The sequence below is a fragment of the Squalius cephalus genome, assembly GCF_949319135.1.
Source record: "Squalius cephalus genome assembly, chromosome: 2".
NCBI lineage: Eukaryota > Metazoa > Chordata > Actinopteri > Cypriniformes > Leuciscidae > Squalius > Squalius cephalus.
The window spans coordinates 35,319,756-35,391,844 of NC_137123.1; the positions used below are offsets into that span (position 1 = coordinate 35,319,756).

At 42.4% G+C, this 72,089-nt stretch overlaps 1 protein-coding gene across 1 annotated transcript; it reads left to right on the forward strand.

Annotated features, from left to right (window-relative positions):
• Positions 1-27,856: 27,856 nt before the first annotated feature.
• Positions 27,857-28,871, forward strand: LOC307154609 (uncharacterized protein). Its single transcript, XM_079864610.1, has 3 exons — positions 27,857-27,963; positions 28,260-28,487; positions 28,593-28,871. Exons 1-3 carry the CDS (start codon positions 27,861-27,863, stop codon positions 28,646-28,648), a joined length of 387 nt encoding a protein of 128 aa, XP_079720736.1. The 5' UTR covers positions 27,857-27,860; the 3' UTR covers positions 28,649-28,871.
• The last annotated feature ends 43,218 nt before the right edge of the window (positions 28,872-72,089 follow it).

Below are 72,089 nucleotides of genomic sequence, written 5' to 3' on the forward strand. Positions count from 1 at the left end.
AATATCTTAGTTGCTCTTAAGCTTGTTTTAATTCTATTCAACAATCCAGTTGTTAGTATTTTGCAACTGCCCATGAGTGCGTGGGATCTACGACTCTGAAAATAGATTACCACTGCGCTGTGGGATATCAGTCCGTGTATCTTTTGGTCATTTGATTAACTGTTTGGAATGGAATAACAAAAATTGAAAACCAGCTCGTTTATTCGTATTTTAGTTTAGTTTAAAGAACGAAAAATGAGATTTTGATATATTTTGTGCAAAAACTGTAGTTCCGTCTCTTTGGATAAAAGGGAAGTGGAAATAAAAATCAATAATAGGCTGAACTGTACCATGATAATATATCCTTAACATTAGATGTCCGTAGATGACCTACCCATAACTGTTACATTAGAGTTAGGGGATAACACAGTTTGTACAGTATAAAAATCATTATGTCTAAAGTTCCCATTAAACATGAAAAACCAACAACCCAATGGGAATATATCCTTGTTGTGTAAAACATCCAGAGGTGGACAGTAACAAAGTACATTTACTTGAGTACTGTACTTAAGTACACTTTTTGAGTATCTGTACTTTACTTGATTTTACTGTACTTGAAACTGATTTTCATTTTCAGCTTTGGGTTTGGTCTTCTAAATGTGAATTTTGTTATTGTTTTGGTGCACACTAGCTTATAGATAACAGTAAGGCTAACATATTCATACTAAAAGCCCAAAAACTTTAAATATGGCACTATTTGAGGGAACAGCCATTTGGGTGTCCGAAACCATTGTGAACGTTATTGAGTGCACTTATTCAATCTCACATTCAATCCCACTACTGGAACTGTGTTCTAGAAATAAATTTGATATTGATATGAGGGTAGGAAGGCAGGCATAGATTCAGAGGCATAAGGCATTGTAAGTATTACACACAACAATGCAACAATAATAAAACAATGCATTGACATTTACTTTTTATACTTAAGTACTTTTAAAAACGAGTACTTCTGTACTTAAGTAAAAATCGGTCTTTACAACTTTTACTTGTAACGGAGTAATGTTTGACCAGTAGTATCTGTACTTTCAGAGCCGTCGCAATGGGGTAGGCAAGGTAGGCAGCTGCCTAGGGCCCCCAGCTGAAGGGGGCCCCCGATGGCCGCACATTCGTTTAGTTTGTGTATCTGCCCTCGTCAAACAGTATCAACCACTGTAAACAAACCACCATAGTGAGACAGCGCTATCACTTTCCAGTACTGCTCCGTGAGAGGGGCCCCCCAAACTAGAGGGATTCCCCCTATGCAACGACAAACACTATGAGTGCCCTAATCACTGTAATGTTGAATTGACATCCACCTATCGGGTCCCCGACTAGCTGTCAGTGGAAGAGAAACTGTCGTTCCCACACTCAGCGCTGCGCGGGCATTTAAATTTAAAAATGTCATCATGAAGCGCTCATACCCCTCAGGATTTTCCAAAAGACAGAGAAAGAAAGAAGAAGAGGAAAAACGCCAAAGACACAGCGGCAAGTAAACCATTCTGCCCTACAAAGGCAAAAGACCTTAAGTCGCTAGAGTGTGGAACTGAGAAAAATGACTTTAAAGATTTTTAGTTGTCCTGCCAAATTAATTATAGGTAGGACACTGGAAACCTGGCAAATAGATGTTTTAGTAATGGAAATTATATACATAAAAAAATCTTGAGCTCAAACTTGACTTTTGACCACTATTTTAAAGTTACTTTACTCTGCCTTTGTATTGTCAGCAAAAAGTGAGAAGTCATGCCAAGGCAAAAGGCAGTAACTTCCACATTATCAATATTTAGTTGCTGATCACCATTAACAAAATCATTATAGTACACACCTGTATAAAATCTAGTGATCATGGCATTTATTTAGTATGATTTACAATTATTTATAGCCATCTACTTATTGCTATCCTGTGCTTTGGTTGCATTCTGATGGCATTATTAATACATTTGACATGACAAAATACCTCCTATTAGTCCAGCGTTGACTCGACCGCGTTTAGGGCGGGGCTGAAGGCGAAGTTTTGGCACTCTGCCAGCTTAATTCTTGGTTGTATTCATCTGATACGGCAATGTGTAACGTTTTTCTGTCAACTCTGCATAATCCTTCGCGATCGATATCGCACGTTTGTCGATGGAGCGGGTTCAGACCATACTAAATGTTCTGACCGCTCTGAGGACATCAGAAGTTAGAGCGACTGATGGCAGCTGTACAAAGTACACAGGCTACACCGTAATTTTAATTTTAATGGACATTAAAACAAAGGCAGATAACCGTACAATCTGGTAGGTAGCATTATTTGATTGAACACCGGCACAGTAACTTCATATTGACGCGCGGCTAAACAAAGGCAGAGCACCGTAACTCGTAATTTGAGCGTTCCAAAACAAAGCCAAAGAGCGGTAACTGATGTTACGGTGTTCTGCCTTGGTTTCTCATGGGCTTTTGGAAGTTACTGTTAAGACAAATCATTATTTTCTCGAAAAAAAAACGGAATTGATTCAAGATACTTATCCACATGATAAAGAAGGTCTTGAATGTGCCAAAAATATAAATAACTCATTTTCGACCAAAAACGAAGTTACGGTCTTTTGCCTTTGCACGGCAGCATTATTATCTCCAAATACAACTGTCTGACGTGTTTTCACATCTCTGCGAACATAAACCTTGACATCAGTGAACAAACACAATGGTAGATGTGAGCGTTGTTACTAGAGAGTGAAAAAGTTCAACTAATAGTCATACACAACTTTGTTCTGTTTGCAGAATTTAAGCATAATATACACACTAGACAACTTCTCGCCCCTTCACTGTTGTAGCTACAGCGTTCGAAAACTTCCTTTGAGCTAAATCCTCTTGATGCACGAGCCCAGATTACGATCGCATGAGATTTTTTGCCATGTATAAAGGCCGCGGCTGCGGTCACGGTAAAAACTTTGTCAATTCCAAACAAAATGAGCTGGTCCTATGACTCCCATGCAGTTAGGTCCAAACAAAATAATCCATCAAGTCCGGTTACATTTTAGGTGTACGCAGGCTATCAATTTCCGTTGTTTCTTTTCCATCTGGATAAAAATGCCCTTTTTCCTTCGTGTTTGTCTTTCTATTCTTCTCCATCAACACATCTCAACACTTTGTACCGTACGCAACAGGTAGTTTTGCGTATGACGTTACTGTCTGTGGCATAATGAGAAGTGAAGTTCTTTTCCTGTAAAGTAAATATCGAATCCTCCACATTCACTTTCATGATATGCTATGAGAATAACAATAAACGTATGGCTATTCACCAAATGTTTTTTTTGTTTTTTTGTTTTTTGCTTTATCAGGTGCTTTGCTTAAATTTCTGTCTGTGCCAATTGATAATTTATGACTCTTAAAATGCACCAGAATACAAGAAATCCCATCTGAATTTTAAAAATTTTCCTGAGGGAGGACTTGGGACCTCACTTCACTCTTTTGCCTAGGACTCCCAAATATCTTGAAACGGCCCTGTGTACTTTCACTCAAGTAAGGAAGTTGTGTTCTTTGTCCACCTCTGAAAACATCTGTTCATAATCTGTGATTACACAATTCCAATACGAATAGCACCGGGAGGCGCCTGGAGTAACTCTGCACTGATCAATCTGCATTTTTAAGCCAGCTAATTTTACAGTAGGCTCATATTTAAAATGTCCTTCTCATTTAACGCCAAATGGGCTTTGTGAAATATAGCAGACCACCGTTTTAAATAACAGTTTAAAAAAGGTGGTCTGCCCTTTTTCTCAAAGGAAGCTCAGTCAGTCAGTTAGATAGATAGATAGATAGATAGATAGATAGATAGATGTTTAAATGTGTTAGGCCTATAATTTAGGAACATAACAAGCATTACAAACTACAATAGCTGATAACATACAATAACAGAACTGGGACCTTTGTAAAATATTCGTTCGTCTTCACAAAAACTACATGCAGGGTTTTTAAACATCTCGTGTGGAGAAAATATTGTTTAATGTGGACGGTATGGCAAGCCATGGCAAAAAGCACAATAACTTGTAGGCTATAGCCTATTTGAAAGGAAAACAAATTTGCTGAGTAAAAACAGAGTTTGGGCCCTATCTTGCACCCAGCGCAATTGACTTTGTACACCGACGCATGTTTCATTCCTATTTTGCACCCGCGCAAAGCGCGCTTTTCCCTCCACAGAAGCACGTCGCTAAACTAGGGAATGAACTTGCGCTCCCTGGGCGGTTCAGCGCAAAAAAGGAGGCGTGTTCCGGCGCAAACAATCCCTGGTGCTATTTTACTGTTCCATAAAACAATTGCGCCACTGGCCAGAAAAAACCTAGTCTAAAGTCAGTGGCGCGTTGCGCGTTGTTCATTATGCTATTTTAAGGGCGCATGCTTGACCATAATGTATAGCGTGCACAACGCGCATACACTTTGATTCTCTCATCTACACAGAAGCAGCAGTTTTCATTTTTGCAAATCATATTATTACAAACGATAGATAGATAGATAGATAGATAGATAGATAGATAGATAGATAGACAATTTATTATAAAAGCATACATCTAGCTTACACATTTACCCACATTATTATATACCTGTTTAACCGAAGCTAATTTGGGTGTGTTTCTCCATCCCCAATGTCACTTCTCTCTCTTTTACGGCCGTGACGAGAGCGTTGCTCTCCTCGGCTGTGAACCGCTCCTGGCGCGCGCCTGGCAAATCCGCCGTTATAATAGCAATACGCCAAGGAAAAAGCGCGTCTGCTCTTAAAGGGAATGTGAGATGACGCTCTGATTGGTTTATTTCACGTTACGCCCAAACCACACCTATGAATAATGAAGCTACTTCAGACCAACCCATTTTAGATTTGCGCCAGGCGCAAGAGTCATTTATCCCGCCGGGAAAATAGCAACAGCGCCGAGACCCGCCCACAAAGTTACTTGCGCTTTGACACTTGCGTTTCAGATCGTTAAAATAGGGCCCTTTGTGTTGTTGAATCATATTTTTTTTCTAGTAGGCTACATCTTAAAATATAGAGCTCATGACAAATAAAAGTTCCAGATGGACAAACATTAAATGCAAAAACCAGTTTGAATAACAATATGTTAAAATAAACTAGAGAGTGGATACACAGATATGGCCTATTTATGAATGAAATTCATGCATTTATTTGTCTCATGCATTTATTTGTTATTTAAACTGATGCAAACAGGGAAAGAGAGTAGAAAATACTTATTATCCTGTCGCCCCCTCTAGTGGACAGCATTAAGTATTACGGCCTTCATTGCTCAGATAACGCAAGTCAATGGATTTTTTCTGAAAGTAAGTCTGAACAGTTAGAAAATATATAAGCGAGTCAGACCAGTCTGAAGATCTGAGCTGAGTTTGGTGAAGCATTAAAGTTCTAGGCGGAGTCAATTTCTCAATAATAATAAATAATAATAATAATGTTCAAATATGCTGGCTTTCTTAACTCCTGAGACCCTGCGTCCTCATATGAGGACATTACATTTTTGCCTCTTGACACAATGATAGTCAAATTTGTAAATCTTAGACCTGTTGGCCACATTTAGTGACACTGCCCACACCATCTTGTGGTGATATCACAACATTACACCAATGTCAGTGAGAAGAAAATGGCTGGAATATCAGCAAAACACTTCTACACCAGTTCCTGAAAGAAAAATGACCCAGGTAAAAAATCTATTCAAATTATATGAATGAAACAAATGTATTTATGTACAATACTGTCTCTATCATCATATGGGGATTAAAATTTGACATATTTTAGTAATTGTAGCACTCTAGGACATCAGTAAATGTGAAGCACTCGTTTGAGGACATTGGGACTATATAACACAGTTATTTATTCTACCATGTGGTTAGCTAAACTTGGGAATATTTAGATGGATCGCAATAGCATTGAAAAAACAACAACATTTGTCTGTGTGTGTATGTGTGTGTGTGTGTGTGTGTGAGCATGGATTATTGAGTTAACATGGAAAAACTGGTTTGCTTTAGTGCAGAAAACTGGTAAAAATCAAGAAGTTTAAAATGAAAGTGAGCCAATAAGACAATACTGCTCTATGCTGGCCATTACCATTACTATTATAACACAATCAGATTTTGTCAGTGTTTTATCACTTCATTTGTACTGACACTTCTCATAATTGCTAGTACTATGGTAAAGCATAGACCCACTGTCCTCACATGAGGACATCATTTTCTGCAAAAACTACTTCCTGTACAAAAACAAATTTTAGTTATTATACTTATTAGGTCCTACTTATCCCAAATAGCAAGAACAATTATAAAATGCACACCAGGAAAACTCTCGGGTCTCAGGAGGTTAAGCCAACATAATAAAGAAAACTCAGAGAAACATCGACCAATTCAGTATGTAATAAAATTGTATTAGTTTTATAATAAAACTAATAACATTTTAAAGGTATGCCGTGCTCTTCAGCCGACATGATTTAATTAATCCCAAACCTGGTAATTTTGTCAGTATTAATGTACGTTCACTGCTTCTAGCTTCTCTCTTTTCTGTCTCTTTCTTTTCATGTGAACTGAGTAGGCTACACATGCTTACATTCATAAATATAAACTTTATTTCTATTCAATTTTCAGGATTATTTATAGCCTACAGTCTGGCATATGTCACACACACGTGTAAATATGTCACACACGCCTACCTGCCTTTTGATGTAAATAAAAGACGAGAGTGGTACATGTTACGGACATATTATCATGGTACAGTTCAGCCTATTATTGATTTTTATTTCCACTTCCCTTTTATCCAAAGAGACGGAACTATTTGCACTGTATTTATCAACGGGAAATACATCATGCTAAAATAATCTGTCATATACTGTGGCTCACATTATTGGGGTCGCTTTCAAGTCGCAGCAGCACACATTACGTGACCAGCAACATATTTCTGTTTCAAATATTGTGCGTAGTTAAAGGTAGGGTAGGTAATCCTGTTCAGAAACATTTTTTTTTTATACTGGGTGAAATGGTCCTTCCATTCTGATAGTAGTCAATACATTATGTGTTCAGAAAAAGGAATGAAAAAAATCTGACCTCTGTAGCAGCTGTAGGACAGTAAAAACTCTGACCAATCACTGCCATTCGGTGCGAATGTAAAGAACCAATCAGATGCCTTCATGTCTCGTGCCCGAGCACCACTGCGTGCACAGCCCTGCGTGCACTCATCACATGTCACCGTTCCCGGAAATATTCAGCTCACTACACCGAGTAAGCAGGAGTTTGCGGCACAATGGCTGAGAAAATGCAGCAGAAAGTACCAATGCCAGCTTTGCTACTTTGCTAAACTACTTCCTCGGACCCTGCCCGCACTCTTGAACGACCTCCTCTGCTTCGCCCTCGACCCCGGAGTGGACCTGTCCTCGAACCGACGATGCGGTACTTGTCAACGGAGTGTATAACGTTAGTACTCATCAGAGTCAACAATGTTTTCATCATGGAAACTCTTACATGCAAAACACTGTATATGTTATGACTCTTACACGAAATTCACCTTCATCACAGTTTAACTGATGGTAATGGAAAAACGTGTATCAATGCAACCTAGCTTTGCCTTATAAATATAGCTCGTTACCTATAGCCTAAATATAGCTCGTTACCGAATCAAACAAAATATATTTTAAACTTTACCAGTATCGATATGCTAGCTTGATAGTGAGTACTAAAAGCCATCATATTTGTTTATATTCATAGTGATAAAGTTAGGTATTTTATTACATGTGATTCTGACATGATGTCACTGCATGCACTGCGCTCCTTCCTCTCCACTCGTCTCAGGTAAATAAATGCGTCTTCCAGCTGAGCCTGAGCGTTTGGCGTCGCGCGTTCATGTGTTTTGGGGGCGTGGCTTTAGAAGGAGCCCAGAAGGGAGGGGGTGGAGTGAATGGAAATAATGAGCTGTGTTTACAACAGTCGTGAGAGGTCTACAGACACTCGATTTTTATACTTTCTTTTTCAGAGTACTTACATTTTAATTATGTATTGGTATATAAAGGCAGTTTAAACAAATTTGGAATGTTTTTTTTTTTAGAAAAATCCTACCTACCCTAGCTTTAACAGTGAGTGTTGTTTTTTTATTAAAGTGCATTTGTCAGTGCCGCACTCGTACTGACTCTTATTCTGCCTGACAGAAAGAAAAGATCGTAGCTTACTGAAGGTAGAGCCATAGAGAGAAAGAGTTGCGACACTCCCATAGACCTCCGTTGTAAAAAATGGCGGCGCTTTTAACTGCCTACTTCCGGGATTTGAAGATCGGATTAGTTCCAAACACTGTCATTTGGGCGTTGGACCCCATTCACTTACATTGCTGCGCGTCGAGTTGTTCCAGAGGTAAGTTGCTGAAATATCGACCTCTTTTGAATTGTCAACTGTCTATATTGTATCAGAGGCCCTTTGCGATGCTTATACTGGTCTTCATTTGTATATGCACAGCATAATTATTTATATTTTATCTTGGTTGTTTCAACCAATTTTCTAGCATTGCCTGCTTGCTAGATAGCTAGCGCGACTTTGCCAGCTGTGACAGTAAGAGTTCGGTAATGAATCGCTACCACCTTTATAGCAACTTTTATTTAATTACATTTTTTGAGATATACTGTAACGACTGGGCTATTGAATCATTTGTTCGTTTGGTCTGAATTAACAAATTTGGACTCTCTGTGTTTTCTAAGCACATTTCTTCCAAACACATTCTTTGCTAAGCTTACTAAAGCTTTTAGCCTCTGAACTTAAAATACAAATCATACGTCGGCTCCAGCTAGTCTGCAACAAATGGCCTCTCCCGACATTTATGACACCCCGGAGTGTTAACAGACATTACAAACACACACACACACACACACACACACACACACACACACACACACACACACAAACGTCCTTTGTGTAAATAACCCTCAGTTATTTGATTTAGTTTTGGGTATTAATATATTATTCTGATATTATCATAATAACTATATTTCTTAATATTAGTTTAATATTTGTAATATTGTGTTTATTATATTTTGGAACTTTACTTTGCACTCTTAGTTATTTAACCTATAGAGACTTTTATTTTGAAAGGCGGCTTGCCGGAAAGGCGAACAGATCGCTTGCGCACAGAGAGCGCGCCGCGCATACAGATGGCTGACAGACAGAGACACGGAACCATGCGGTCACGGATTCACGGATTTGAATTCTAGTTTTAAGGTCACCTTTAAGTGAATTTAGGCATCTAGTCGCTATTTTATTTTATTTTATTTTTGTTTTTGTGTCTGTTGTTTAGCACCTGGTTGGAAGGGAGTACAAAGGTATACATCATGTATATTTATCCATTTGTATAATGTTACATAGCATATATTGGCTTTAATATTGTTTTTATATGTGTTTGTTTGATTTATGAGTAATTTAAGTTGTTTATGGTAAATTTTAGTACTAATTTCGTAATTTTGTTGCTATATTGACCACTGTTTTGTTTCATTTATGTATGTGAATTATTTACAAATTCCAGTAATGTTAATTCATCTGTTTTAGCTCTTACGGTGTTGTGAAGGTGTTGTGATGGCATTGTGAAGGCATTACGGACAATAAACCAACAACATCAGTGAGAGAGCAAATTTCTTTTATTCAACCGGGCTGCTACAGTAAGAGCTTTTCCTATTGATTCCATTTGCTGATGTAAATGATGACAGACCAAGGTTCCAAATCGTGCACTCCTGTGAAAGAAATGGAAGCTTTAAAAATCCTACCTTCTCAAAGCAGAGATTCTGAAGATGAGATAGATGATCATTCTGATGGTGTAAAAACAGATGAAGTACGTCGCTCTGGCCGTGCATGAATTCCAACAGAAAAGATGCTCGCGTATCAAAGAGAGGAGTCACAAAAGGCAGAGAGAAGGCTCATGCACGCATATGAGCAATGGAAAGCTGAGGCTCGAAAGGCAAGAGGGCAGCTGAAAACGGACATTCCTGAGAGTCAGCTTGCAACACTTATAGACACATTGGAAAATGAAAGAGACAATGTAATGAACGCATACATGAGAGTTCGAAGTTATGTTACTCCTCCTACTGATACAAGAAGACGGATTGATGCTTGTGACGCTGTGACAAAGGATATAGTAAAGATTGCTTATGAGAGGATCTCAGGTGTTGATGGAGACCTAGACGGTGAAAGAGTAAAAGGACGTCTTCGTGAATTGCTTGATCGAGATTATGCTCGCTCCGTCTATGGTTCTACGGTCTCACGTATCAGCTCCAAGTCAAGTACACCCATAAGTCAACCTTCACTGAATTCCATACTGATGGCTAAACGAATAGAGGCAGAAGCAGAGCTTGCAGCCAAGGAAGCAGAATATGCAACACTATTGGAGGAAAAGGAACAAAAGGAAAGAATACAACTTCTAGAAGAAAGGCAAAGAAGAGAACTTGATGCTCAGAGGAGAGAGTTTGAAAGATTACACGCGGTAAAGGAGGTAAGAGCAGCTAGAGCCAGACTAGAAGTGTATGACAAAGAAGAAATAATTTCCTCTGCTAATCAAAATCACGACCTGCAGCAATCTGTAAGCATTCCTACACAAGAACCTGTGTATTCATCCTCAATTAAGCCAACACTCAATGAAAAAACATCATCGCCAACTCTCAATGCTGATGTGTCTTACCTTGCACAGGCTGTTCAAGACAGTATAACGCTGAACCGACTTCCTATGCCAGAGCCTACAGTCTTCAGTGGTGACCCCATTCACTTTATTGAATGGAAGGCTTCTTTTCAATCGCTCATCGACAAAAGACATATCTCCTCAGCAGACAAGTTATACTACTTGAAGAAGTATGTTACTGGTTCCGCTCGGAAAACTCTAGAAGGGATTTTTTACAGAAATGATGAGGAAGCTTACAAGGATGCATGGAAAAGACTTCAGGATCGCTATGGACAGCCGTTCATTGTACAAAGAGCATTTCGAGAGAAACTCGCATGCTGGCCCAGAATACAGCCCAAGGATGCTGAAGGACTCAGAAGTTTCTCAGATTTCCTGAATGCATGTAAAGATGCTATGCCTCATGTTAAGGGACTGGAAATACTGAATGATTGTGAGGAAAACAGAAAACTCGTCAGTAAACTTCCTGATTGGGCGGCTGCCCGCTGGAATCGTCAAGCTACACAAACACTGAGTGAGACTCAAGATTTCCCACCTTTCCATGATTTCGCTAACTTCATGTCAGTTGAGGCCGAGGTAGCCTGCAACCCAGTCACTTCCTTCTATGCTCTTCACACTTCTGAAGCTAATAAGGATAAACATAACTTCAAGGTTAGTAAGAACAAAGCTAATGTCTTCCACACAAAGATAATCACACAACATGAGAATCCGAAGCACACTAGTAAAGTCTCTAAACCATGTCTGTTCTGTCGAAACGGTGAACATCAAATTCATGATTGCTCTAAATTCTCTGCAAAGTCTCTTGAAGAGCGGAGACCGTTCATAAAGGATACTAAGCTGTGCTACGGATGTTTGAAGCTCGGTCACAGTGCCAGAGACTGTCGTTCCAGACATAGCTGTGATACCTGCAAGGGAAGACATCCTACCTGCTTACACGATGACAGCTTCGAAAGAAGGGTGAGGTCCTCCCCTGTCCAAAGCCAAGAGAACACACACGAAAGGGTTGTGACGACGTCTTTAAGTGTAGAATCTGGATGCACATCTGCTAACACCTCAATGATTGTGCCAGTGTGGTTGTCCTCACAAAATGACCCAGCCTCGGAGAAACTCGTCTATGCTCTGTTAGACACACAAAGCGACACTGTCTTCGTCGAATATGCAGTAAGTCAAAGTCTAAAGGTTGAATCATGCCCAGTGACACTTAGGCTCACTACCATGGTTGGAAGAGATTCGTTGATATCAAGTGAAAGAGTTTCCGGTCTTCGAGTCAGAGGTTTTAATTCTACGGTAATTCTAGAACTTCCCCCTGCATACACTAAGGAATGTATCCCTGTGGATCGTGCTCACATTCCTACCTGTGAGACTGCCAGGTGTTGGAAACATCTTGCTCCTCTGGCAGACAGAATTCCCCTGCTTCAAGACTGTGAGGTTGGTCTATTATTAGGATATAATTGTCCCAGAGCTTTAGCACCCAGAGAAGTGATTCTTGGAGCTGACAATGAGCCATATGCTGTTCGCACGGATCTCGGATGGAGCATCGTGGGTCCTTCCTTGACACATTATGAGTCACAAAGCGGTGTTAGCATGTGTCACAGAGTATCTATTAAGGAGATTCCTTCTGTAACGCCAGCTGATGTTATCAAAGTGCTGGAGTCAGATTTCAAGGATACTAAAGAAAACTCAAGAGTGGTGTCTCAAGAGGACATTATGTTCTTGAATAAACTGGAAGAAAACATCAAAATGAATGAAGACAGCCATTTGGAAATGCCCCTTCCATTCAAGAAGAGACCCTATCTTCCAGATAATGAGCCTCTTGCTGTCATGAGACTTCAACATCTAAAGCGGAGATTAATTAAGGACCAGGAATACAGAGAGCATTATGTGAAGTTCATGGAAGACATAATAGAGAATGGTGATGCAGAGAGAGTCATTGATAAAGGAAAGAAAGGAGAAAAATGGTACATCCCTCATCACGGGGTGTATCACTCGAAGAAGCCAGGGAAATTACGCGTAGTCTTCGACTGCTCTGCCAGATACAAGGGGTCCAGCTTGAACGATCATCTACTTACAGGCCCTGAACTGATGAACAGCCTGACTGGCATTCTTTTGCGGTTCAGACGGTGTCCAGTGGCCTTGATGTGTGATATAGAGAGGATGTTTCACCAGTTCCATGTTGACGAAGCAGATCGAGATTACTTACGATTTCTATGGTGGAAAAATGGAGATTTCGACTCACAGCCTCAAACATTCCGCATGAGAGTACATCTATTTGGTGCCTCATCGTCCCCTGGATGCGCTAATTACGGACTGAAACATCTTGCAAGAGAAGGTGAACATCTGTACCCCCTAGGTTCACAATTCATTATGCGAGATTTCTACATGGATGATGGAGTCTCCAGTGTTGAATGTGTAGAGAAGGCCATCCAGTCGGCACGAGAAGCTCGCCAGGTTTGCGCACTAGGAGGTTTAAGATTGCATAAATTTGTGTCCAACAACAAGGCAGTTTTGGAGAGCATACCACCCTCTGAGTGTGCTGTGGATGTTACAGCTGTCGATCTGTCCCTCACTGACCAGCCTTTGGAAAGAGCCTTGGGCATTTATTGGCAACTGGAACATGATAACTTCAGATTCCGTGTCAACCTAAGGGACCAGCCAGCAACCCGTAGAGGCATACTGTCGATAGTGGCCTCATTGTTCGACCCCCTAGGGTTTCTTGCACCATTCTTGCTCAGAGGAAAGGCTGTTCTGCAAGAAATGTGCAGAAATGGCGTGGGCTGGGATGATCCTTTACCTGATAGTTTGCGACCAAGGTGGGAGCATTGGAAGGCCGATCTTGAAAACTTAGAGAAGATCAAGGTGCCTCGTTGTATTGTGCCTGCTGGATTTCAGAGAATCACAAAGAGAGAAATTCATCACTTCTCGGATGCCAGCACAAGAGGATATGGCCAGTGCTCATACCTTAGGCTCGAGAACGAACAAGGTGATGTCCATTGTGCTTTGCTCATGGCAAAATCTAGAGTAGCCCCACTTAAGGTCACAACAATCCCTCGGTTAGAGTTGACCGCTGCGGTTGTGTCAGTTGCAGTGAATGATATGTTAAAGGAAGAAATTAACCTTGCAGATGCAGAGGCATATTTCTGGACTGACTCTCAAGTGGTGCTAGGCTATATAAACAACGAAGCTCGCCGCTTCCACACGTTCGTCGCAAATCGAGTTCAGAGAATCCATCACAGTACAACTCCTCAACAGTGGCGATACATTCCCTCAGATGAAAATCCAGCTGACTATGCATCACGAGGTATGAGTGTCAATGATCTTGTCACTTCCAGCTGGTTCAGAGGACCAAATGTCTTGTGGGAAAAGCAAATGGCTCCCCCTCTGGATGTTAACACACAACTTCCAATTGGAGACCCAGAGGTCAAGTAGGCTCAGTCACTGAACACGCAAACGGTACAGTATTCTTGCTTATCTAACCGTCTCACAAAGTTCTCCTCATGGTCTAAAGTCATCCAAGCAGTTGCACGTCTACTTCGTAGAGTCAGGAAGGACAAGTCTAGTGACCACAGTTCAGTGGCTGAACGTGAGGATGCTAAGTGCATCATCATCAAAGACTTACAGAGTCAGATGTATGCAGAAGAGATAGCCTTACTCTGTAAGGGCAAGCAACTCCCACGCAACAACAGGCTATGCAATCTAGACGCCTTTGTCGACCATGACGGATTGCTCAAGGTGGGAGGACGGCTTTGTAATTCTTCTGTCCCTAACTCCGTTAAATATCCAGTAATAATTCCAAAAGAACACCATCTTACAAAACTTCTGATCGCTGATTGTCATGAAAAAACGGAACATCAAGGAAAAGGCTTAACTATAAATGAGATCAGATCAAGAGGATTTTGGATAACAGGAGTAAACAGGACTGTAGCCTCCTTTGTACGTCGGTGTGTGAGATGTCGTAAGCTTCGCAGACCCACAGAAGAGCAAAAAATGGCCAACCTGCCCTCAGAGCGTATAGATCCATCCCCTCCATTCACTTACTGCGGAATGGATGTTTTTGGTCCATTCATCACCAGACAAGGCCGTAAATCATACAAGAGGTATGGACTTCTCTTTACCTGTTTCTGTTGCAGAGCCGTCCATGTTGAGATGCTGGATGACATGTCCACGGACGCCTTTATTAACGGCCTGCGTTGTTTCATCGCTATCAGAGGTGCAGTTCGTCAAATAAGGTGTGACCAAGGCAGTAATTTCATTGGAGCTAAGAATGAGTTTGCTAAGGCCATGAAAGAGATTGACACCAATCATCTGGTAGCGTTCTTAGCAGAAAAACAATGTGACTTTGTCTTCAACGCACCCCATTCAAGTCACACAGGAGGAGTTTGGGAGAGACAGATTAGAACTGTGAGAAGTGTTCTTCATGCCACTCTGTCCTTATCTTCTGGAAGGCTTGATGATTCTTCCCTTCGGACCTTCTTCTATGAGGCTATGGCCATTGTAAATAGCCGACCGCTCACGGTAGACAATCTGAATGATCCTAAAAGTCCTGAACCCCTTACCCCAAATCACCTGCTCACTTTGAAAACTACCCAAGCTCTACCACCCCCTGGCAAATTTGTTAGAGAAGACGTATATGCTCGCAAGAGATGGCGCCATGTCCAATACTTAGCGGAACAATTTTGGGGCCGTTGGCAGAAGGAGTATGTGTCTAACATTGCAACCAGACAATGCTGGCTTACACCAAGAAGGAACATGCAAGTTGGAGATATAGTCTTGGAGAAGGCAGACGATCTGCCCAGGAATGAGTGGCGCTTGGCAGAAGTTATTGAGACTGTAGTTGGCAAGGATGGTTTGGTAAGAAGAGTGAAGATACGTTTTGGAGACAGAAAACTGGGGAAGGATGGTAAACGTCTGAACAAACCTTCAATAGTTGATCGCCCAGTGCAGAAGCTGGTCCTGCTGCTAGAGGCAGCCTGAACTTCCTGACATATCCTTTGATTTATGCAGTTCATAGTACAATATGTTTAAATTTTTCTTTTACATCTAGCCTTAAACATGGGAAATTTATTTTAGAAATCATTCATGATTAAAGTTTGAAATCTGTAGTCACTCATGATTTGGTGGGAGTGTAAATAACCCTCAGTTATTTGATTTAGTTTTGGGTATTAATATATTATTCTGATATTATCATAATAACTATATTTCTTAATATTAGTTTAATATTTGTAATATTGTGTTTATTATATTTTGGAACTTTACTTTGCACTCTTAGTTATTTAACCTATAGAGACTTTTATTTTGAAAGGCGGCTTGCCGGAAAGGCGAACAGATCGCTTGCGCACAGAGAGCGCGCCGCGCATACAGATGGCTGACAGACAGAGACACGGAACCATGCGGTCACGGATTCACGGATTTGAATTCTAGTTTTAAGGTCACCTTTAAGTGAATTTAGGCATCTAGTCGCTATTTTATTTTATTTTATTTTTGTTTTTGTGTCTGTTGTTTAGCACCTGGTTGGAAGGGAGTACAAAGGTATACATCATGTATATTTATCCATTTGTATAATGTTACATAGCATATATTGGCTTTAATATTGTTTTTATATGTGTTTGTTTGATTTATGAGTAATTTAAGTTGTTTATGGTAAATTTTAGTACTAATTTCGTAATTTTGTTGCTATATTGACCACTGTTTTGTTTCATTTATGTATGTGAATTATTTACAAATTCCAATAATGTTAATTCATCTGTTTTAGCTCTTACGGTGTTGTGAAGGTGTTGTGATGGCATTGTGAAGGCATTACGGACAATAAACCAACAACATCAGTGAGAGAGCAAATTTCTTTTATTCAACCGGGCTGCTACACTTTGTATGTAACTTAGGATAGAAATATCCTTTTAATGTATGTACATTCCTATATGCATGAGTGATTAGTTTCTGCTTTATAATAGAGGTGTGGTTTTCTAATGTGTAGTCTTGAATCAAAAGGGTTTTAGTTTAAGAACATTCACCAACAGTCTCTTGCAACCACACGCATGACTCTGCGTGCTTTAGCAACAAAGAGAACCATTTTTGCAAAAGATAAGTTTATTGAACTTTTAATGTAATCTGATTCCTTGTTGTCTCTCTCAAAGGTTACCTTGTCTGTGATTTTTGCCATACTGTGATCTCTCTCTGATCGCACATTTTGCTTTCACTTTCGCTCGCTCATCCTCTCTCACCCTTTCATCCTCTCTCTCTAATCTGTTATTCGTTTTAGTCTTGTATTTGTTTACGTGTTCTGTATATACATTAAGGTGGCCCTTATTTTTCAAGTTTTGATTTATAATTGTCTGACCCCCTCAAGTTGTTCCAATACATGAAAAAATAATTCAGACAAAATATGAGCTCATTTGAACAATATTTAGAGGTGGCTCGATGACGTTGAAATTTTGTATCAGAAAATCAGTTATTATGCTCAATTTGTGATAATTACCACTTGCCTAATTTTATCTAAACTATTTAAATTACATACTTTCTTATTTAATGGCAATTCTGAATTTACACCTATTTTGCACAAAATATATTCTATGCATTTCTTGCAGAAGCATAAATTGTGTTAACGATGGGCTAACGAAGCCACTTTCACAGAAATGCGTGGTGTTAAGAAACTCTGAACTATTGACTTTGAACTGTGCAAACTTAGTCCAGGCAAAGTAGTGTTTTACGACAGACTAACTGTAAAATACTTTTTTGCAGCTTAGATCATTTCTATGAGGTGTCCAGAACAACATACTAAAAGTCCTAAGAAATCCTAGTTGAGGAAATATGTTAAATTCTCATCAATCCGAGATGTGTGCCAATAAGGCCAGGCAACAATACACCCCAATGGGGCTATTTTTTCCTTTACTCCTATCAAAATTAAACTTTACACAATGAAAGTACCCACGAAAAGTTTTTTTTTTTGTATTACAAGTTTCTTTGAAAATGTATTTTAATATGCAAATGAGCTATACACTAATCGAATATGCCCAAAATACACCCAAATAGGCTTAATTTTTTCCTTTACTCCTACCACAATAAAACTTTACATAGTAAAGTATAAATGAAAAGTAACTTTATTTGTATTACAAGTTTCTTTTGAAATTAATTTGAATATGCACATGAGTGCCACACTTATTGAATATGTCCTAATTTGCATATAGGCAGAAACACCATTCATATGTATGACAAATACATCGACCCGATCTTCATCCAATCATCCTACTGCCAATGGGTGAGGGCAATGCTGCTTTTAGACTGGCCTCTAACCTGAAAACTGCCTGGCTTGGTAGTACCTGCCAGGGGTATAACCCCCACCGGTATAGTCTTCAGGGTCGGTAACAACAGGTAACAACAACATGGGGAGGTTTCTTTTTTTCTTTTTTTCTTTTATTTTAGTTTTTTTGTTTTTGTTTTTTCTTTAACTAACCTAGATATTGCTGTTGCTAGCTTCTCATAACAATGCAAAGCTTCTTTACAAACGGTAGAAGAAGGTAGAAGCATATCAACGCCTGGTCTGAAATAATTGCTAACTACAAAAAGAGAAGCAGTTTTGGTGTCTGGCAAAATTATTTTAAAGAGCTGTAATGTCTGGAAAGTGTGTCTATCTGGTTTTTCATCTGTCTTCTGTGTGAGAGTGAATCGTTTAGTTGGTAAGAATGACTTCTGCCTGTAAAATCGTAACCAACAATACCAATCATTTGTAAATCTACCAGCCCAAAATTTAATCTCACCACGTTACTAATGACTAAGATGGCTATTCTGACTTTCTTCTGATGTTATCTGTGGGGGAATGTCATTAGGTAAGGCTTGTTCGCAAAAAAAAAAAAAAAAAAAAGAATTTAGAAAGCAACTGGAGGCAAGATTGTGCAATCAATTCTTAAGGTCAATATAAGTCTTTTTGTGGCAAGTGACCCAGGTAAGTGTGGCAAGTGACTTCAAATGTATTGTGTTTATTCATAGGTTAACTTACTGAATGGACATGAATGTGTTAGTTATTTGGCCCCTGTTTTTTCTACTTGTGACTATGGTTTCTTGGCCATAAGTCAGTTGGGCCTAGTGTTGAGCTCATTTGCATTTTTAAAATAGATTTTTCAAAGAAACTTGTAAAACAAAAATGTTACTTTTCATGTATACTTTCACTGTGTAAAGTTTTATTGTGGTAGAAGTAAAGGAAAAAATTAAGCCTATGCGGGTGTATTTTGGGTAGCCTATATTCGATTAGTGTATAGCTCATTTGCATATTCAAATTCATTTTCAAAGAAACTTGTAATACAAAAAAATTGACTCTTCATGGGTACTTTCATTGTGTAAAGTTTCATTTTGATAGGAGTAAAGGAAAAAAATAACCCCATTGGGGTGTATTGTTGTCTGGCCCTTGGCACACATCTCGGATTGATGAGAATTTAACATATTTCCTCAACTAGGATTTCTTAGGACTTTTAGTATGTTGTTCTGGACACCTCATAGAAATGATCTAAGCTGCAAAAAATTATTTTACAATTAGTTCTATTTTTGGCTCCAAAATTAGTTACTTTGCCTGGACTAAATGTGAAAAGATGCGTATCATCAGTTATCTTACAATAGTCAAATGTATGTTGTGTAAGATATATTTGGTTAAATAATTTATAAAGTACTCACATTGAACTGTGATCAAGTAATAGGCTATGTGATTTGATGCATTCTGCAAACTGTGTATAGTATTGAATACAATGCTCAATGCTAAATGTTTTAGAATGAAGAATTTTGCTGACTTGTAGAATTGCCTACAAAAACAGCGAACTTTGATGTGCTTGAGCTACCTCTAAATATTAATATTTTTGCCCCATTTTTTTTCTGGGGTGTTTTTAGCATAAATGGAACAAATCTAGCGGGTCAGGCTGCAGAAAAACGGAAAAAAAAATGTTTCGTACATTTAAGGGCCACCCTAATATACATACATATATTCTGTGTGAATTGTAGTTCGATGTATTATTAGGTCAATTATTAAAACCAATATATCCTTGATTGCTTCTGTCTAAAATGCTCATATTACAAGTCAATGAAATGTTGATCCTAGCTACAAAGCTTTACGATTTGTTATAAGGACAAAGCTTATTTGTTACTTTTCAGTAACCTAAATTTTATAAGTTTTGAAGTCTAAATTTTCACTACGGACATAAACCAACGTTTGAGTGCTATTGAGCAGCCTAGAACAAATCTGAGGAGAGGGCCTGTTCTCCAAACCAACAATCATGCAATGACTCAGAGAGTGTCCACTCCTCAAGCCTGGGAGAAGACCCAAGATGACATGGAGGGTCAGACCAGCGAAGGAGATTCAAGCCAGATGGAGAATTCTGCCTTAGGCCTGGGCAGGCTAACCAGTGCTGCAAAGGAAGACTCTCATGTGAAGTGGAGTGACATGGCAGCTACTCCACCCTGGAACCTGGTCCAGGGCAAGAGGAGCAACAACCGCAGGAAACAGGTCCTTGAAAATGCTTCAGTAAACCCCAAACCTCGCCTGAATCCTCACAAAGGACAGAAAACTGCTGGCATTGTTGGAACTGGTACGGGTGGAGACATCCGAGTCATAAAATCCAAACTGTTGAGTGTATTTGCAACAAAATTCTCACCTGATTTGGACTCTGAGACTTTGACTAGCTATATGAAAGATAAACTTGGGCGTAATGTAACCTGCCAAAAGATAGAAGCTGTGCAAAGTCGGTTCAGTTCTTTTAAAATAACCGCAGAGTGCAAAGAAGTAGATGAAATGTATAATCCAGAGCTGTGGCCGGAAGGCACTTTCGTGCGGCGATTCTATGAGGCACGCAAACCTAAATCTATAGCTGTGCCAATATCAGTGTTGAATGTGCCTGTAATGGGATCAGGGGTACCTGATGCCTAGTACTAGCAACAGTGATGGTGCTTAGAGTGGTGTCATACAACTCACGAGGCTTGCGCCTAGGACAGAGTGCTGGAGATAGAGCACATCGGATTGTGGTTGACCAGCTACTGGAGACAGAGCCATCGCATAGGCTGTGCGAACTGTGCAACCGCACAGGGCCTCGCGCCACTAGGGGGCCTCGCAATCCTGCTGATTTTTTTTTGTTGTTTTTTTTTGGGGGGGAAATTTTTTTTTTTTTTTTTTTTTTTTTTGTCCCCACCACTTTTTAAAACATCTCGCGGCACGAATGTACCAATTCTACAAATAAATAAAACATCTCCAGTTAACTGGCAGAGTATTCATTTCGTTCGTTTTTTTTTTAAATAAGAGATGATCTAGCGCTGAAAAGTGTTTTTTAAATCAAGGGATCAAAGTGCTCGTTGCCGCTGCCGCTCGTGTGGCTCGCGCACACTGTCTTCACTCGGACGCGCGCTTCAATCAGTTCCAGATACTCAAAACATAATACACACAAACGTGTCCATGCTTGATATACAACCACTAATGAACATAATTGGTTTTGATGGAAAAAAAAAAAAACTATATGAGAGCGGATTCGAACCTACAGTCTCTGGCTCGCTAGACGAAAGTTCTACCTCTGGACCATTCAGATACACTTAAAAAAAATAGCCGGATGTATGTATTCACACGAAAATTCTCGAGCTGACTTGATGTAAAACCACTCGTTGCAAAGTTGATTTTTTTCCCTCTGAAATAAATAGCAAAAAGTCATAGCTGAGACTATGCATAATTATGCTGTATTATTCTACTTGATAAAAACGTATTAGAGCGAGATTATGCGTGCAATAGAACTAACGTTAAAACAGCTAACGTACACTAACCATGTTCCGTACACTTTTCGCACTTAACACTAGAAGTGCCAGAATTCCATAACTACCCAGCTAACACAGTTACGTTGTGAAGACGTAACCGGACCGGACCATATTCGTCGTAGCGACGTGCCACATAACGTTCCAGCAACGTAACTTTGTGATTCCTGTATTCGTCGTGGCGACATTATAGTGGTACGTCGCTGGAACGTGGCAGGTACTTCCTAACGACCAAAATACCACGTCCGCATTTATTTTTAATATACTTCTCACCTTTAGTCCTGGGAATTAAGATGTGCTTGATCGTAACCTTGAAATCCACATTGAACTGATAAATTCAAACATTTCATTCTCTGTAAAACCTTATAAATTCTAATAGGGAATTGTGTAGTTTTCTGTTAATACATTTAGGGATCAATACAGATAATGGAAACCAATACAAACCCCTATTAAATTCTAAATAGAAAATGCCCCAAAACCACACTGCATTAATTTATTAATCAGCATTTATTCAGTGTTTCTTTGTACAAACTAAGCCAATACATTTTGAACATTAACGATTTTTTAACCATGTTAACAAGTAATGAGTACATAAATGTAACATCAATTAATTAAGCAAAAAACATAATCAATGAATAATGTAACCAACTATTAAAATGTTTTATTCTTTTTACTGAAAAAAAAGTGTTTGCTATTCTTATTGATACTGCTCTCTATAACTGCTCGCGGAAAAACAATAAAAACCTTAAAAAAAAGAAATGAAAAGATTCAAAATTTTCTTTATTATTAATTTTATTTGCAGAAATAGGTTCAATTGTTTCCTCTAGTGTCCTATGAGGCACCTGCTACAGGTGGTATCTGGTGGTGATGTGCTTCATTGCTTCACTACCAGTAGCTAAACCTGAACAATGCGACAATTATCAAAGTCTATAGTCCTTGAGCTTCTCTGAAGACAAATAAAAAATAAAAATAAATAAAAACATATCGTTCATAAAGAGTAAAGATATGTAAAAGGAACAATATAGATGTCTAGCATTTTTCCTATTATTTCACCCACCAAAATATACATAAAGAGTTTTTTGTTCATGAAAATGAGCATGATGACTGCGTCCCAGCTGTGGAAACCGCTCTTTCAGACAGTGTTGAGGAGGCAGAAGGAGATGATGGAGAGCTGTGGGAGAAGAGGAAGAGTTTCTTTCTTACCCCACCAGCGGAGGGCAGGGTCTTTTGAGACAAGGAGAGGAGGATGGTCTCTGTTGTCTAACTTACGTATTCCTCCTCCTCCTCTTCCTTATCCCGAGCTGCACTGTCACCTCATCGTCCTTCTTAAGGTAGCTAAAAACAGAGGAGTACTTTATTAATGTTGCTAATCTACGGCTTTTAATGCAGTTTTTCGAAAATACAGTAAAAACAGTAATATTGTGAATATCATTCAAATGTAAAATAGCTGTTTTCTATTTTAATGTATTTTAAAATCTAATTTATACCTGTGATCAAAGCTGAATTTTCAGCATCATTACTCCAGTCTTCAGTGTCACATGATCCTTCAGAAATCATTAATATGATGATTTGATGCTCAAGAAACATTTATGATTATTATCAGTGTTGAAAACAGTTGTGCTGCTTAAGATTTTTTGTGTAAACCATGATGCCCTTTTCAGGATTCTTTGATCAATATAAAGTTCAAAGAAAAGTTTGAAAGTTAAATCTTATAACATTATAAAAGTCTTTACTGTCGCTTTTGATCAATTTAATCCATTCTTGCTATTAATGTCTTCCAAAATCTTACTGACCCCTAACATTTGAATTGTAGTGTACACAAAAACATGAAACAGCATAACTGTTTTCAACATATTAGATAATAATCAGAAAAATGTATTGAGCATCAAATCATATTAGAGTGATTTCTGATGTATCATGTCACTGAAGACTGGAGTAATGATGCTGAAAATTCAGTGACGTCATCGATTAACAGCACATACATTTATGTTAAATATCAGTTTAAATAAATTAGTCAACTTCCAATCACCCATTGAACTGCCAGCAAAGCCTTTACAAAACTATCATAACCTCTTATCTACACAAAGATGTGATTATAAGCCCAAACTTTTGTAAACAAGAGCTAGGTTGGTTAGCCTACGTTAGCAGTGCCTCTTCTGAAAACGGTTGAGATGCTAACGGACTTTTTTGAAGACACTAAAGGCGGGCGTACACGGTGCGATTTTTGCTGTTTTTACGAGCTCGCAGATGATTTTTTTCACTCGGGAGAAATCGAGTGGAATCGGTGATGCTCGCATGGTCGCGGCTCGCAGCGTGTGAGAGGAATTACGAGCCGAGCCGAGCACGTTATAAGCACCTCCCCGACCTCCCGATCATCTTTAAACATGTTTAAAAAATTCGGGGAGTCGGCCCGATTTTCACCAGCTGTCCCCTATTTCCAAATTATACACAACCACGTGGGGCTATACCTCAGTGGCAGCAACCATACAGCGCACACACACACACACACACACACACACACACACACACACACACACCTCTCAATTCAATTCTGTTCAATTTAATAAAGCTTTATTGGCATGACAAAAATACAATTGTATTGCCAAAGCATCAACACAGCATAGAAAATTAATTTGAACATTGTAGGCTACTACAGAAAATAATAATAATAATATTAAATAAAAATAATTAAATAAAAATAATAATTCTCTCTCTCTCTAGTTTTTATGTTGAATGGCTACTGTTCTCTGCTTTACAACAAATCATTTGCTCACACATTTCTGTCATTTTTTCTATCTGAAGCTTTAATTGCCTGCATGCAACATTGACGGTCTCTGTGTTTAGCGCGAAAGCTCACGTGATTGCTGCCGGCTCGGGATAAAATTCGTGCAGGACAGTCGTGCCGTGTACCAGCTGCATTGACGCGATTATCAGTTAAACTGACTCGCAACGTGTGCAATATCTCACGACCTCCCGAGTGTACGATCCTGGTCCGAACTCGCACCGTGTACGCCCGCCTTAAACCATTTCTATAAAGTAAATATTCAACAGATGTGTGTCAATACCACGTAAGAAAAGTGTCAGGAACAGTTTTGTATATTATGTGTGTGATTTTAGAGACTAAACTCACCTGAAAGCAATCGAAAACAACAGCAAGAGAGGGAGCTTCGCTGCTTATCAGGCATGTCGCTGCGCCGTTTCCATGGCAACTCTGCGCCGCTCCAGGTTTGAAACGGTTTGAAAGCTAACCCGCACGCTCATAAAACACGTCAGTCACGCAGCATTTACATAAATAAACATCTAGAAATTAGAATTAACATCAACAGAAGTAACATTACATAAATACAAATCTCATGAATTTAAAACTCATTTTGAAGTTCTTCAAGTTTGAAGTTCAGTTTGAAGATTTTTTTTTTATTGTTGTTTTTACGAACACCCAACCTCCTTAATAATAATAATAATAATAGCAATAATAACAATTATATACAACGTTATGACAACGTTGTGAGGACGTCGTGGTAAAGTTCCATTTTTTAGAATCTTGGCTAACGTTCCAGAAACGTGGTGGGCACGTCCTCAAAAGACGTCGCTGGTTTATCCCATGGAGAACGTTGTAGAGACGTGGTCCACTGGTCTCCAGATAACTTTCCAGATAATTTCAATTATATAAATAAATGCATTACAAATATTATCCTAGTGATACTATGCCATTTGGATATTATATGGAACATTTATTTAATTCATCAAAGATTTTATTAAGTTATTTGGTGACCAGTTGACGTCTCTACAACGTTCTCCATGGGATAAACTAGCGACGTCTTTTGAGGACGTGCCCACAACGTTTCTGGAACGTTAGCCAAGATTCTAAAAAATGGAACTTTACCACGACGTCCTCACAACGTTGTCATAAAGTAATGTCATGCTGACCAAATGACGACTAACTGACGACGTCGTCACAACGTACTGTGTTAGCTGGGTACTAGAACTGCCGCAAGCGGTCATTTTGACCGCTATATTCCAAACTCTATATCTTTAATGATAAATACCCAATTGAGAGATTAATGCATTTATTGTATTAATATGTCTTTAAAAAACAAAACAACACCAAACTGTACATTTAAACAAGTTTAATTATACATTTATAAATAAATAATATCCGTAGATGTCCTGAACAAAATGACGGAGTAGCCCATATTTGTTTACACAGTTCGATCGCGTCGCGCCCGCCGACACACACACACACACAAACCATATTCCAGTATTGCAATCTTGACATTGCAGCCTGTTCATTATAGCCACAATAAAATATAATAATAAAATAGTCAACCTAACATATAAAAATTCCACTGCTCTGTTTGTCAGTAGCCTAATTCGTACCATTTTGCGCATGTGAAGAGGATGATTTTTTCCGTCGATATTGGAACGTGAGTGAAGTACAAAGCCTATAATAAAGAAATAGTTTACCATCCAAATACATCGCAAATGTTGAAACATTTTGATTCTAATTAGAAAGTTACGTGAGCCTAACGCCGCTTACTTTCACTTTCGCTTATAACGCATTTCATTTTGGCTTGTTTATTGTTATTTTTTCATTCTTGTTCTGTTCTGAATATCATTACATTTAAATGATTTGTTGTTGAATATGTTTAGTGTATTTTTAACCACATTTTATTGTTGTGTATATTGGTATAGCCTAATAATACCGCGAAATTCCGTGCGGTCAATATGACCGTCTATGGCCGAAATAGGTAAATATGTTCATTTGTTTTTTTGCCTTATGTGTAATTTATATGAAAAACATTTTAAATGAAAATACAGACACTTTTAGGAAAAGTCAGGTACCAGCAGGATTGTATTTATATTTTCAACAAAGTTATTGCAGATATAAAATTCAAAACGGTCAAAATGACCGCCATGGCCGTTCTAGTGTTAAACGCACGCCAACGACCACTCCTCCGTTGTTGAAAGCCAGACAAGCATGTTTGTGTGATCATTCTCTGGGGGAATACCCATTGGACAGTCCACACTTTGATTGATGTCTTTTGGACAAATATTTTTTGAGAAAATTGGGGAAAAGTACCTCCCCCGCACGTGTACGGAAGATGATAAGCGTTAACGGTGTTCCGTACAGGCAACAATGATGTTCCGTACATAGCACATTTCAACGAAAATGGACATTTAACGGATCAACTGTGAGGTATTTAGTTATTTTAACTGAATAAAACAATATTTCAATGAATAAGAAAGGTGAATGCCTTTTTATTTGTTTAAAATTTAAGTTATTTGCTGCTTTAATAAGCTAGAGGGCCATGCGAAATGTGAGATAAGCATGTGAAACGTTAGTGAATAACTTTACCATATCTTTCTGAAGACAAAGAAGGGCAAACAATTTGAACTTATACAAAATATTTAATGATTAACCAATGTGACTTCAAAACATAAATGATTTTGGTGTGTGTGTGTGTTTACAACTATTTACATTTAACAATAAACTGATTAAAAAATACCATAACTAGCAAATTAACGTTAATTGTATGTGTGCACTATTTACACGTGTGTGTGTGTGTGTGTGTGTGTGTGTGTGAGTGAGTGAGTGTGTGTGTGTGTGTGTGTGTGTGTGTGTGTGTGTGTGTGTGTTTACAACTATTTACATTTAACAATAAACTGATTAAAAAATACCATAACTAGAAATTAACGTTAATTGTATGTGTGCACTATTTACTTGTGTGTGAGTGAGTGTGTGGTGTGTGTGTGTGTGTGTGTGTGTGTGTGTGTGTGTGAGAGAGAGAGAGAGAGAGAGTGTGAGTGAGGTGTTTTTATGTGGACAGACAACATTTATGGCAGAGCCAGTCAGTGTCTGACACTTCCTCCACTTCTGCACACTCCAGGTGGAACCAGAGATGGCACAGATCACACTGGACCCATTCATCTATGGCCTCCTCTCCTGAGCCTGGTGGGACCACTCGACGGCAGAGAGCGCAGTGTTCTCCGTCATCAGTCGGAGGGGGTGCCTGCTTCTGCCTTTTGGCCTCCTGGGCTTGTCTCTTTTCCTCCTTCTTCCTTGCCATCTCTTCCTTCCGCTTTCTCATCTTTTCTTCCTTCTCTTTCTCCTCAGTTTCTTTTTCAACCAGCAGGTCGAAATATTCGTCGCTGGTGATGACACGAGCTGGCAAGGGAATGCGGCGCCTCACCTTCTCCTTCCTCTCCAGGGCTGGACTTATGAGGACGTTAGCCAGACTCTCCGGGATTACGCCTGCTGCCACCAGGTAATTTTTGGGAACTATTCTATTGTTACAGGTGGGGCAAGGTGTTTGAGTGATGGATGGTGTGGTGGGAGCGACGGATGGTGTGGTGGGAGCGACGGATGGTGTGGTGGGAGCGATGGGAGCGACGGATGGTGTGGTGGGAGCGATGGGAGCGACGGATGGTGTGGTGGGAGCGACGGATGAAATGGAAGCAGGGCTGGATGGTGTGGCGTCACTTCCATCTGCAGATGGGAGCACTCTCACCACCTAAGAAAATAAAACGTATGTAAAACTCATTAGATTAGATTCAACTTTATTGTCACTGTGCAGTGTACAAGTACATACCCAATGAAATGCAGTTAGCATCTAACCAGAAGTGCAAATAACAAAGTATATAAATGGATATAAAAAAATGTGTATATACATTAAGTTTTATGACATATAGTGCAAGTTATGAGGTAGATGGGGAGAGACTAGCACAGTGCAAATGACTGTACATACACTTGAAAAGAATGCAAGTAACTAGAGGGTGAGTTATCATTGTATTAATGTCAAAATTACCTGTGTTGTGTCCACAGCAGCCCTGGACAGAGGAAAGATTCCAGCCTTGCGGAATCCAGCCTTGACATTTTGGGTTGAGACAGCAGTCGGGTACACGTGTTTTAGGAGAGCTGAAAACTGCCTCTTCCCCACAACGATGTCCCCTCGCACCAGACCCATCCTGGACGCCATGGTGGAGAAAGCGGTCTTCAGTGGGTTGAAAACCGCAATATCCAGGGGCTGTAGTATGTGTGTGGTGTGGGCAGGTAGGCAGAGAATTTCAACGTTGTTTTCTCTGCAGAACATGATTACTTCCCTGGAAACATGTGTTTCGTGTTGGTCCATGATTAAAATTAGTGGTCTTTCCTCAGGAGCATACCTGATAAAATGGTGGAGCCATTTCAAGAAGAGCTCTGAGTCCATGTAACCCTTTTCCTGAATCCCATAGAGGGCGTTGGGGGGCCCATCCAGCCTATAGGCGTTGCTTGGGAGGCAGCCGGGGTAAATGACAAAGGGTGGAATGCTGTCCCCGGCTGCATTCACACAGCAGTGGACCGTGATGTGCTCCCTTGTCGTCTGCTGCTGCTGATAAATGTGTTTTCTCCCAGTCTGGCATAGGACCTTCTCCCTGGACCGGGGCTTGTCTCCAAAGCCGGTCTCATCACAATTATAGATGAGATGTGGCTTGTCCTCCAGACTGTGCTTCTCATAAAGGGCCTTGTATAGTTTGAAGAAACCTTCAATGGCCTCTGGTGTGGCGCCATGGACTCTGGCTCGGTCCAGGGAATCTGCCGTCCTTGAGGCCAATTCTGGGTGGCGGGCCTTAAACCTCGACCACCACACATCACTTGGCCCCTTCTCCAGGTTTACAGTGGTGGTCTCTGTTCTGCCACTCTCCTTAATGATCCCAGTAGCCAGCACCTTGACAAGGGATCTTGTCACTGGGAAGCCATGGTCCGCCATCCAGAATATAAAAGAAAGAAGAGCCTCTTCCTCTCCAGGTGTCAGGACCGAATTAGGATGAGGGTTGTGGACATATATTTTTTTTTTATAGTCCTGAAGAGTGGTGTGGCGAATGCCAAATTTTTTTGCTGTTGCTCTTAGACTTGCCCCTGCCTTTACTTCCTCAACTGCCTCCTGTAACTTCTCCTTGGTGTACTGTTTTTTCTTTCCTGACATGTTTCTTTTGTTGTAACTGACTTTCCTTTGAAATATGATATTATGTTAATCATGTAATGTTAATTTTACCTTAACTTCAAGTGATTGTTTATAAAATTCTGTTCACAAAGTATTTTTATTATATTAGATAACTTGATGTATGAAATCTTATAAAATAAATATCTTGAATGTCTGAATATCCTATCCTTGTGTGTAACTTTGTTAATGTTAAAAACTTTTGGCAATGAAATAACACAATCAATTGAGTTTTAAATAAGTTCGTTTAATTTATTAAAGCATGACAATTAAAAATGTAAAGAACAAAATTAATGCAGTAACGCTAACTTAATTGATCTTTTATGAATATAAACATCATCTCTGCGCAGGATGATGGGCAAACAGCGCCTGCTGCACGTCTGAGGCGGAGAGTGGCGCCAAATGGTCATCGCCCACAATTGACGTTTAAATATTCCCATTTCAAAGCATTTATTCAACAAAAGGTCATTTATTTAACAATTTGTGATAACATAACATTCATTTCATAAAGATTATAGTGCTGTGAGAAGCATCAATTAAATAGAAATGCACATTTTCGCTGCTCTAGTTGTCTCCCCACCCAAGCGGCAGCCTCACGTTTAGCTTGCCCACCATCCATTTTAAAGCGCAGGGGGCGCACCTAACAAACTTACTGAAATCTCACGAGAACAAATGGTGGGAGGGTCTCTGTCGTGTTCCGAGGTGAAAGAGGGAGAAATGATGATGACACACGTATATATATTATGTATGAACCGGAATGATTTAATCAGCGATCGGCGGTAAAAGGTCATCTGTACGGAACATGGTTAGTGTACGGAACATGGTTAGCGTACGTTACGTCTGTGTGACTGTTATTCATGCGCAATTGAGCATCCACATCAATGAGCAGGGCCTCGCATTTCAAGTTCGCACAGGGCCTCGCACCCCACCTGCGACGGCACTGACTGGAGACCACAGACATTATCTGCTTGCAAGAGACATTTTTAGACAAACAGGACCTTGATAAACTCAATTCTGTCCACAGTGATTTTCATGGAGCAGGAGAATCCACAACAGATTTAAGCACCAAATTGGTGCGTGGTAGAATACCTGGAGGTGTGGCCATTTTGTGGCGCAAGAAATATGATCCAATGATCAGTATCATCAGATTAGAGGTGGACTGGTGCATTGCAATTAAAGTTGTGCATTCTATGAATGTTTTTATTATTTTAAATGTTTATACCCCATATGACTGCTATAAAAATGAAGATGAATATATGAATAGATTGGCCTTTTTGAACTCTTATATTAGGGAATGTACATATGCAAATATATTTGTGATGGGTGATTTGAATGCAGACATTTCTGATGACAAATCTCTCTTTGGTCAGCACTTGTTACAGTTTTGTCAGGATAGTAAACTGGTTCTCTCCAGTATGAATTTCCTACCTGCCGGTAGTTATACTTACGTCAGTGAAGCATGGAACACAACATCTTGGCTGGATCATGTAATCTGTACAGCCGATGCTCATGAAAGTCTGGAAAAAGTTGAAATTCTGTATGAGTTGACTACAACTGATCACTTACCTGTCTCTATGATTATAAATGTTGATAACTTACCTGACTGCAGTAGTTCGACAGAAGATGGCGCTAACATGGTCAAAGTGGATTGGGATAAACTAAATAGAGAGGATGTATTGTACTATTGTGGGAGGTCGGATGCTCTCCTAAGGGAAGTACAGTTACCCATGGGTGCTATTTTATGTTCAAATATTAATTGTGATGATGTCACTCACTGTAATGACCTATATGAAATGTACAATGGTATAGTGAGGGCTATACATGATGCCAGTCGTCCTCTACACACACACCCCAGTAAGGCTAAGAATATCAAACCTGGCTGGAATAAGTATGTAGTTGACCACCATGAAGCTGCCAAGACGGCTCATAGGTCCTGGGTTATAGCTGGTAAACCCAGACAGGGGCCAGAGTTAGAACACAAAAAGCTTACCAAGGCTAGATATAAATATGCAGTGCGCTTTGTTGGAAAGCATGAGGAAGCCTTAAGAGCTCACTCTATGGCTGAAAACTTGATTGGCAACAATGTCACTGAGTTTTGGAAGGAGCTGAAAGTTACAAATAGGGCCAAGACAATATTGCCTTGCCATATCGAAGGTGTATCTGGTGCAGAAAATATAGCAGAGCTGTGGAGGCAGCACTATGCAACTCTGTTTAATTGCATTAAAAGTGAGCCCTATTGTGTGGGTGAGTTAAATGAGGATGTAATACACTTTACTCCCAATGAGGTCTATAATGCTATAGAGCAACTAGCTGATAACAAAGCTAGTGGCAAAGATAACATCACTGCGGAGCATCTCAAGTTAGCCAGCCCCAGAGTGTCAGCCCTTCTATCCATTTGCCTGACAGGGCTGATGACTCATGGTATACTGCCAGACACCATGTTGACCGTCACATAAGTGCCCGTCATTAAGGACAAGGCAGGGAAAATAGGGAGTTTGGACAACTATAGACCCATTGCTATAGCTAGCATTCTTTCAAAGGTGTTAGAAAAGATGCTACTAGATAGACTGAGTGGGTTCATTTACACCACGGAAAATCAATTTGGCTTTAAGTCTCAACACAGTACTGATCTATGTATCTATGCATTGAAAGAAGCTGTTGAATCCTATAGAAGGCAGGGCTCTACAATGTTTATTGGGTTTATTGATGCGTCCAAGGCATTTGACAGAGTAAATCATCATAAGCTTTTTACTAAACTTATGCTTAGGGGTGTGCCGGGATGCATCATACGTATACTGGCTTACTGGTATGCGAAACAAAGCATGCAGGTTAAATGGGGAAATAGCCTATCGACACCATTTAGTGTAAGCAATGGAGTACGGCAGGCTGGGCTTCTGTCTCCTGCCTTGTTTAACTTATACATGGACAACCTCTCAAAGCAGTTGGGGATATGTAAGATGGGTTGTGTAATAGGAAACACTCTGTTAAACCACCTGATGTACGCAGATGATTTAGTTGTTATGTCCCCCAGTACTGTTGGGTTCCAGCAGTTGTTGGATATATGCTCCAAGTATGGGGGTGAGTTTGATGTACAGTACAATGCAAAGAAGAGTGTTGTGTTGGTTTGTAGGACTAAGGAAGATCAGAAGCTGCACTTCCCTATGTTTTACCTGTCAGGGCAATGTATCTGTGTGTCTAACTGTACAAAATATCTTGGGCATATCATTACTGACAAGATGGAAGATGATGCTGACATGTATAGGCAAAGACGAATGTTGTATGTCCAAGCGAACATGTTAGTCAGGAAATTTCATTACTGCTCTGATGATGTGAAAGTGCATTTGTTTCGTGCTTACTGTACCCCTATGTATGCAGCCCTATTATGGGTCAACTACAAAAAGGAGACCATGCGCAAACTGCAGGTAGCATATAATGATTGTCTGAGGATACTGCTGAAGAAGCCCAGGAGCAGCAGTGCAAGTAAGCTTTTTTGTGACTTGAGGCTAAGCTGTTTACAGGCCCTCTTGAGGAACCTAATGTTTAAGTTTATGTGTCGACTTGATGAGTCACAAAACTATATTATAGTAAGGCTCACAAGTCCCAGGTGTAGCTCGGTCCGATATCAATCACATCTATGGAAGCATTGGTATGAGTGCCTTTTAAGACTTTTGTGAAAAAGGGAGTATTGTATATGTTTATGTAATTTTTTTTTTTTTTTTTTTTTTTTGTGTATGGTGTATGTCCTGCTGTTGGGCCTAGAGCCTGTAATAAAGTTTATATATATAAGGACAGGAGAATAGTTTCAGGGCCAGAAACTATTTTTCCTGAAATGATAAGAAGTGATAACTTTATTGAGAAGTTGATAAGTTAATCTTACGGCCGTTTGCTGGACAAACAACTGTTTGATAATTACATTAATTTCCATTAAGGGTTATCTAATAGAATCGATCTGAGATAAGACTATTGATATATGAATGAGGAATTATAATTCGTTGTGATTGATTATTCATATATACAATCGATCTATTTTCAACTTCGATAATTTAATGTCAGGGCCGTTTGAAGGAATTTGGGGGCCCCAAGCAAAATGGACATGGAGGCCCCCCCAATAAAAAACATATTATAATATGTAACCATATTCCGTCCGTTCGAAAAAAAAGTTGCACTAACTGTTTGTTACAAGCAGCATTTGCCGTCAGGCAGGTAGCTAACATAAACATATTTTTTCTAGCCTACCTGCTGCAAAATTACACCATTTGTGCAAGACAAGTGGAGCTATTTTATCCAGTGTAATTTATCACTTACCACTAGGGGTGTAACAAAATTCACGGTTCGGTTCAATACGATACACACGGTTTGGTATGTTTTCGATACAGCAAAAAGAAAGAAATGCCAATTTCCTTGATTTATTTATTTTTCTTCTTTTTTTAATTAAAACTAGCATCATAAAATATGATTTCTTTTTACTTTGAGCAATTCTGGAGCTATAATTGACTCTTCTTAGGAGCATATAAAACAAAACAGCTCCTTGGAAAAAAATAAATGTAATATTGTAGTAGTTATAAACAAATGTTTATTTTAGTTAAGATTAACATTTGAGGGCATTGTATACATAATGTCAAAATAAAACCGACGTAATGTTACTTGAAGGCATTATAGCCTACTATTCCTGCCAAACTATGTGAATGTTTCTCACTAGATCTCGCAGCGATGTTATTACTTCTGTGGCGAATTCAAATGCTTTCTTTACTGGATCTCTTATTAGCGCTGTGTAGTAACAGTGTCGCATGATCACGATCGGCTCGCGCTGCACTGGTCCAAACTGATAAACAACGGTCCGTCAACCACACAATAACGAGTAGCCCAGTTTCGTTCCGCTTGCATTACGTTTGCACATTTGATGCTGGGCAATGTTGTTGTGCCGGCGTCTCTACATTATGAGCGCGCTTGCCACGCGCAACGCGCCTACATTTGAAATAACGAAATTTTGGTCGGCAGGAAAAATGATCCAACGAACCGTTCTGTTTGAAAACGCGTAAGTTACCGAACACCGAACCGAAAGCCTCGTACCGAACGGTTCAATACGAATACGTGTATCGTTACACCCCTACTTACCACTATCTTGTTTTTTCTTATCGTCCTCTTCCTTTCTCTTCATTCTTTTCTGGCTTCCTGAAGCATAATTCCGCTTCATGATGACTGCCGAGGAGGTTTTGTATTTTGCCGGCAGCAGAGATCGCGTGGTTGGCTGGCAGCTGTCAGCGACTACTGAGAGGGGCCCCCTTGAGGGGGATCCCGATAACAGTGTCATTGCACTTTACTGCATTGACTATCAAAGGGGCGCTCACACAGTTTGTCGTTGCATTTTATTCTTAACCAGTCGTTGTCTTGGGGCCCCAGGCCAGCTCGGGGCCCCAAGCAATTGCTTGGTTTGCCTGCCTTGTCGCGACGGGCCTGTTTAATGTAACTGTAATATGCAATATATTAATCATATTCATGATTAATTATTAAAATTCCCTATAGATCATTTGAGCTAATGTTAATGTACTACCCAGTGCGGTTACAATACTAACTTTTCATTATGTGACGTAGTGTTGTCAAAAGACCCGGTACTTCGGTACCAAGTCGGTACAATTTTTTTTTTAAACGTCACGGTACCAGGTTTTCTCAACCCCGGTACTTGATGCGCGTGCATGCCCGAAGCGCGTGCAGTTGCGTCCTCTTCATAAAAGCGCTGATGGCGATCGGCGGACGCGTCGAGTATAAACCAGGCTTGATGTGGTGCTGATGTTTTTGCGCGTGCAGATACGTTATTTCAAATGGCGCGCGGTAAGCGCGCTCATAATAGAAGTGGCGCGCTCGTTTGATCCATGCGCGTTCATGGATGCATAGCAACGACAGACACCACGGGAGTACAAACGCTTAGTGCGAACTGCGCTCTCCATGACGACGAGGAAGTGTGACATAGGCCTATTAATTGCTTTCTAGCCCTTGCATTAGCTTTACTACTAGATATATTTATGGAGATGAGAAATAAAAAGCCGTCATTAATATCAGTCCGTCAGAAAAGCAGTTCTAGTCTTATTCTTGGCTGGATAACTCTAACCCCTCATTTACACTGCACACGCCTGCGGCGCATTACGGCTGCGACAAGGTTTTATTCTGTCCTCCACGCGGTGCCAACTCACACCGGGAGCATATCAGAAGCAGAGCGACTGGATGCGTGAAACCACGTGATTTGCCTGTCCGACGTGTTTTTTTTTATTTTGGGGTTTCTAGTACCATGGGTAAGTTGGCCAATATACGTGCAATACGTTTGGGAGTCTGCACAGGGTGTTTATTTTGAAATTGACAGGGTTTTTTTTACTTTTATTTTGTATTTCAGGTACGACTTGGACGCGTGTCCGTCAAAAATAGACTAGGCGCCTATATTTAGCGAAGTGGCGCGGAGAGCCGTTTCTGGGAAGCTTCTGAAACGCGCCGCGTCGCGGCCGGTGTAAACACAAGCATTGACTAGAATGGGCGCGATCAGCTCCGGTAGCCGTGTCGCAGCCGTAATGCGCCGCAGACGTGTGCAGTGTAACCCCTCATTTACACCGCACACGTCTGCGCCGCATTACGGCTGCGACACGGCTACCGGAGCTGATCGCGAGGGTTACCCCTCATTTATCTAATGTTATCTAACAAATGGAATCTTATTGTAAAGTGTTTTTAATACTACAGTTTCCATCTTTGTAACTGTGATATACACTTTAATATAATTATGTAAATTTAATCTAAATTAAGCTTTGGTACTGAAATTGGTACCGAGAACCGTGGATTTTCACTGGTATCGGTACCGAATACTGACATTTTGGTACCGTGACAACACTAATGTGACGTGTTGGGTGTACTTAATTTGTATCAGAGCCCATCTCAGATACTCATTTACTGTGAGGAAACTTTGTATTGTAATTAATATCCACACTAGTTTAAATAGTTGTACAACTTAAACTATTTGATAAATAAATATCTTTCTCCTGACATAACTGAAATATTTTTATTTTATTTCATGTATTATTTTGTTTTGTTGTGTAACACCCTCTCTTCTCTCCTTTTCCATTATGAGTTGCTCCATTAGGTCCTCTATGGCCCCTGGCAGTCTGGTCACTGGATCACTCACCTCCACCTGGCAAAGTGGCCTCGTCATTTTTATTTTTCTTGTTGAAAAACCTGTTTTTGTTGCCCTTGGTTCAACGGTTGTTTCTTTAAATAGTTATAATATTTATAATATTCACATTTTCAGGCTCCCTCTCCTAAAGTTAAATACTTTTAATAATTTGAAACTCCATGTTTGCATCTGCCTTCAGCCTCTGCCTATCAGACACCTCCCCCAACACTCCTGGCTCCAGTTTAACATGCTGCATCCTCCTCTGAATGGTCCTGATGTCAGGCAGAGGCATATTCATGGCTTGGAGGGTTTTATATCCTGTAGTGCCACAATAGAACTATAGTTGCATCTCCACCTCCCCTTTTTTTTTTGTAACTAGTTGTGCCAGCACATAATCTAATTTATACAGCTTTCTTTACAGTTCTGCTCACACCACTTCCCGTTAGCCTCAGCATATCAAAAACCTCCCTTATCCTCCTGATGTCAGGCAGTGATTCAAGGCTTAAAGGTCCCGTATTATGCCCCTTTTCACGAGATGTAAAATAAGTCTCTGATGTCCCCAGAGTGTGTATGTGAAGTTTTAGCTCAAAATACCCAACAGATCATTTTTTTACAGCATGTTTAAATTGTCATTTTTGGGGGCTCAGAAAAACGCGCTGTTTTAGTGTGTGCCCTTTAAATGCAAATAAGCTGCTGCTGCACGGCACAGGGGGCGGAGAGCTGTAAGAGCTGAGTAAACACAGTAAGTTATAAGAAGTGCGCAAGTACATAAACGAACTGTAGTCCAAACGAGCCATTTGATGTAGGCGACTTCTGTTAAATAAAATATCTCGCTTGGCATTGAACTTTGAGCTTTATAATTTTACAGATATTATTTATGCTCTAACAGCAACATTACACACTAACTAAAGTTTGAAACATGGGATCACGAAGAACGGGACATTTAAGGGTTTTGCACCCAGTTGTGCCAGACCATCTCATTTGTATGCCTTTCTTTTTGGTTTCTTTGCCCCACTTTATTCCACCGTTTGTTTTGTTGTCTTGAGTGAAGCGGCTTGTGAGAACAATGCTGGACCTCTAGGATTGTTATGGCCATCACCAGTCCTGTCTGTTTCATGGATCACCTGCCCCTGGTTTTTGTTTTTCTTGTTCACACACACTCACACAAGCACACATTTTTGTTGTCTGTCATTGTTTAATAAATATTTTATTTGAAAACCTTCATTTGTATCAGCCATGCTTAATTGATGTCTCAATAGCTGTAACAGAAGTTACAAGTGTTTTGTTAGTTAATTGCTTACGTTACTTGGATTGAGTTACAGCTACCCTTACTCTTAGCCTACTCTGTACACTAACCCAGAGCCTGTTTTACTGGAATTGCATAGCAATTTCAAGTTGCATGTGTGACTATGTTGAATTTGTTTGTCTCCCTAGTGGAAAACTCTGCTATTTTTCCATATAGCTGCAGTAAAACCATGTAAAGGAGCATAGAATTGCCATGTGGCCACAATGTTAATCACAATTTGCATTAACCATGAAAATGGTTTCCTCACAACAGGATTCAGTAACTCTGTACTTTGCACTTTTATCATGCTCCTTAACTGAAACATTGGTGTTAAAAGATTTTGAGCCAGATCACACCTCATACTCACATTCTCATGCTGGCTCCCTGTTACAACAACAGGACCAAATTTGCATCACAATTGTAAAACCTCCTCACCTTTGGTTGGGGGCATAATGAATTTACACATAGCCACAGCTAAATGCAGCCACATAATTTGATCTTCACACAAAGTCAAATCTGCATCTATCTGATTCTGCCTCACAAATTGAATGCATACAGTGTTATTCAAGTCTTTACATCTAGACTGAATTATAACTGTGAATTGCATCTAGTAATTGTTTGTTTTGTTTTTCTTTGGATTTACTTTATCAGTTAGGTAATCATTTGTCTCACCAAGTTAAATTTTAAAATGTATGTCAGTATTTCTCATTTTTACCCAAGTACAAATATTTGTATTCTCATTAATGCTTTTGAAACAATTTCTGCTTATTTGTAAGTTGTCCATTTTACTTGCAACAAAGTTTTTGGACATTAATTCAATTGAATCTCTGTGTTTGGTTACACTGAATATTTTGCTGATATTCTTCATGAAATGGGGTTTTAAACCAGCATTTATTGTTTTGTTGAAATGCAATTTATTTAAATGTTTCCAGAAACAGTGTAAGAGCTTGTAAGATCTTCTTTTATTCTTCCTTGACCATATTTTTAAGTACATCAATTTAAGGGCTTTTTGCCAGAGACCAATTTGAATCTGACCATATCAATCCTCTGACCAATGACAAATGCCATGTGTCTGCTTTTGCTGTTTGTTGTGCTATATGCTCTTTTTAAGATCACAGGATCCCTGCAACCAAAGTTCACATCCTGTGTCCCATCTCAGAAAGAGGAACCGGCGTTTGCTCCCAGATTCAGTGCCTGTTCTTGTGGAGGTGTGAAGTGTTCGATGGATGATTTGCATATCTATCAACGGTGCAACACCATTTGATGGAGCCTCCTCATGCAGGGCTGTAAGGAGAACAAAGACTGAACACTGACCAACTGCTATTGCAACAAGCCTGGACGAAAAGTCTGAAGATGCAACTACACACAACAGAAAGCATGTCTTTATGGATTGTGTCACCTTTGGACTCCATGTGTGTGGCCAACGGTGCCAAGGGCGGAATTGTAGGATTCAAAATAATACAAGATATTTTAAATAAACAAAGATATTTGCTTTACTGTTTCTACCCCCTCTTTCCACTACAAGGACCATTTGGAGCTCCTAAAGGCACAGGGGTTTCTGACAAGGACCATTTGGAGTTCCTAAAGGCACAGGGGTTTCTGACAGTGATCTAGGCCTGTAGGCCAATATGTTTGTACTTTGGGGGTCAATGAATTGTCACACCTTTAGTACAGTGGGGAAAGTGTAATTATCTGATTGGTCAGTTTGAATGTCTCACATCTCGGTTTTAGTCACATGGTCAGGAAAGGATAAAAGAAGATTGAAACTGTTGCTCTGTCTCTTTTGATGCTCTGGCTCTCTTCTTCTCTGGGTCCCTCTTTCTCTTTACCTCCTCCCCTCTCTCTCTCTCTCTCTCTCTCTCTCGGGAGTTGGGGTGTGTGAGTGTCTCACGGGTGAGAGGATTGAGCGATTTAAATGGGCCTTTTCTGGTTCTTTTTTTTCTATTTTTTTTTTCCCTTCCTGTTTTAGTTCTTTTTTGTTTGTTTCCTTTTCTTTTTTCCTACGATAGTTTTAGGTGAGCGTTTTTTTTTCTGTTTGACTTTGACCTCTTGGCGGGTGTTTGAGATGGAGGCTCACCCGAGAGGGTGTGACTCCACTCTCTCACTCCGCCATGGAGTTAGATGCGTACCTGAGGCCGGCGTTTCAGTGGAAGAAGTGCTTGTGGCGATAAGCGAACAGGTGGGATATGATAACGTTGTTTCGGCTTCACGGATGAATAAGGCCGTTGTGGTCTTTCTGAAGGAACGGAACTTAACCAGTCGAGAGCGGCATTTGGGTGAGTGTTGTAATTTCAACACTTACAACATTTATTTTGTAATTTCTCCGCTGGTGTCCAGGGACGGACTGGGGCTAAAAAACAGCCCTGGACTTTCTCCCAAATAGGCCCATCATCCGGCCATTCGCCCCTAACCGTGCGCAACAGACACTAGCCAGGATGTCCTGATACTATGCCACAATACTGTCAGACTATCAGACAAGGTATTCACAACAAGTAACATCTCAAAACCAATGATGATAATAAAGTTGTGTTTATTAATTCCTCTTCCCTCAGCCTTGAAATAAAAAAACAAAAAATGCCATCTGCATTGAAAATAAAATACAAAAAATGAAATGTCACTGGCTACAAAAACCCCACTTGTATATATAAAACATATAGTTACTATATACTATAACATATAACTATTCAAATATAATGAAAGCAAATTTAAAAATGCAGTAGGTAAGCCTTATAAAACTAACTTTGTCATATTTGCTGAAACTGACCCTGTGTTCAAGTATAACTACATAAAGCAGGTAGTTAAAAGAAAAAAAAAATCTTACTCCTCTAGTACTGACTACAGCCTGTGGTACGATTTGCAAAAATCCACATCTCCCTCTTCAGTCAGATGCACCCATCAGGGCTAGGAGGGGTATCTAAATGGGTGTCAATCACTGATCATGCACACGCATTCATTCTCCCTTGTGGAGGGGTGGGGGGCTTAGGAAACCGTTTTGGGCTTTAGCGGAAAGGGGGGAGAGACTGAGAAGTTGCCAATGTTCAAGTTTTTTGGCTAAGTCCTGGATTTTCACAATCCTACCTACAGCACCTTTAATGTTGGGGAAGTAAAAGTGTCTTGAGAAGGGCACTATTCTCAGCAACTCTGTCTATTATGAGGTCATTGTCAAGGGACATGAGGATGTCCTTCTCTGTGGCCATTAACATGAATGTTTCCAGGTGTTCCTGAGAAGTTCTGCTCCTTAAGCGATTCTTAATGTACTTCAATACAGAGAAACTTCTCTCACAAGCTACCTGTGTCACAGGCAGAGTGAGAAGAAATTTGTAGCCTAAGCCAAGGATGTGATAGGCATCTGTCAGGAGGTTGTACCGTGTAAGAAGTTGGTAGCAACACACTGGGCATTCTTTGCAAGATTTACAGGTGCTGTTTTTTATTTCTGCCTCTTCCCAAACATCTGGGTCATCCTCTGCTACCCTGACTTGGTACTCCTCAAGAACAGATTGTTTAAGACGTGGCCATTGGGCTGCCAGACACTTGAGCTCACTTTGCAAATTAGCAGGAGTTGCCCTGCTATCAAACCTGAGCAAGCATTTGCTCATCTCCTGAAATGCAGTATCAGGCAAGCCTGATGAAGAAACTTCTGTAAAGTTTCTTGGATCAAGGAGAGCCAAGTCCGCATAGAGGGAACCATGGGTTAAAAAGCGCCTATGGATGCTCTCTGTGACTGTGTCCATCACCTGGTTATGAACTTGTGCTTCATAGGCACTGTTGGCATTTGTGAAGCTCTCATCACTTGCCTTCTCACCAGCCATCATCTTAATTTTTCTCCTCCTTTTCTCTGGAAGCATTTCCTCCAGTTCAAGGTCACAATCCTCTTCAGACAGTGTTGTATTTGCCCACAGAACAAAAACATCAGCAGCTTTCTTCACTGACTCAAAATCTCTTGATATTTTCTTCAGAGCATCTTCAGTGGTCAGAACCATTCGGTGAGCAGACAAGATGTCTACACCATGTGTCTGCAGGTATTTTGAGAGTGGTGTTGTGATTTCAAAAATCCTAAGGAAAAGCTGAGCAGTTAGAACTGTTTCATATCTCCTTAAACCCTCCAAGTACCCTTTTGCTTTGACACGCGCTGTTGTTTTCAGGTTTTCCTGGCCCTGACACCTGTCCAGTGTCCTGAGGACGTCATTGTAGACACACTGGTCTGGCTTTCCAAAGGACCCAAAAATCCTCTTCAAAGCAACATCCTTGGCCCACCACCTTGTTTCTCCGATAATGGAAAGGCGCTTGTGTCGACTGTCCTGGCTTCCTTGCTCCCACACATTCATCCTTTGGTATGACTCACGGAAAAAGACTGCAATATCATTCAATTGTGAGAACAACGATCCACTGGAGAGGGACACTTCAGTTGTGTCAGCCAGAACCAAGTTTAGCACATGTGCATAACACCATACATGCACTTGGTTTGGCGCTTTAGAGGACAACAGTGTGGAAAAACCTCTGTATTTTCCTTGCATATTTGATGCACCATCAGTGGCATTACTGACGCAGTTGCTGATTTCCAAGTTACATTTTTCAATCACATCTGCAAGCATCTGAACAAAATATTGTCCAGTAGATGCTTCACATTTCACCACAGCAAAAAGCCTTTCCTGTACTGTGTCTTTGACATACCTCAGAACTATTGAGCACTGATCTTGGGATGTGATGTCTTGCGTTGTGTCAATCTGCACTGAAAACATCCCAGCTTCAGTAACCTCTTTTGCTATAGTCTCTTGAATTAACTGCAGCACTGTAGATATGACTTTCATTACAGTTGTTTTTGACAGAAATGTCACAACAGAACCTCGACCTTTAGCCTGGGTTTGATGCATCTTCTTGCTTTTTTCTATGCACTCTGTGAGATGTTCCTTCATGCATATATCATATTTCCCAAGAAGAATGATAAGCTCTAAAAAATTCCCATGATCAATGCTCATGTCATCCAGAGTGTAAGCTGCTTCAGACTGTGTCCCTCTGTAGCTAAGTCCTCTCTTGCCAATGACCTTAACTATGTCTACAATACGTTCCAACACCTGCCGTCTCTTCCGCACTTGATCTCTGTGGGCCACTACTTGGGGACCATGAAGCAGACTGGCTATATCTGCTTTTGATGCCCATAAAAAATAAGCTTCAGCACACAGCCTGTGCATGTTGCTCCTTTCATGCTCCTCTACTCGTTGACTGACATGCTTCCAGTCCTGCATTCCACTTATGAAGGGATTTGTTTCACCTGGCTTGGCAAATGCTAAACAAACTGTACAATATAATGTGTGATTCTCCTCAAAGTATGTGAGCCATTTGCGGTTGGTACCATCTTTACAACTGAACACTCTCTGTAGAGACAGGTTTTTAGGCTTTTGCTGAGGGTGGTTAGCAAAAAATTGTTTCAGGCTGTGACTATCTGACTTGGGCCGTTTGAAATATTGTGATGTAGAGCATCCTGGGACATCCTCGCACTTCCCTGCACTCTCCCTGTCATCTTTTGTACTGCAACTATCTTCAACCTGAATAAAAAATGATTTTAAAGATAGTTTATTAGCTTTTATTGATGCTATGTGTTGCTTTGTGTTAAATAATTAGCATTGAATAACCCATTTAATATTTTGTCAATGTCATATTACACTTTGATTTATATTAAGGCTGTGAAATGAAAATGGCTAGGCCCTATTAATTTTGTCTTTGAAGCTTTCACAAACAACCACCAGGTCTTTGCCAATTCCACAATAGTAAACACAAACATGAAAGACAAGGAAAAACTGCACTCTGATGGAAGACAGACAGAAAGTGCAAGCTAGGATTTTTTTGGTTAAACAAAAATTTGTTTAATTATTAAGCCCACTTCCTTGTATGTTAGCACGTTTAGAATGGTAGCAATGCATGCCTGATGTTTTCCCGTTTAATACAATATCTTAGTCTTCATTCTAGCAGAAAATGTGAGCTCACTACAACCTCTCATATACAACAATGTGAATGAAACAAATGAAAACCAATGCAATACAATGAATGCCCAAAAGATGACACCCACAGACTGTTTTTAAATGGGGTTGGATAAATATTTTTTGCTTTTAAACTGTGTGTGTGTGTGTGTGTGTGTGTGTGTGTGTGTGTGTGTGTGTGTGTGAGTGAGTGAGTGAGTGAGTGAGAGAGAGAGAGATTTTGGTTAAATGACAGTTGTAGGTTACAGTTTGACAAGAGTTTACAGTTTGACAAAAGCACAATGTTTTGTTTTATTGCGAGTGTACACAAATATAAGCAAACACTTTGCAGTTTGAATGATGTCCTTTATGAACAAAATGATGTAAAATGTATTGTTTTTATGTTTCCACTGTTCGATCGCGGCCGCGCTCACACACACACACACACACACACACACACACACACATCACGTCTCTCTCGACTCTAACAGTAGTTCCGCATTACATTAATTTTCACGCGAGTTTTATTTATTTTTATATCGTGTATTCTCCGTGTAAATTCATGCACTGACTGAACCGTGACGCCCGTACCGATTCGGTTCAAATGAATACACATGTACCGTTCCACCCCATGCACACCCATGTTGATAGCTAGCTGACTATGCAGTTCGCTAAGATAGGGATAAAGGCAGCCTATTGTGTCCTGCTACTACTGGCACTTACCAGGACCTCTTGCTGATGTGAAGTTAAATCTGTCTGTCCCTCCTCATCATGATCAGGCTGTGGATGCTCAGCCTCAGGCTCAGCTTCCACTTGCTGGTCCTCTACAGTCTCAGTCTGACTCTGGCTAAGCGATGTACTAGTGCTGCTGGCAGTTGCACTGCAACCAAAAAGCTCTGTGAGCTTTTTACACTTTGCTGCATCAGTCTCGAGAGACTTGGCCCTCTTTTCTTTAACTTTTTCCCATCCACCTTTCTCCTTACGTTTCCTGCTTGCCATTCTGCCGGCGATTTGATTCCGGGAATCCGGGGACCAATCACAAACTGGCTAGGCCGACTCTTCTTCCTTGTTTTTTTATTTTTTTTTTTTTTTATTTTTTTTTTTCACATAGCAGCATGTGGTCGTATTAGTGCCCCTGCTGTTGGCTGTTCATATTGGGTTATTACACTTTTTTTTTTTTTTTTTTTTTTTTTTTGCCGACGGCCGGGCGACGGCCCTCGGTTGGACGGCCGTTCTGGACTTTTCCAGAACGCACAGATTGTCAATCCGTCCCTGCTGGTGTCTCAATCGAGCCGTATAACAATCTCGAATTGTCCCCCTTTTATACCAAATCATGACATTGAAAAGGAACTGTTGAGATTTGGGAAAATAGCTAGTGGAATTAAAATGGTTCCACTAGGATGTAAAAACGAGTCACTGAAACATGTCACGTCTTTTAGACGACAAGTGTTTATGTTTTTAGATTCAACGGCTCTTGACATTTCCTTTCGAGTTATGTATGAAGGCAAGTCCTACATGCTTTATGCAAGTACCGGGAGTTTAAAATGTTTTGAATGTGGTGAAATAGGACACAAAAAAAATGCGTGCCCTCGTAAAACGAATACTGAAAATAATGAGGCAGACAATGGAGAAGCTGGACCGAGTGGGTCAAATGATAAAGCAGGACCGAGTGGGTCAGATGATAAAGCAGGACCGAGTGGGTCAAATGATAAAGCAGGACCGAGTGGGTCAACTGAGAATGATGGTGAGAAGGATAGTGCAGTAAGGAGTTTAGATGAAACTGAAAAGGGAGAAGCATTAGAAAGGAACAAAACACAGAATAATCAGGATGTAAGATGTGAAGAAACAGTTAATCTTGGTATTTGTGGTGAGAGAGTGGAGGAAACTGAGGTGAATGTTTCTCAATGTGGAGATGAAACTGGACACAGGAATGATCATGAAGGCGCTGGAGAGGTTGATGATAGGGATGATGAAATGGAGGAGATGGGAGATGACGATAGTCTTTCAGAAATGTCTGACATCACTTCTCAGTGTGGTGAGGATCAGTTATATACAGTGAAAGAAATTAATGATTTCTTGGATGAAACTTTTGGAAAGACTTTTGATGTCAAGAGTTTTTTTCCTGATGTTGAAAGATTTGTGAGATCGGCAGTTAAAATACAGAAGAGTGTAGGTTTTGAAGAATTGAGCCGAAGGAAAAGATTTAGACTGAGAAAAATTGTGACAAAATTATGGAAAAAGTAAAGAATGTAGTAAAAAGAAATATATGTAGCCTAATGGTTAGGTCACAAAGGGTGTTTTTTTCTTTTTGCTTCCTTCTGATTGTTTGTCTTTCTTCTTTTTTTTCTCTTTTCATGGAGAGCATAAAAATAGGGACAATTAATATTAATGGAGGAAGGAATAATAGTAAGAGAGCTGCTTTGTATGAATTGATTCAAAACAAACATATGGATATAATTTTTTTGCAAGAAACCCATAGCGATTTAGGTAATGAAGTAGAATGGAAAATGTGGTGGGAGGGTAAGATCTTTCTAAGTCATGGCTCTAATCTATGTGGTGGTGTTGCAATTTTGTTTTCAAAGAAGCTTAATATGACTAATTTTTCTTCCTATGAAATAGATGAGGGCAGAATTTTGATTGTTCAGGTGGAGCTAATGGGTTTTCCTTTTCATTTCATAAATGTTTACTCCCCAAATAATGGAGCAGAAAGGGTCGAATTTTTTAAAAAACTTTGATAATGCATATATGGTTCTTGGGGGGGATTGGAATTGTACCTTAGATTTTACACTTGACCGAAATAGTGAAGAACCGTATCCTCAGTCTGCTGATTCATTAAACAGTAATATAAGGAAATATGACTTATCTGATGTTTGGAGGGAAAAACACCCAACAGTAAAACAATACACATGGGTTAAAGCCTCAAATGATTATATTAGTGCTGCGAGGCTGGATAGGTTTTATGTAAGTAAAAATAATTCTAATAGGGTTAAGCTAATATTTTTCCAAATGGTTTTACTGATCATCATTTGTGCATGATTGAAATGAGTTTAAAAAAGTCACAGCGTTCTAGTTATTATTGGCATTTTAATTTGAAATTATTACATGACTCTTTATTTTGTGAAAAGTTTGGGTTATTTTGGTCTAAGTGGCAAGAGCAAAAAAGTGACTACGAAGATTTAGTGCAATGGTGGGAGATTGGAAAAGCACAAATAAGAATCTTTTGCCAGAACTATACAGCCCACTCAAATAAACTTGTAAAGGACACTATCAAAATACTTGAGAGAGATAACTGAAATCGAAGAAGGAATTATTGAAGAAAATTCAGAAGAAGTGGATTTATTAAGAGAAAAAAAGACCGTTTTGGCGTCCCTGTTTAATGAAAGAGCAAAAGGTGCTTTGATAAGAGCCCGTTTTTCCTCAATACGAGAAATAGATGCACCGAGCTCTTTTTTTTTCTTCAACTTGGAGCGGAAAGAAGGAGAAAGAAAACTCATGTTACATTTAAAACTACCAGATGGAACTTTAACAACCAATCCAAAAGAAACGAGAAACCATGCAAGTAACTTTTATACTGATTTATTCAAAGCAAGAGACTGTGACATTATCTGCATGGACGATCTATTAAGAGATTTGCCAAAGCTCACCGGCGATCAGAGACAATGGCTTGATGCCGATATCCAATTGGACGAAATATCAGAGGCGGTAAAGAAACTTTCTAATGGCCGGTCCCCTGGCATTGATGGACTACCCTCTGAATTTTACAAACAATTCTGGACTCTTTTAAAAGATGATATACTTGATGTTTTTAGATTTTCTCACAGGAAAAATGAACTGCCGACTAGTTGTAGAAGAGCGGTTTTATCTTTATTACCAAAAAAAAGGTGACCTTGGACTGTTAAAGAACTGGAGACCAGTAGCTCTACTGTGTACTGACTACAAGATTCTAGCTAAGTGTCTTGCAAATAGGTTAAAACATTTTTTAGAGTATGTTATTAATGATTTTCAGACATATTGTGTGCCAAAAAGAACAATAATGGACAATCTGTTTCTTGTGCGTGATATAATGAGTTTAGCAAATGAGGGTAATGAGGATGTGGGTTTTCTGTCAATTGATCAAGAGAAGGCTTTTGATAAGGTGGATCATTTTTTTTTTATTTGAAACTCTTAAAGCTTTTGGTTTTGGTGAGAACTTTATCTCTTGGATCAAGCTGTTATACAGTGGAGCTACTGCAGTGTTAAAGGTTGGAGGTGGGCTAAGTTGTCCAGTCTTGGTTCAGAGAGGTATAAGACAAGGCTGTCCTTTGTCAGGACAGCTGTACTCTCTAGCAATTGAACCTCTGCTATGTAAACTCAGGGAGAAACTGCAAGGTTTTCTAGTTAAAGGTTGTAAAAACAGGCCAATCACTCTTTCGGCCTATGCTGATGACATCACTGTTTTTATAAGAAGTGTAACGCAAAGCAGATGATCAGGTCTGCATGCATTAAATTACTTAAATCCTTCCCTTGATCAAACCCCTTTTTGTCTCTGGGACTTGATTAAATTACTGGAATCCTCATTCACAAACACCCTCTATTCTCTTGGACTGCGACATTCAGAGCAAATGGCGTCTACCCCCACCCCATTTGTGTAAATCATTGATTTCTGATCAGAGAACACAGATCGGTTCTCCCTGGGTAAACAAAGGAGCATCCTGTTTTACCACTATACTAAGACACATGACCAGCAAGACGCCACTCTGGCGGAGACCCCGCTGACATTTCCCCTATCGCTCGACGCCTCAAAACAAGACAACATTGTTAACAGATGTTCGACCATGTACCCTGGTGTTAATCTCATCAATTCAAGAAGATAAGCACATACATACAAACTCCCCTGAGGGGGGAGGACAAAGTTCACCACGCGGTTCGAACTTTGAATGAACTGCGAATGACTCCGCACACACATACACTGAGACACTCGATCCTATCCATGACCACGTGTGATCAAAAATTACCCTTGCCAATATATTTTGAAATGTATTTGTGTTGTATTTCATGGTCCTTATACGGAAGACCGCTATAACTAAGTTTTATGGTATAATCAAAAAGTGAAATGCTTATTATTATGAAGAATCATGTAACTCTGTGTTATTAACTGCCAGATTGACGATCCGTGGTATCGTCGTGTTCAGAAAAAACCAACGGTGTTGAATTTTTAACGCAGAGTATAAAATTATGCATTCTTTCATTAATACCAGTTTATACATGTTTATGACCGAGTTTATTTCTACAACACACAGTCTGAAGGGACGTGTACTTTGCAAAACGAAAGGAGGTGGCCGCAACACGTCCTCCCAAATGATTGGGTCATGCACGTGAGGAGGCGTGGGTTTAGCTCCTTTAAAACACGGCGCCATCTCTCTCTTCCTTGCCGTTCTACGCCAGAGAGAGAGATCCATCTTCTTCACTACGATCTTCGTTTGCTTTCTAATTTCCTTTTTATTCTAAGTCTTTCTTTTCTTGATACTCTGCCTCAGTTTGATATTTTCCTTAAATACCAACGAAAACCAACTTAAGACTAAATCATCTTTTAGCTAAGTTTGCGCACGCTCTGCAGCCGAGTTACCATCACCTGAACTCCGCCTCGAAGACTCTTCGACCACGTGGCTTCTAGCATCCTTCCACACAGACGCACAAAGAGGGCTATATCTCCAACATAAAGTAAAGTACAACTTTAAATTTGCAATCCGGAGAGAACTGCAGTGTTAAGTTTGTCTAGAAATTACTAAAGCCTTTGGGGTCTCTTTGTGAAGAAACTGTTTGAAATGTCTACCTGATCCTTTGTCTCTAATTCTATTCTCTGCATACTCTTTTACACACACACACACACTCTCAATCTCTCTCTCACACTTAAATACTCTAACTCTACAACTTTCTATCTCTCTCACTCTCTCTCTCTCTCTCATACTCTTCTTTTATTTCTTATTGCGATCGTTTTATATTGTTTGTTTTTATGCATATTTACTCCTGCGTGATTGAAATAGTACATGTAATCTTTAGTTTGTTTTATTAAATTCTATAATCTTTTGAATTGAATCTGTCTCATATTGTTCCATTACTGAAGTCCCTGAAAGTGTGATCAGTTACAGCTCTACTTTGATTTTACTATTAAAATATCTAAATTGTCTAAAACACGAAAATATCGTTCCTTGTGGCCACAGGAAGGTTATTTGTCGGTGTTACAGACTGATAGGTTTCTGTTCAGAAATTGTACATACTGTCTGCCGGACGGATAGTTTGCATGATAAATGAACACTAACTTCTACCTAAATTTCCCCTAATTAAAATTATAATTCTACCTACCTATATTAATAGTTACTACGAGTAATCGTGTTAACTCTTAATATAAGGTGAGGTTTGACCTATTCCCTATTTGGGATAATTTAATTTGTGTATGCGGCATATACATATTCATATCTTATGAATATTACCCTTCATTTGAGCTAATAAATCCCCATAACAAAGTCATTGTCGCTACAGAAGTGAAACGGATGTAGTGAATTTGAAAAATGTTTTAAAAAGGCTTCATCAGCTAAAGTAAATTGGGAGAAGAGTGAAGGATATTTATTAGGAGATTTGCAGGGAAGGGCCCCCCCTGTGCTTCCAGGGAGAGTTAAATGGGGAAGACAGGGTTTGAAAATGTTGAGAGTATTTTTGGGAACAGATCAATATAGGCAGAAAAACTGGGAGGGTATGGTGGAGAAAATGTGTGACCGGTTGTCTCGATGGTCGTGGGTGCTGCCCCAGCTATCGTATAGGGGCAGGGTATTGGTCACGAACAATCTGTCTGCATCTGCATTATGGCACAAAATGAATGTTCTGGATCCCCCAGAAAGTGTGGTGGAGGAAGAGTTACAAAGAAAGCTAATTGACTTTTTCTGGGATGGACAGCATTGGAAAAAATCTGCTGTACTTTTCCTACCTATTCAAGAGGGAGGACAAGGCCTAATGTACATTAACAGCAGAATAAAGACATTCCGACTTCAAGCAGCACAAAGATTGCTGTATGCGGAGCTGTGCTGGGCTGATACAGCGTGTGCTGTGTTGAGGAAAATGAACATTTTTAAGTATGATGTGCAATTGTTTTTGATCAACTTGGCCAACATGGACTTGAGGAATGTTTCCCCTTTCTACAAGACAGTTTTAAGAGCATGGACCTCAACGTTCATGGTCAAGAGGGTGCTCTCAAATATCGGACCCTGGACAGAGAACGAACCGCTTTTTAATAACTGTCACGGATCGCACACAAACTGGTAAAATCCGATTGCAATTTATTAGGGTAATCCGAAATCATAATCCAAGTCAGGCAAAAGGTCAAAATCCAACAAAGGCAGTCCAGAAAACACAAAACAATACAGGCATGGAAACATGGAAGTGCGCGGACATCAAACAAGGACTCCGTAACAAACACTAAACAGGCAGGGTATATATAACACAGAACTAACAATGATAATGGGGAACAGCTGAGTGCAATAATGATGGGGAACAGCTGAGTGCAATGATACAGTGATGGGTACAGACAAGGATTGTGGGGAATGCAGTTCATAATGTGGATGACACCGTGGGGAAGAGGACCTCTAGTGGACACCCAGGGAACACAAACCAGACACTGTGACATAACCCCCCCTCTACGGAGCGGCTACCAGACGCTCCAAGACATAACAAAAAACAAAACCCAACAAAAGTCCAGGAGGGAGGTGGAACGGTGGAGGATCAGGGGGAGGGATGGAGGGCCAGGACCATGGAGGGGAACATAAACAGGGGGTGATGGCTTAGCCGGCGGCCAGGGCGAAGCAGACGACCCATCGGGCGGCCAGGGCGGAGAACTTCCCTCAGGCGGCCAGGGCGGCGCAGACAGTCCATCGGGCGGCCAGGCCGGAGACGACCCTTCGGGCGGCCAGGGCGGAGCAGACAATCCATCGGGCGGCCAGGGCGAAGACTTTCCCTCAGGCGGCCAGGGCGGAGCAAACAGTCCATCGGGTGGCCAGGGTGGAGACGACCCTTCGGGCGGCCAGGGTGGAGCAGGTCGTGCAGGCGGCCACGGCGGAGACGACCCCTCGGGCGGCCAGGGCGGAGACGACCCCTCGGGCGGCCATGGATCCGGAACCGGAAAAGACACCGGCTCAGGAACAGACAGCGGCTCAGGAACAGACACAGGCTCGGAGGTCGCCATCTTGTCCGGAGACACAGACTCATGAACAGGCACAGGCTCAGGAACAGACACAGGCTCGGTGGTGGCCAACTTGTCCATAGACACAGGCTCGGCGGCAGCCATCTTGTCCGGAGACACAGGCTCGGCGGCTGCAATCTTGTCCGGAGACACAGGCTCGACGGTTGCCATCTTGTCCGGAGACACAGGCTCGGCGGCTACCATCTTGTCCGGAGACACAGACTCGTGAACAGGAACAGGCACAGGCTCAGGAACAGACACAGGCTCGGCGGTGGCCAACTTGTCCAGAGACACAGGCTCGGCGGCGGCCATCTTGTCCGGAGACACAGGCTCGGTGGCTGCCATCTTGTCCGGAGACACAGGCTCGGCGGCGGCCATCTTGTCCAGAGACACTGGCTTGGCGGCCGTGACGTGAACAGTCTCTGGATCGGCAGACGTGACGCGAACAGTATCTGGATCAGCAGACGTGATGGGAACAGTCTCTAGATCGGCAGACGTGACGTGAACAGTCTCTGGATCGGCAGACATGATGTGAACAGTCTCTGGCTCGGCAGACGTGACGGGAACAGTCTCTGGCTCGGCAGACGTGACGGGAACAGTCTCTGGCTCGGCAGATGTGACGGGAACAGTCTCTGGATCGGCAGACGTGACGGGAACAGTCTCTGGCTCGGCAGATGTGACGGGAACAGTCTCTGGATCGGCAGATGTGACGTGAACAGTCTCTGGATCGGCAGACGTGATGTGAACAGTCTCTGGATCGGCAGACGTGACCAGAATTGTCTCTGGATCGGCAGACGTCCTGTGTCTCCTCCACGCATGCAGTACCGCCACTGCATAAAAGAGGAAGACAGCCTTCTTTGCCGTGGCAGGACTGATGGTGGGTATCTCCGGGGTGACCTCCGGGACAACAGCGGGCTGCTCAGGGACAGCTTCCGGAACGACAGCGGGTTGCTCCGGGACGGTCTCCGGGATGACAGCGGACTGTTCGGGGACGGCTTCCGGAACGACAGCGGCCTGCTCCGGGACGGCCTCCGGGATGACAGCGGACTGCTTGGGGACGGCCTCTGGAACGACAGCGGCCTGCTCCGGGACGGTCTCCGGGATGACAGCGGACTGTTCGGGGACGGCTTCCGGAACGACAGCGGCCTGCTCCGGGACGGTCTCCGGGATGACAGCGGGCTGCTCGGGGACGGCCTCCGGGATGACAGCGGACTGCTCGGGGACGGTGGACGCCTGCTTCCTCCTCCTCTTCCTCCGTTTCTGAAGGTGAGGCGGCGACATCAAATCTACCGCCTCTGGGGATGCTGTGACGTCCTTGACCGCCTCTGGGGGTGCTACAGTCTCCTGCGAGGGTATGGCAGCCATCTTGTTAGGAGACACAGGTGGGACTGGTGTATCCCACTGGCTACGATGATGAAGGTAACTGGTGAAACCCCAGAAGTCAAGGATTTCCAGCCCCTTCATCTCCCACCCCGGCAATGGGTCGTCAAGACACTTATTAAAAAGGTCCATGAGAGTGGCATCATTGTAATTCATGCCAGACGAAAGGGAAAAAAACAGCTGGCGTAGGGCCATCAAATTTTGGAATCTTCCCCTCCTCTCCATTTCTGTGTTGGGGGGAAGGATATGAAACCCCATAATGCTGGATCTTTTTGTGACATATTGCATGCTGCAATATTATTATTATTATTACATGTTTTGTCTCTTAGAAATGCACATTTGACAATAGCTTGAGTTTGGATGCAGATGTAAATTTATGTTCAGTCCTTCTGTCACGGATCGCACACAAACTGGTAAAATCCAATTGCAATTTATTAGGGTAATCCGAAATCATAATCCAAGTCAGGCAAAAGGTCAAACTCCAACAAAGGCAGTCCAGAAAAAACACAAAACAATACAGTCATGGAAACATGGAAGTGCGTGGACATCAAACAAGGACTCTGTAACAAACACTAAACAGGCAGGGTATATATAACACAGAACTAACAATGATAATGGGGAACAGCTGAGTGCAATAATGATGGGGAACAGCTGAGTGCAATGATACAGTGATGGGTACAGACAAGGATTGTGGGGAATGCAGTTCATAATGTGGATGACACCGTGGGGAAGAGGACCTCTAGTGGACACCCAGGGAACACAAACCAGACACTGTGACATATCTGTCACGGATCGCACACAAACTGGTAAAATCCAATTGCAATTTATTAGGGTAATCCGAAATCATAATCCAAGTCAGGCAAAAGGTCAAAATCCAACAAAGGCAGTCCAGAAAACACAAAACAATACAGGCATGGAAACATGGAAGTGCACGGACATCAAACAAGGACTCCGTAACAAACACTAAACAGGCAGGGTATATATAACACAGAACTAACAATGATAATGGGGAACAGCTGAGTGCAATAATGATGGGGAACAGCTGAGTGCAATGATACAGTGATGGGTACAGACAAGGATTGTGGGGAATGCAGTTCATAATGTGGATGACACCGTGGGGAAGAGGACCTCTAGTGGACACCCAGGGAACACAAACCAGACACTGTGACAATAACCCGCTAATACCAGCACCGGCACTGGAGCCCAGAAGCATCCAGAATGTAATGGCAAGAGCGGGGTGTACAATAATTGCTGAAAACTGGTGAAAACTGGAAAAGTCCAGAGCAGATGTGCAACAAGACAGGCATCAAGTCAATAAGGGTAATGAAGAGAATAATGGATGGAACTGTCTCTGCATTGTATTCTGTCTTCAGACAAAACCCAGAGGAAGACGAGGTTCCTGAACAAAACGGAGGGAGCCTTTTTCCCCAAGTGGAAATCTCAGCAGTGGTAGATAAGGAGCCAGAGGAAGGTTCTCTTCTACATTTCAGGACTCCTGTGCTGGAAGGTTTCGAGAATGTCTCAAGAAAGGCAATGTACAGTATTTGCGTGAAAGTGTCCCATTATAACGTGCTCAAGGATTGTAAGGAGACAAAGTGGTCAGATTTGTTCGGGCCAGACTCGTCCCCTAGAGGATGCTGGAGGTCCCTATACAAACCTCCTATAGAGAAACACACGGCGGATCTCCAATGGAGGGTTGTTCACTGGGCGGTAGCTACAAACAGGCACGTGGCACACATTGACCCCACTGTAGGGAAAGAATGTCCTTTTTGTGGCACTGAGGAGTCTGTAGATCATTTGTTTTTAATTTTTTTTTAAGGTTAAGAGGATTGTTTCAGATCTTAGATGGGTGGGTCAGAGATTTTGGGGTAGGTTTCAATAATGAATTTTTCATTTTTGGACCAAAATATGTTGCATCAGACAGGAAAAAAATCTCGTTAATTAATTTTGTGGTTGGAGGAGCCAAGATGGCAATATGGTTAACAAGAAAAAGGAAACTGAAAGGAGAGGGGGAAGTAGGTCCTGAGGTGGTTTTAAAGGCACTTATAGCAACTAGAATCAAGGCAGAGTTTGCATATTTTCAACTAATGAATAATATGGACAGATTTGTTGAAATTTGGGCTTTGAATTATGTTTTGTGCTCAGTGGATTTTGAAAATGAGCTGGTGTTAAATTTATGAAATTTTGTTAAAAAAAAATAAAAAAAAAATAAAAAAAAGTTTAAATGAGGATTGTACAATTTTATCCAATACTCTGTAATGTTTATGAGAATGTTTGAGTTTTGAGTGGGTATATATGTGTATTTATACCCAATATATCAATGTACATCGGTGAAAAATAGATGTTTATGAGGAATGTCTGTATAGTGTAAGTAGAAATAAAGTTGTGTTAAAGGATAAAAGAAGATTGAAACTGTTGCTCTGTCTCTTTTGATGCTCTGGCTCTCTTCTTCTCTGGGTGCTCTGGCTCTCTTCTTCTCTGGGTCCCTCTTTCTCTTTACCTCCTCCCCTCTCTCTTTTTCTCTCTCTCTCTCTCTCTCTCTCTCTCTCTCTCTCTCTCTCTCTCTCTCTCTCTCTCTCTCTCTCTCTCTCTCTCTCTCTCTCTCTCTCTCTCTCTCTCTCTCTCTCTCTCTCTCTCTCTCTGGTAACATTTTTCATATATGCTGGGTACAATTAATAATATAAGTTATCATCATCTCATACATCTATTTTGTAACTATTTTAAGTGTAACCATAACCATATTTTGTCATTAAACCTTTTCAATTACAACTAATGTGCTAACTAGTTTTGATTTGGTACTGACTTTGAAATGCTACAAATTGCAATACAATATTGTCACATTCTATAGCAACGATCTCCCACATATTAAGCTATTGTAACTGCGCTTATTTCCGTCGTTGGTATAAGTGGCAGTGACAGAAATGTGACACGAAATGTGCAGTTTTCTACCATCTTGCTAATAACGTTTCTTTAGTCATTCGGCAGTCTTGCAGCTTGAACTACTGCAGGAATCCACCCTTACATTCCCAATTTGTAAATGATTAGCCAGTGCAGTGATATACTAACATTTTATGTATGTTTTGTAAATTCCTTTACAAGTCATTTACAAGTGATTAGTAAATGATAAACTAATCATTTACAAAACATGACTATGCGTTCATAAATGATTAATAAGTGATATGTTAATTATTTTATGTATGTTTTGTAGATTCAGTTATAAGTAATTTACAATTGATTAGTTAATGATTAACTAATCATTTACAAACCATGAATATGGGTTTCATAAATTTTTAATAAATTAAGTTACTTTTTTTGTATGTATGTAGCAATTAGAGGGTGCAGAAAGTGTTGTAAATGCCTTGAATACACATACAGATCATTTGTAACAGGTAAGTAACAGTGTTCAACGCCTGTTATAGATGATGTATAAACACATGATGAATAAATCATTTACAACACTTTCTGCATCCCCTAATCTAAAGTGTAAACTATTCATCACTTGTAAATGTGTTACACATCATTCGTAGATAAGATTCGTAGATCTTATGCCTTATTGATTCTTGAAGTGGTAATCTACAAATGATGTGTAACACATTTACAAGTGATGAATAGTTTACACTTTAGATTAGGGGATGCAGAAAGTGTTGTAAATGATTTATTCATGCGTTTACACATCATCTATAACAGGTGTTGAACACTGTAGTGTGTACTGCAGTGTAAGTGCTGACTGGTGAGGGTATAGATAGCTGTCTTCTCTGAAACACATGGATTCTTTAACCACTGTGCATGAGAGCAAAACATACAAAAAAAGTAACAGAATTTATTAAACATTTATGAAACACATAGTCATGTTTTGTAAATAATTAATTTATCATTTACTAATCACTTGTAAATGACTTGTAACGGAATTTACAAAACATACATAAAATGTTAGCATATCACTTGGTAATAATTTATGAATGTTTTGTAAATGATTAGTTCATTTTAAACTAAACACTTATAAATGACTTCCAACTGAACATTATAAAGTGTTACTGAATATTAATTGGCAACGTCATTAATTCGTATGAAATATATACCCACTAATTAGTCATTACCATACCAACATTTGACTAGCTTGAGCTAGTTCACGCCTAGCTATCAATAATGTCAATGCTTGAGCCCTGCTAACTGTTTTTCTGTCAATTCACCTGCAGCACTCGTTGAAGCCTGATTTCGGGATAAATCCGTAATTTGAGCACTTTGATGCATCCTCCTCCAGCATCTGCTTCTTCATTCTGGCCTTTTCGGCCCCTCCTTTCTCCCTTCTCTTCTTGCCTTCCATGGGTATCGTTAAAACAGCAAGCAACCACGCTAATCCTCCTGACTGTCAAAAAATTTACTTTTTCTCGAACTTGCTCGCTTTCTCTCTGTCTGACGTGTGCCTTATCTTTGGGTCATGCCATTAGACGAGGGGGCGCTCATTTATCTCCCTACATTTCTGTAAATAGACTTGACCTGCAATCGGTTCATTGGATAAACGCATTCCCCATTCCCAGGAGGCTTTGCTCCATTCTATGTTAATTTAGAACAAACAAACAAATTAAATTGGCTTTTTTTTTTTTTTTTCTGTAACGCCTGAATAAGAAGAATTGAATTAAGATAGGCTACACAGATTGATGGGAGAGGCTACACAAACATCACTAGATTGACGTGAGAGATGAGTGTGCAGGATTACCATGACTGAGATATACTGTGCTGGCGCCCTCCCGCTCCCGCTCACGGCCGCTTCGAATAATCTGTGGGCCGGGCCGCACAAATTCATCGGCCGGCCGGCCAACCGGGAAAAGTCCCGATCGTCCCGATTGTCACTCCGCCCCTGGGTGTGGGGGTGTTTGACCTCTGACTGGCCAGTGGTGGTGTGGAGGTGTCAGATCTTGAAATTGTAGAGAGTGTTGGGGTAGCAGATCTCTGTTGAGGTGGCACTGGAGAACTTGTCCTTGATAGTTCTGCTAATTCTGACTCCACATCATCTTCTGCAATAGTCATGTCCACAGGTCCATCTTCCAACTGCAGTGTGTCTGGAGCTACAAAAAAATAATAATAAAAACACATTTATATACATAGCTCACTTTGAAAAACTATTTTACAACACTCTGTAAAATTTAGCTTCATTAATAGTACCTGTTTTCAGTATGTAACAACTTTGATTATTTGATGTATCCAATTAACATAATTCAAAGCATATTTCACAATATCAATTTAACATACTGTTACGAGCCCATTAAATGAATTAAAATGGAACATCATAACATATAAAGACCACAGAGATTCAGTGACGGTGCATAAATTATTTATTTATAAATAATTTAAATGATAAATAATTTGTCGTGGACAAAGCATGGTGGTAAAAGAAAACAACAAAACAAACAGAAAGAAAACCCTGCACACACGTCTACCGGAGAAATATCACTTGCCTGCCTCCCGTTCGAAAATCAAAGACAATGTTCTCCGTGAGTCTTCCGGGTTCTCTGACTGCTGCCCTAACTAAACCTAAACTAAATAACGTGAAAACCCAACACCAATTACCACCAGCTTTAAAATAAAATTATAAACTAAATCCAACAAACAGGAGTTCCTCACCGGGAACGTGCTTACAAAGCACGTTCATAAAGTCGACACGAGGAAACTCCACAAAGGGGCATAACGAGCCAAGCACACGAGACACCTCGGAGCTACGCTCCGTCTGCCACCAGAAGCGGATCGGAAGTGAGAGTGAGGGTGTACTCACACTAGCCAGTTTGAACCGTGCCCGAGTGCGTTTGACCACCAAAGCGCGGTTCGTTTGACTAGTGTGAGTGCTCCGAACCGTGCCCGGGCGCGGCTCGATTAGCCGGCCCTGGCCCGCTTGGAAGAGGTGGGCCAGAGCACGGTTCAGTTGGACTCGGGCGCGGTTCGCATGCAGTGTGAGCGCTAACCGTGCTAGAGCACGGAACAGGACGCGCGACGTCACGGTTTTGCGACGCTCCAAAACCAACATTGGCGGGGAAAGGGTCGCTTTGGTCTACGGCAGAGGTGCAATGCGAAACCTCCTCATACGAGCAGCACGATTACGTGAAAATGTTCGTGCCACAAAGGCGATAGATCTGTTTAACAACAGGCTGTGAGAGGGCTGTGGACCACCGTGGACCAAACGACTCAAAATTATCCACAAAGTAAACAGAGCGATGGACTCCATTGTGTTCAGTGAGAGCGCCGCTCTTTCTGTTTATCCCGAAACCGTTGCACCATAATGACGTAAGCGTGCTCCGGCACGAATGCTGAAACCCTATGTGAGTGCAGGCCAGAGGGGGAGTGGGGAGGGGGGACAATCGTACTCGGGCCCGGTTCATGGCAACCGTGCCTAGTGTGAGTACACCCTGAGAGAGAGAGAGCGGATGTCAACCAAGGCATTTTTAAAGCAGTTGCCCCGCCCACAATCAGCAGTCGGCGAGACGTCACGTGACCTATAGAGGAAACAGAAACACAACCGCACAAAACAGCACAAACACTGTAACCATTTGCTTGACAGCGTAACACATACTAACCTTGTGGACTGCATATGGGGAAGCAGAAAGGACATAACCTGTTCATATTTCCATTCTCTGCTGCTTCCACCAGCAGAGCCACTAGGTGTCACGAACTGCTCCGAGACACAAAGGTCGAGATCCAATTGCAGCTTTATTTGAAGCATAATCCACAATCGTAATCAGCACAAGCAGGGGTCAAACACAGGAAGGCAGTCCAAACAAACAAATAAACAAACAAACAAAACAGGCAGGGGTCAGAGGCAAAAGAGTAATCCAGGGAACAGGCAAGAAATTCAAAAACCAAGAGACATGAAACCAGGGAAAACGCTCGGAAATGCAGTGCAACAACATATAAAACTTTGCAGTGAGTGATGGGGTGAACCAGGCTTATATGGGGTGAACTAAACAAGAAGATGAGATACAGGTGAATGTGATAATGAGTGCTGATGAGTCCAGGCAGAGAATGATGGGAGATGTAGTCTGTGAGTGAACATGAGAGCCTGGTGTGGAGTGCCCTCTGATGGCTCTCAAGGGCACTCCAGCTGGTGATCATTACACTAGGAACATTTTCTTTTTTCTTTTTTTTTTGCTTCCTGTTCCTTTAGCACCTTCAATCTCTTTTTACACTCATTTACTGTTGAGAAAAAACAAAACAAAAACATTTTAATAACTACATACTTTTGTCTGTTTTTTTTTCTCAGATTCCTCGGAACTGGGGAAAGCTTCACCAGCCTTGCCCTTCAATATCGTCTTGGGACAAGCACTGTTGCTGGGAGTGTGCATATGACTTGCAGGACAATTGAGAGGAAAATGATGGCAACGCTGTTTCCAAAGCCAGCAGAAGACATGTGGTGAATCATCACCTCCAAATTTTGGTCTAAATGGAACTTTCCAAACTGCATCCCTGCATCCTATTGGTGTTCATCACCAATGCTCAATCATCAGTTAATTAATCACTGAATTATATTATGAACTTCAACACTGCTTCAGTGTTACTCTAACAATCTGTAGTGTGGACACACAAGTGTTCATTTAAAACTTGAAGATTTTGCAGTGGGGTTAAAAGGGTTAAAAGTGTTGAATAATAAAAAAAAAAGACTGAAGCGTAATTTAACAGTAATTTACGCCATAAAACTGAAAAAACAGCTATTTACTGGCAACCCAGCTGCCAGTAGATTACCGTAAAATCAAGGAAAAACAGTAATATAACAGTAAACTGTAACAGTCAGATTTATCAAACGAAAGAAGTTAATTTCACTGAAATATTAGTAAAAGTTCATTGAAAAAAGTTATGCGAAGTCAATAACTGATAAGGAGAGTAAATATTAAACTGAAGTGTTTTATGTGTTTTTGCAAAAGATGATATAGGAGAGATCTGTTAGTTTAATTAATTAGTTGTGTGGGTCACCATTGAGCTGGTGTAACGATGCAGGCAGGAATGAAGCGGAGAGTGAATCCAATCGCAAGCACTTTAATAAACAAACAAACAGGTAATCCAGGGTACACGACAGAACACTCAGAACAGGAACCGGGAACTCAGGACGGGAACAAGTAGACAACAGCAAACGTACAACAACATCAAGAACTCACAAGGACTTAACTAAAACACAGGGCTTAAATACAAGGGAACACAAGCTAAACAAGATAACAAGGGGACGTGGTTAAACTGAAACACCTGGGAAGACTAATCAACATAACGGGGAACAGCTGAACATGGGACAAGACACATGGCAGGATCACATGACAAGCAGGGAATTACATGACAGACAAGAACAAGGAACAAGACACAAAACCCACACCGTGACATAGCCCCTCCCCTATGGGCGGCTCCCGACGCCCATCAAAAAACAACAAAAAACAATAGTTCAGGAGGGTGGTGAAGCGGAGGCGGTCTTGGGGGAGGGATGGAGGGCCAGGTCCGTGCAGGGGAATGGGACCAGGGCATATTAATGGCGGACCTGGGTCGTGAAGCGTGGGCGACCAGGGCGGAGCAGGAACTGCAGACGACCCTTCGGGCGGCCAGGGAGGAGACGACCCTTCGGGCGGCCAGGGCGGTGAAGACCCTTTGGGTGGCCAGGGCGGTGAAGACCCTTCGGGCGGCCAAGGCGGAGAAGACCCTTCGGGCGGCCACGGCGGAGAAGACCCTTCGGGCGGTCACGGCGGAGAAGACCCTTCGGGCGGCCAGGGAGGAGAGAACCTTTCAGGCGGTCAGGGCGGACCAGATAGTTCAGGCGGCCATGGCGGCGTGGCCATGGTCCCATCAGGGGACCTACTGCCCCCCCCCAAACTTTTCTTGGGGGCAGCTATGGGGTTATGGACCGGGACAGACCCTGGTTCAGGAACTGGAACAGACACCACTGGCTCAGGAACTGGAACAGACACCACCGGCTCGGGAACTGGAACAGACACCACCGGCTCGAGAACTGGAACAGACACCACCGATTCGGGAACTGGAACAGACACCACCGGCTCGGCAACTGGAACAGACACCACCGGCTCGGCAACAGGAACAGACACCACCGGCTCGGGAACAGGAACAGACACCACCGGCTCGGGAACAGGAACAGACACCGGCTCGGGAACAGGAACAGACACCGGCTCAAGTGTGTGCGCAGCCCACACACACCACATGGCTGTGGCCATAATGGCCAGTGTCGCGGTCACTGAGGGCTCAGGCGGCGCATACATGGCGTGAACAGTCTCTGGCTGGGCAGACGTGACGTGAACAGTCTCTGACTGGGCAGATGTGACGTGAACAGTCTCTGGCTGGGCAGACGTGACGTGAACAGTCTCTGGCTGGGCAGACGTGACGTGAACAGTCTCTGGATGGGCAGACGTGACCAGTCTCTGGCTGGGCAGACGTGACGTGAACAGTCTCTGGCTGGGCAGACGTGACGTGAACAGTCTCTGGCTGGGCAGACGTAACGTGAACAGTCTCGGGCTGGGCCATCTTGTCCGAAGACACAGGCTCGGCAGGTGTGACGTGAACAGGCTCGGCGGCAGCCATCTTGTCCGAAGACACAGGCTCGGCAGACGTGACATGAACAGTCTCTGTGGCATCCATCTTGTCCGCAGACACTGGATCGGCAGACGTGCTGTGTCTCCTCCACGCATGCAGTACCGCCACTGCATAGAAGAGGAACACGGCCTTCCTGGCCATGGCAGGACTGATGATGGGGAGTTCTGGGACCACCGGAACTGGGGCCACCGGACTCGGGACCACCGGAACTGGGACCACCGGACTCAGGACCACCGGAACTGGGACCACCGGACTCGGGCTGGACATCAACAACCCAGGGTCGAAGAGGGGCCAGTGTGGAGAGTGGTGTCGGGACTCCTCTCGACCACCTCCTCTACTGCGGCCTCCACGGGTCCCGCGAAATTTGACCAACCGGGTCCCCTCAAAAGATTGTCCTCTCTCCCGCTCGGTGGCTGGGGAAGAGACACTGGCGAACATGCTGCTGGATTCAGTGTTGGTGAGTTCTTCTGTAATGATGCAGGCAGGAATGAAGCGGAGAGTGAATCCAATCGCAAGCACTTTAATAAACAAACAAACAAACAAACAAACAGGTAATCCAGGGTACACGACAGAACACTCAGAACAGGAACCGGGAACTCAGGACGGGAACAAGGAGACAACAGCAAACATACAACAACATCAAGAACTCACAAGGACTGAACTAAAACACAGGGCTTAAATACAAGGGAACACAAGCTAAACAAGATAACAAGGGGGCGTGGTTAAACTGAAACACCTGGGAAGACTAATCAACATAACGGGGAACAGCTGAACATGGGACAAGACACATGGCAGGATCACATGACAAGCAGGGAATTACATGACAGACAAGAACAAGGAACAAGACACAAACCCACACCGTGACAGCTGGAGAGTAGAGCCTGTGCTTCAGTCAAAGATGAACAGAGAAACACTGATGTTATGCTGCCTGTTGCTTTATTTAAAAGCAGTAACCGTGTAGTTGCTAATCCAGTGACAATCTCTTTGCTAGGTACATTAGCACATACAGATGGTGCCCAACCAGAATGAGACTTTTACCGCCGCCGTTCCCGCGGCGGCAAAATTGGGATATGTATTTGCTGCCTTTTACCGCTGAGTGGCGCTGTAATCACAGACTTTGAAAAGTGTCAGTTTATTCTCTTTATGACGTAATCTGCCGCGGCAGTAATCTGAGCTGAGGTCACAGATAAATTCAAGATAAATATTGTTGTTAAACGAATTCAAATTCATTAAATTTAAACAAAGTAGACACACGTTAACATTGTGTGCCCAGTTTTTCTATAATTTAGAAAGGCTATGTCAATAGGTTACTTGTCATTTACTTTGTGTTATTTTAATGTGTTTGTAGATTTATTAACTGAAACATAACAGTGAAATAAATTAAAATAATTTACCGTAAAATTAAAACATTTTCAGGACTTGCAGTTACTAACCGATGTTAGTCGGTTTAAGCATTCTTTGTTATATTCAGAATTAAATAGGCTTACATGTTGTATCAATTGAATTCTTTAATAAATAATCAACCACAATGCCTATTACTGCCGCAGCAAAAATAAACCAGTCGAATTTCAAAGTCGTTCGCGAAATGACTAGGCTATACCGGGTGCCGCAAGTGACAGGGCAAAACAGCAGCAACTGCGGCATTTTAAAAGGTAAGTTTCCTATCTGTTTATTTAAAAAAAAAAAAAAAAAAAAAAAAAAAAAAAAAAAAACATGGCGCAAGATCTTGTAAAAAAAAAAACGTTTTTCATTATTTGAACAAAAATGAGACTGATTGAATATGTAAAAATATAAACAAACAAAGCAAAGAATAAAACAAACTTTTAGGGAAAAAATATAGGCCTATTATGCTACAACAGAATTGTGACCCTGGACCACAAAACCAGTCTTATGTGTAATTTTTTAAAAATTGAGATTTATACATCATCTGAAAGCTGAATACATAATCTTTCCATTGATGTATGGTTTGTTAGGATAGGACAATATTTGGTCGAGATACAACTATTTGAAAATCTGGAATCTGAGGGTACAGAAAAATCTAAATATTGAGAAAATCGCCTTTAAAGTTGTCCATTTCTATTGGCGATAGTGCTGCATCCATTCACAAAAATAAATGTTTTATATATTTAAGGTGGGAAATTTACAAAATATCTTCATGGAACATGATCTTTACTTAATATCCTAATGATTTTTGGCATAAAAGAAAAATCTATAATTTTGACCCATACAATGTTTTGTTGGCTATTGCTACAAATATACCCGTGCAACATAAGACTGGTTTTGTGATCCAGGGTCACAATTGGTTAACATTAACGAAAGCAAAATATGTAAAAATACATTTCAAACAAACTAAAACAAAACAAATTCGTGGCCGAGTGGTAGGCTATAACGTCTCGGTTACGTATGTAACCCTCGTTCCCTGAGTAGGGAACGGAGACGTTACGTCGGATGACGACGAATGGGGTTTCGCTTAGAAATCCTATCATCTTCGAGTATTAAAACACGAGCCAATGGCAAAGAAATGCCATGGGTCTGCGGAATTTGCATAGCGTAACTCCGCCCCGCTCTGGGGGTATAAAGGAAGTCGCTGGCAACATGCAGATATGTCTTCGCTGAGGAGCCGAGACTGAACTCAGGCGTTCCAGCGGTACAGCGGAAGTGGCAGGGAGACGTAACGTCTCCGTTCCCTACTCAGGGAACGAGGGTTACATACGTAACCGAGACGTTCCCTTTCGTTGTCACTCCGAGTTACGTCGGATGACGACGAATGGGGTTCCCGTAAAATCACGCCACCTCTCGACTGTCTTCCAGTGCCCTGCGTAAGTCTGATCTCCCTGTCATGAGACTGGCACGGACGAAGGAGTCCTACTTAACACAGGAATACCAAGGTACACTGGGGAGCATATCCAGTTGGAAATATGCAATTACGCCCAACCCGAAGGGGGGGGACTTGAAATACACACATGACCCCGTAGGGCTGCATATGGAGAAACACTGGGGTGTCCAGCCGCAGGTGGAATATTTCAACCCCAGGGGTGGCAAGGTGGCTTGCCAAGGGAAAGACACATGCTCAAGAGGCTTACAGTGGAAATACACATGTGGGGGTCGCCCGAAGGGAACCATGCACATGGAGGCACCTAGCCAAGCGCGAAAGCTGCCAGTGGCATAACTCTGGCGTTGACGTCGTCAGTGCTGGAGGAGACTCAGGGCTTATGAGGCTCACCTGAGGAATATCGCACGTATCCCGTCCGTGGAGAGGAATGGCGAGCAAGCGAAGACACCTGAGCAGAATCTAGCACCGGCTAGTTGAAGCGAGTACATGAGAAGAAACTGGCTCTACTCGGAGATTGTACTCGCGAATGTGTTAGGTGTCGCCCAGCCTGCAGCTCTGCAGATGTCTGTTAGCGAGACGCCATGCGCTAGAGCCCAAGAGGATGCCACACTCCGAGTGGAGTGGGCCGTCACACCAAGGGGGCATGGTCGACCTTGCTGCTGGTATGCCAAAGCAATGGCGTCCACTATCCAGTGAGACAACCTTTGCTTGGGAGAGCCTTTCCCTTCAGCTTCCCACCATAACAGACAAAGAGCTGGTCTGAGGTCCTGAAACACTGCGTTCTGTCTACGTAAGCACGAAGGGCGCGTACTGGACAGAGCAGTGCCAAGGCTGGGTCTGCCTCCTCCAAAGGCAGCGCTTGCAGGTTCACCACCTGATCTCGAAAGGGTGTGGTGGGAACCTTGGGCACATATCCAGGCCGGGTCTCAGGATCACGTGAGAGTTAGCCGGCCCGAATTCCAGGCACGCTTCGTCAACCGAAAATGCCTGCAGGTCCCCTACCCTCTTGATGGAGGCCAATGCAACCAGGAGCGCTGTCTTCATTGACAGGAACTTAAGCTCCACTGATTGCAGAGGCTCAAAGGGAGCACTCTGCAGGGTAGTTAAAACCACTGAGAGGTCCCAAGAGGGTACGAGGGGAGGACGAGGAGGATTTAATCTCCTGGCTCCCCTCAGGAACCTGACGATCAGGTCGTGCTTTCCCAAGGACTTACCATCAACTGCGTCGTGATGTGCGGCAATGGCGGCAACATACACTTTCAGGGTGGAGGGAGACAGCCTTCGCTCCAACCCTTCTTGCAGGAAGGAAAGCACGGCACTGATGGGGCATTTCGTGGGTTCTAGATTTTTAGAAGAACACCAGTTGACGAAGAGGTTCCACTTCAACGCATAGACATGTCTCGTGGACGATGCTCTAGCGGAAGTGATGGTAGCCACCACCGCTGGTGGTAGGGTACTCAAACCTACCTCGTCCCGTCCAGGAGCCACACGTGGAGGTTCCATAGATCGGGACGAGGGTGCCATAACGTGCCCCGTCCCTGAGAAAGCAGGTCCTTCCTTAGGGGAATAGGCCAGGGAGGTGCTGTCGCGAGGAGAACTAGTTCTGAGAACCAGGTGCGGTTGTGCCAATACGGGGCAACCAAAATTACCTGCTCCTCGTCCTCCCTGATCTTGCGCAAGGTCTGCGCAAGAAGGCTCACTGGGGGAAACGCATACTTGCGGAGGCCCCGCGGCCAGCTGTGCGCCAGTGCATCCGTGCCGAGCGTGCCCTCGGTCAGGGAATAAAACAGGTCGCAGTGGGACGAGTCGTGGGAGGCAAACAGGTCTACCTGTGCGTCGCCGAACTGATCCCAAATCAGCTGGACCGTCTGGGGATGGAGTCGCCACTCTCCAGCGAGAGGCCGAACTCGAGACAGCTCGTCGGCCGCCTGGTTCAGGTGTCCCGGGATATAAATGGCTCGAAGCGACCTCAGATGCTTCTGACTCCATATGAGGAGGTGGCGGGCGAGTTGCGACATACGGCGAGAGCGTAGACCACCTTGATGGTTGATGTACGCTACTGTGGCGGTATTGTCTGATCGGACTAGTACGTGTTGACCCTTGAGCAACGCCCGAAAGCGGTGCAGGGCAAGGCGTACAGCCAGCAACTCGAGGCAATTGACATGCCAAAGACGCTGGGGTCCTGTCCAGGAGCCCGCGGCAGCATGTCCATTGCACATGGCGCCCCAGCCCGTGGTGGAGGCATCTGTTGAGACAACAACATGCCGGGAAACTCGTTCCAGGGGCACTCCGGCCCGTAGAAAGCTGAGGTTCGCCACGGGGTGAAGGTCTGACGGCAGGTCGGAGTCACTGGGACCCGGAGCTTGCCGTGTTGCCATGCCCACCTCGGGACTCGATCGCGAAGCCAAAGCTGAAGCGGTCTCATATGAAGCAATCCGAGCGGCGTTACTGCGGCTGCGGATGCCATATGCCCCAGGAGCCTCTGAAATAATTTCAGTGGAACCGCACTCTTGCCCTCGATTTGGCGAAGACAAGTCAGCAGTGACTGCGCGCGCTCGCTCGTAAGCTGCGCGCACATGGCGACCGAGTCGATCTCCATACCGAGAAAAGAGATCCTCTGCACGGGGCAAAGTTTGCTCTTTTCCCAGTTGACCCGAAGGCCCAAACGGGCTAAGTGTTGGAGCACCAGATCCTTGTGTTCGCAAACCTGGTCTCGAGAGTGAGCTAGGATTAGCCAGTCGTCGAGATAGTTCAGGATGCGAACCCCGTGTTCCCGGAGGGGAACAAGGGCTGCCTCGACGACCTTCGTGAAGACGCGAGGAGACAGGGCTAGCCCGAAAGGGAGAACCGCGTACTGGTATGCCTGCCCCTCGAAAGCAAACCGTAGAAACGGTCTGTGTCGAGGTAAAATGGAGACATGGAAGTAGGCGTCCTTCAGGTCGATCGCTGCAAACCAATCTTGTGGCCGCACACACTCGAAAATGCGTTTGGCCGTGAGCATCTTGAACGGCAGCCTGTGAAGGGAGCGGTTCAGGACGCGCATGTCCAAGATCGGTCGTAACCCACCCGATTTCTTCGGAACAATGAAGTAAGGGCTGTAGAAGCCGGACCTCATTTCGGCCGGAGGGACAATCTCGATCGCACCCTTCGCCAGTAGGGTGGCGACCTCCGCTCTCATGACAGGGGCATTGCCACCGACCATAGTGAAGCGGACTCCGCTGTAGCGGGGAGGAGATCGCGCGAACTGAATCGCGTGCCGAGCCTGATGGTTCTCGCGACCCAGCGGGACAGTCTGGGAAGCTCTAGCCAGGCTTCCAGAAAGTGCACCAGCGGGGTCATACGAACCACAGACGTACCGTCGGGGGTGCAGCGAGGCGGAATGACCGGCCCAGGCGTGGGTGGCATAGCGGCCCGGTGCGGGGGCACGGTCATTAACCGCGTCCTGCCAGAGGAGGCCAGGGGAGGACCAGCGTCCCACGGGGGCGTGCTCTGGCAGGGGTCTGGCGACAGAGGGGGATGAGAGGAGCGTGGCCCATGGGCGGCGCGTGCTGTCATCCAAGCCTCTTGGGGCTCAGAGAAAGAGCATCAGTTCTTTTGTAGAGATTCTGCCCCAGCCCTCCAGTGGGGGAAGGAGTGGTCCTGCTACCAGCTCCTGAAGAACTGAGCCCTAAATCCAAGCTGCCTGCCTCTCAGGTTTGTGCTGCTCAGCCAGGTGTTAGCCGGCTAAGGGGCAGAGACAGGTTGGTGCCACCCTCCTGCGACCTCCTCGTACTCTGGGCCAGTGAAGGCTCGAGGGGAGGAATCGCAGAGGGGCGGTGTCGGCGGGAAGCAGGCTAAGGAGACCGCACGGACAGATGACCGTCGGTGCAGAAGGTCCTCAGCCTGCTTATAGAGTGATCGAAGACTGTTGGGCGCAATCCTGAACCACACCGCCGACTAGGCTGCCCGTCTCAGAGTGCTGCTTAGACTGGCGTGGCAGTCTAAGGGGTGGAGACGGGCAGCGCCGCCCTCCTGCGACTTGCTCCTGCTCAGGGCCGGTGAAGACCCGAGGGGAGCAACCGCATGGAGGGGGCCTTGGCGGGAAGCAGACTAAGGAGACCACACGGATGGATGACCATCGGTGCAGGACCCGAGTCTACTTCAGGTGGTCGAAGCCACACCGCCAAAGGGCCCAGCCTGGGACATGGGGGAGCTTAGAAGATGAACTCTCAGACACCCCCACATCAACCTGGCTAAGCCCATGTCTGGACCACACTAGTGGACATCACCTGACCCAGGATCACGCAGGTGCTGATGTCGCCTGAGCGAGGTCGGCAGTGTGCGTGGCGGAACAAACCAGGCCGGGCATGGGAGGCATAGCGTCCCAGCATAGGGGCGTGGTTAGAATTTCCGCGTTCTGCCAGGGTTGGCCAGGGAAGGACTAGCGTTCCACTGCGGCCGGTTCGGACAGAACTCCCGGGACAGCACTGCATCGAAGGCGCAGGCGACACACAGCACTGCATGACCGTGCCACGATAGTGACAGGGACCATACAGACCATGATCGCCGTGCGATCGAAAGCAGCGAAGGCGGAGGACACCCGCGGGCCGCGAAAGTCACGTGGACTCTCACGGAGCGCAGTCGTCCTGATGCACGTCCGGGAGAAGCTTACAGCGCTCGGGGGGAGGGCGGGGCCACTCCAGCCGATGCTTTCAGCTGCCCGGGAAAGCATGGCTGACAGCTCTGGATCGGTCCCGGCAACGATGGCACTCCCGTGGGAGGCAACGCAGTCGAAACTTCATTTCCAGAGGAATCAAGCCCGCCTTGTGATGCTGTGAGTGCATGGTCTGCGATGTGGAGGGGGGTGTGGCCCGAGGAATTGACTCGTCGGTTGTTGTGCCACACCGAACCCTCAGATCACCCTGGCCACCAGCCAAAGTATCCCTTCTCGAGGAAGAGATAAATTGGGGTGTGGCAGAGGGGACTCTACTCACATGGAGATCATTGAGTCTCGATCTATAAACATCGCGATGGTCATGTTCCCGCAATGAAAAACATGACTCATCAACGAGCGCTGCCGAGCGTGATTAAGCCCAACACGCAAAACAGCGCTCGCGACCGTTAGGCAGATGAATCACGCACACACATCCAGAAAATAGAAAATACACGGGCGAACCGTCTTGAAAAAGACGTGCCGCGTGCAGCTCTTTTAGAGAGTGGAAAAGCTCAGCAGAGTGCTGAAGCGCCCGGGGAGAAACACACTCACTGTAGGCAGATTACTGCACAAAACAGCAGCAGGAAATGCGATCTCGCTGGAACACGCCGTCACACCAAAACACTGAAGAGCCGCTCGTCTCGAAGAGATTTGAGATGACACTCAAAAGGCTTGTGGAGTGAAGTACTGAACTTGGCTCCGAAGCGAAAACATATCTGCATGTTGCCAGCGACTTCCTTTATACCCCCAGGGCGGGGCGGAGTTACGCTATGCAAATTCCGCAGACCCATGGCATTTCTTTGCCATTGGCTCGTGTTTTAATACTCGAAGATGATAGGATTTCTAAGCGAAACCCCATTCGTCGTCATCCGACGTAACTCGGAGTGACAACGAAAGGGAACTTACGTTTCAATAATTCAGATGACACGGGTTCTAATCCCGAACAAACATGGGCTACTTTTTTATTATTAATGCAGAGAGATTTGAAAGTTCTAAAATATTGCTACACCATATTGTTTTTTTCTCCTATAGCCTATATTAAATATTTTATATTTATAAAATAAAATTACCATTAATTTCCATTTTACATTAGGGACAATTTTTATCCAACAGAATGGCTGAATTAACATCTGCATAATAATAATAATAATAATAATAATAATAATAATAATAATAATAATAAATAAACAGCACAAGGTCTTGTAAAAACACTTTTTTTTATAATTTTTTTCGAGACAGTAAATTGCCAATGTTAAAAAACATAAGCAAATAAAAAAAGAATATAACAAACTTTTAAAACAGAGAAAATAGTAGACCTAGGCTATTCAGACGATAGCTCTGTGGTCAATGCATTAACAATAGCCTCTCGGAGCTTCAAACGATCTGAGATCGAATCTCAGTGTAGCCGACAGTGTTTGTGTTTTTCCATTCTTGATGCTTAAATATGCATCTGTTTATTAAAGTCAATCATCTTGTTTAATTATCAATTTACAACATAAATTTGCTACATTCCAGTTGAGCCGCTGCAAAGACGACACATCTGATGAGGAAGACTGTCAGCCGATTGCACCAGAAACAGTGGCGGCTCCAGAGATTTTCTGTT

Excerpts from the sequence above, each read along its gene's own strand:
- LOC307154609 (XM_079864610.1), top strand. The coding sequence starts at position 27,861 with ATGGTGTGGTGGGAGCGACGGATGAAATGGAAGCAGGGCTGGATGGTG. Across the intron at positions 27,964-28,259 it reads ACCACCTAAGAAAATAAAAC|CAGCCCTGGACAGAGGAAAG; the intron begins GTATGTAAAACT and ends TTGTGTCCACAG. Across the intron at positions 28,488-28,592 it reads TATGTGTGTGGTGTGGGCAG|GAGCATACCTGATAAAATGG; the intron begins GTAGGCAGAGAA and ends GTCTTTCCTCAG.